The 70256-nt window shown below is 37.0% G+C and overlaps 9 protein-coding genes and 1 long non-coding RNA gene across 12 annotated transcripts; 6 read left to right on the top strand and 4 right to left on the bottom strand.

Moving 5' to 3' along the window:
• The first annotated feature begins 995 nt into the window (after nt 1-995).
• LOC125196709 (Transducin/WD40 repeat-like superfamily protein) lies at nt 996-6673 on the top strand. 2 transcript variants are annotated; one of them, XM_048095321.2, is made up of 16 exons: nt 997-1893; nt 2364-2421; nt 2504-2719; nt 2799-2854; nt 2920-3879; nt 3956-4097; nt 4185-4430; nt 4520-4814; nt 4883-5004; nt 5087-5206; nt 5284-5415; nt 5499-5621; nt 5708-5962; nt 6039-6164; nt 6272-6388; nt 6470-6673. In XM_048095321.2, exons 1-16 carry the CDS (start codon nt 1232-1234, stop codon nt 6485-6487), a joined length of 3648 nt encoding a protein of 1215 aa, XP_047951278.2. In that variant the 5' UTR covers nt 997-1231; the 3' UTR covers nt 6488-6673. The 2 variants fall into 2 exon arrangements, with proteins under 2 accessions (XP_047951279.2, XP_047951278.2); XM_048095322.2 differs by lacking the exon at nt 6470-6673 and having other exon boundaries at nt 996-1893; nt 6246-6376.
• A 1217-nt stretch (nt 6674-7890) lies between these two features.
• LOC125192674 (uncharacterized) lies at nt 7891-9733 on the top strand. Its single transcript, XM_048090295.2, has 3 exons — nt 7891-8090; nt 8194-8284; nt 9294-9733. The coding sequence occupies exons 1-3, from the start codon at nt 8021-8023 to the stop codon at nt 9427-9429; spliced, it is 297 nt and encodes a 98-aa protein (XP_047946252.1). The 5' UTR covers nt 7891-8020; the 3' UTR covers nt 9430-9733.
• A 131-nt stretch (nt 9734-9864) lies between these two features.
• LOC125191739 (UDP-glucuronic acid decarboxylase 4-like) lies at nt 9865-14022 on the top strand. Its single transcript, XM_048089141.2, has 8 exons — nt 9865-11644; nt 11883-12181; nt 12619-12766; nt 12852-12931; nt 13022-13105; nt 13310-13384; nt 13480-13572; nt 13658-14022. The coding sequence occupies exons 1-8, from the start codon at nt 11380-11382 to the stop codon at nt 13874-13876; spliced, it is 1263 nt and encodes a 420-aa protein (XP_047945098.1). The 5' UTR covers nt 9865-11379; the 3' UTR covers nt 13877-14022.
• On the bottom strand, nt 13971-15458 carry KCS21 (3-ketoacyl-CoA synthase 21). The gene has a single exon (XM_048089140.2). The coding sequence runs from the start codon at nt 15419-15421 to the stop codon at nt 14087-14089; it is 1335 nt and encodes a 444-aa protein (XP_047945097.1). The 5' UTR covers nt 15422-15458; the 3' UTR covers nt 13971-14086.
• Nucleotides 15459-16392: 934 nt separating this feature from the next.
• LOC125191740 (phylloplanin-like) lies at nt 16393-17358 on the top strand. Its single transcript, XM_048089142.2, has 2 exons — nt 16393-16608; nt 16916-17358. Exons 1-2 carry the CDS (start codon nt 16416-16418, stop codon nt 17200-17202), a joined length of 480 nt encoding a protein of 159 aa, XP_047945099.2. The 5' UTR covers nt 16393-16415; the 3' UTR covers nt 17203-17358.
• A 3856-nt stretch (nt 17359-21214) lies between these two features.
• Nucleotides 21215-23014, bottom strand: LOC125194575 (uncharacterized). Its single transcript, XM_048092833.2, has one exon. It carries the CDS (start codon nt 22714-22716, stop codon nt 21544-21546), a length of 1173 nt encoding a protein of 390 aa, XP_047948790.2. The 5' UTR covers nt 22717-23014; the 3' UTR covers nt 21215-21543.
• A 5107-nt stretch (nt 23015-28121) lies between these two features.
• Nucleotides 28122-35214, top strand: LOC125194578 (fanconi anemia group I-like protein). The gene is made up of 13 exons (XM_048092837.2): nt 28122-29216; nt 29547-29628; nt 29976-30167; nt 30376-30440; nt 30521-30680; nt 31199-31444; nt 31752-31868; nt 32021-32221; nt 32303-32384; nt 32670-33589; nt 33767-34268; nt 34347-34537; nt 34617-35214. The coding sequence occupies exons 1-13, from the start codon at nt 28168-28170 to the stop codon at nt 35088-35090; spliced, it is 4281 nt and encodes a 1426-aa protein (XP_047948794.2). The 5' UTR covers nt 28122-28167; the 3' UTR covers nt 35091-35214.
• A 6414-nt stretch (nt 35215-41628) lies between these two features.
• On the bottom strand, nt 41629-42423 carry LOC125193314 (DUF581 family protein, putative (DUF581)). Its single transcript, XM_048091081.2, has 2 exons — nt 42119-42423; nt 41629-42048 (listed from the first exon to the last, which is right to left on the bottom strand). The coding sequence occupies exons 1-2, from the start codon at nt 42313-42315 to the stop codon at nt 41847-41849; spliced, it is 399 nt and encodes a 132-aa protein (XP_047947038.1). The 5' UTR covers nt 42316-42423; the 3' UTR covers nt 41629-41846.
• A 19845-nt stretch (nt 42424-62268) lies between these two features.
• LOC148927190 (uncharacterized) lies at nt 62269-66244 on the top strand. 2 transcript variants are annotated; one of them, XR_016128962.1, is made up of 2 exons: nt 62269-62386; nt 64379-66244. It is a non-coding gene; the product is annotated as an uncharacterized LOC148927190 (long non-coding RNA). The 2 variants fall into 2 exon arrangements; XR_016128963.1 differs by having other exon boundaries at nt 62309-63177.
• On the bottom strand, nt 64582-66363 carry LOC125192259 (MATE efflux family protein). Its single transcript, XM_048089784.2, has 2 exons — nt 66227-66363; nt 64582-66139 (listed from the first exon to the last, which is right to left on the bottom strand). The coding sequence occupies exons 1-2, from the start codon at nt 66269-66271 to the stop codon at nt 64709-64711; spliced, it is 1476 nt and encodes a 491-aa protein (XP_047945741.2). The 5' UTR covers nt 66272-66363; the 3' UTR covers nt 64582-64708.
• Between the last annotated feature and the right edge of the window lie 3893 nt (nt 66364-70256).

Here is a 70256-nt window from a genome sequence, read left to right on the forward strand (position 1 = left end):
TCCGTTTATGAATAAAAAATAGTTGAATACATCCTAGTACCCATATGGGATAAAGGATAAATTTCTTTTGTATTCCACCACTATGAATATGACAGATAGTGATCTGAGACTAAATACAAAATATATAACCATTTTGCCCATGCGTGCCATTTACAGCAAAACACCTTTCAAAACTTTGTAATTTACAACACATATTTTGGCTTATTTATTCACCAATTATAAAGAATCAATATTAAAAAATATTATCCTATAACAAGGAGGTGACATAAAGAGCAAATTAAGCATAGTACACATTACATTGCATTAATCATTGTCTAATCATCTGTAAAGTAACACCAAACTAAGTCGTGACGGCAAACAACTAGTACTCCACTATTTACGTTTGCAGTATCTTCTACTATATTCTTTTTAGGACGAGAAAAATCTACATTAATACGCCGTGAGTATTGGGTAAATCTGGCTACTAAATTCTACTCCCTCCGTCACATTCAAAATGCAACGTTTTTTTTTTTTAGGTTGTCCCATTAAAAATGAAACATTTCTTAAAATAGAAACAACTTTATCTCTATCTTTTCATCTCTGTTACTTTACTCTCTCCTCATTAACTCACAAAATAACACTACATAAAATCATGTGCCGACTCTCAAATGTTTCATTTTAAATGGGACGGAGGGAATATAATTTAATATATTGAAAACCAAATGTATGAAGGTCAAAACTGGTTCTGAACATATGTCCATTTTACGATTTTTTAAAACCGCCAAAATGGGGTTTAAACCGTTTAAAAATTGACGGAAATGTTAGTGTAGGATCAATTGTGATCCGGGTTGAAATGTACAGCATGGAAAAATTCAAAAGATAAAGTATAGGTCTAAAATCATAAAATAAACATATATTCAGGATCAGTTTTAACATTTACTGTTTTATATTTATAGGACGGAGGGAGTATGTATCATAAAAAAAAACCCACACTGAAAAGCTCCCCACAATTTCTAGACATCTCCCAATCAAGATAAGAATTAAAGTAATTGATTGTTAATCTCTGTTTGTGGATTGAAGCAACAGCAGTAACTTATGTGAGTAGCAGTGTGTATGTATATTCGGAAAAAAAACACCTAAAATGGAGTTTGGAGTTGTCTCCATTCGTCACGAGCTGCTCCATTATCAGTATCACTCACTCCCACACATATAAACACATCTCGATTATCTTCTCCACCTTCATGACCTCAAAATGCCACCACCACCAGCAACAATCGACATCACCGCCGCCCGCGATCTCGCCGGCGCAATCCAGCGCCACATGCAGGCCGCCCTCGCCAACAAATCCCTAAAACACAAATGCTTCTCCAAGCTCAACATCCAATCCCAGGAATTCTTCGAATTCTCCGACCACTCCGTCCTCTCCAACCTCTACTGGGGCGTCGAGAACGCGGAGGCCGCGCTCGATTCACACTCCTACGAGGAGAGAGAGAGCAGGCTCGACGCCTCCGAGAAAATGCTGCAGATTCCGGCCTCCCTGGACGGCAGCGGCGCCACCTTAGGAATCCCCAACGCCTACCTCCTCTGCTCCTCCTTCCTCTACCTCGCCGCCGTCGAGTTCGCGCGCGCCCACCACTGGCGCGGCGCGGCGCATTTCCTTCAGGCGGTCTCCATTTGTCCGAGGGTCGTGTGTCGTGAACTCGCCCCCGGAATATGGCGGGAGCTTGTGCCGCTGCTTGTGGGGCGTGGGGTTGGGGAAGCTATGGACTGCTCTGTGGCGTTGGATGAGTTTGACGATGGGATGATCGATGATGCCATGAGATGGATCGCCGGAAGATACAAGCCCTGGTTGATGTACTACCAGATCATGTCCGCAGCGGATTCCAGCCGGACCGACGCCGTTTCTACACCTTTGTCAGTTTCTCTTCGTTGTCAATTTTGTCCTATCGTTTATTTTACATGTGTGTGTTTTTTAAATATTAGTAGTACAAAAAATTTATAGCATTCGGGATATCGATGTGACATACAAAATTACACGTCAATTGCAAAAAATTATAGTATGTTAATTACAAGAGTTTTTACATCGGTTATTCAATCTACGTGTAATTTCAGGTGGTATGTCATATTTCGATCACCAGAAATTTTGCATGCCAATTTATTCTAAAAAAATGAGATGAATGGTGCTAAATGGTAAGTAGATGGCTAGATTTTTTTTGATAAACATCCTAAATATGAGACAAAATCGATTATTTGTCCTTCAGTAGACGCAATTACTTTGACATTGAATTTTTCAAATACGAAATTACTTCTGACCATAAGATTTTTTTGTTTAATGTTGTGCGCTGTGTGATAAATGTTTCTGAAATTAATTATGAGATTTTTAGGAGCGGAGTTCAAAAATCGTGCAAGCAAAGAATTGGAGTCAAAGCTAATGATCCTAATGTAAGTGATCATAATGAGTTCATCTTAAAATCAGCTTTCATATGATACAGTTTTGAAAAGTAATAGTACTATACTCGTGCAGCGACCTACTACCAACCAAGAAAGCATATCTAACGACGTGCAAGAAGAACTACGCGTCGTTAGTTGTGCCCCAACGTTGGAACGACGTCGGAGCATAGAAGCACAAGCTAGGAGCAATCCGAACACCAAATGTCTCAAAGACATACTTACAGAATCCCAACCAGACACACCAAAATCCTCAATTTCTGACAAACTTGATGATGATACTTTCTCTGAGGTAGGTACTTTCTTGTTTTATAGATAAAAAACAAATCAACCAATTTACAACTAAAATCAAACAATTTTGTTTCAACTAGAGTTGCGATGAAGATGAAGAAGAAGAATATCCGAATCACATTGGTACACTATCATGGTAAGTTTTAACACTTGACTAGCACTAAAAATTGGCATATAGCTGACATATTAGAAGCAATGTAGGAATGCAAGAACATCCATTGGCAAGAAGAGGAGAGGATCTCTTAACATTGATAGAACAAACATGGAATGCATTAACCGGAGTTTCTCCACTTCCGGCCTCAAATCAACATATCAGTATGCTCCCCATCACGGTGTATGGAGACGGGCAAAGAGCCTAAGCTCCCGAGCCACGCAACAGCTAGAGGAAACCGAACAAAATGGAGTAGTCGAGAGAATAATCTCCAAGCTCTGCTTCACTGAAGAGCTCGGCAAAACCGAGGTAGACTACACCGTGGAAATAAACACCATCTACCAAGCGCTAAACACAAAGACAGGCCTCAAATACTCCCTTTTAAAAGACATGATCTTAGATCAGCTCATTATATCAATCTCCACCTCAAAAGAAGACATGGTAGTAAGGACATCACTAGCTATACTCTCCACCATTATCACTTCCAACACATCCGCCGTGGACGACATAAAACGAAAAGGGTTGCACCTACACGACCTTGCTGCTGCCCTCAAACGGCGTATGCACGAGGCAGCCATCCTTATCTACCTCATCAACCCACCGCCCGCGGAGGTCAGAACGCTCGAGCTCCTTCCCTGCCTCGTGGAGGTAGTCTGCACTGCCTCCACGAGCCATAGGGTGGGGCCGATCACCCCTCCCGCTGCCTCATTGATGATCATAGAGAGAATGGTGACCTCGTTCGACCCTGAGACGAACAGCACGTATCTGGCAGCGATCACCCCGCCTGGGGTGCTCTCTGCCCTCGTTCGTGCCCCGAGGAGGGACAGCCTCGATGAGGTCGCCTCCTTGGCTCATATACTAGCAAAGAGTATGTGCTTTGATGGGAAATGCAGGAGATACATATCCCAAATATCCCACACAACGCCATTCGCCGCCCTCCTTTCGAGTAACCAAGAAAGAGCTGCCTCTGCTGCTCTCGAGTTCTTCAACGAGTTGCTGAAAACGCCAAGGTGCATATCTCATCATTAAATCTACTTACACAAAACTTATCACTTTTATTTAGTTGTGATCATGAATTTGTACTAGATCATCTGCCATATCCTTATTGGAGGAGATGAAGAAACAAGGAAGCAGCAGCAATTTGTGTACTCTTTTCTTACTTGCCCAGAATTCTACTCCTGAATACAGAGTTCTAGCAGCAAATGTACTACTACAGCTAGAAGTTTTTGTAAGTCAAGTTTCTTAACAAAAGAAAAAAAAACATAATCATGGAATCATTCTTGTCATAAGCTGAATTTATCCCTCATTCTTGTAGGAAGATACATCTGCAAAATCCACGTATGGAGAAGAAGCGGCAGAGGCCCTTTTTGAAGCACTGCAACGCGAAGAATCCCCACAAACACAGGCCCTTTCATCGTTCATCCTAGCAAATCTTGGTGGGACTTTTTCTTGGACTGGAGAGGCCTACACAATGGCTTGGCTGGTGAGGAAAACTGGTCTGAACTTATCACAGCATAAGAATCTGATCAAAACCTATGACTTTCTTGATCAAAGTTTGCAGGTAATTTCATAAATTGGTCTCTAAATCTTATGAAAGTCAAGACTCCTTATATAAAACAGCTTAAATGTTGGATCTTTTTGGGATTGCAGGATGGTGGAGTAGATTCATGGTGCAGCAAGATCGCGCAGCGGATACTGAAGCTAGGGACACGTGTATTTGAGGCATTGGACAAGGGACTAAAGAGCAAGATAAGAAGAGTTGCAAGAGAAAGTTTGGTAGCTACTGCTTGGTTAGGACTTGAGCTCATGAAAGGTCATGATGAACTGAGGCATGCTGCTTGTGAGATCCTGCTGCATAGCATCGAGCAGTTCGTGCACCCTGGTTTTGAGCTTGAGGAACGCCTTGTGGCTTGCTTGTGCATCTACAACTACACTTCAGGCAGAGGTAAAAGAAAAGTTGCTAAAAAGTGTGTTATTTCATCGTTGTAATATTGCTTGAGTTTTATCTTGCAGGGATGAAGAGAATAATGAGTCTATCAGAAGGTGTCAGAGAATCACTTAGACGTCTGTCGAATGTGACTTGGATGGCTGAGGAATTGCTCAAAGTGGCTGACTATTTCCAGCCAAATAAGTGGGTGAGCAGCCTTGTTTTGGTGTTAATGATTTATTCCACATGTTTTGGTTTCTGATGTTAAGCTAAAACAACCACATATGCAGCGTATATCGTGTGTTCATAGCCAGATCTTGGAGGCGGGGACTAAATGTAGTGCAGCTGTGACTGCACTCATTTACTACAAGGGCTATTTATGCAGTGGATATGCTGATGGATCTATTAAGGTACACTGATCTGCTTTTTTCTTGTATATTGTGCTGCTAAATTTGTTTGATTCATAACGCGTATGACCTAATGGCAGGCATGGGAGGTGAAGGGTCAGACAGTGACGCTTGTGCTTGAGAGGAAGGAGCACAGAAAGGCTGTAACATGCTTGGCTCTCTATGATCCGGGGAGCTGCCTCTTGAGTGGCTCACCTGATAAAACTATCAAGGTAGTAATCATGATTGTGGCGGATGCTATGAAAAAACACATTTTTTGTTGACGCTGCGTCTGTGTTGTTTTTTTTTTGCTTAGATGTGGCAAATGCAGCAGAGGAATCTTGAGTGTATTGAAGTGATACCTACAAAGGAATCTATTAGAAGCATAGATTCTTTAGGGGAACTGATTTTTGTTACTACTCAAAACCATAAACTAAAGGTATATATCTGTAGTTAGGAAACATAACAAGTTATAACAAAAGACAACAAATGTGAAACAAAACTTATGTGTTTTTTCTTCTTCAGGTGATTGATGGTTCAAGAAAAGCAAGAGACGTGGTCAAGAACAAGAACGTAAAATGCATGAGAGTGGCGCAGGGAAAGGTCTACGCAGGGTGCGTTGATTCAAGCATTTTGGAGGTGATGATAAGCAACAATCGGCAACAAGAGATCAAAGGGCCATCAAAGGGCTGGATGCAGAACAAGCCTATTAGGTCACTTTATTTGTATAAAGACTGGTTGTATAGTGCAAGCTCTTCCGTTGAGGGCGCAAAGATGAAGGTAAAGAAGAATGTGTTTTCAGACTAGCATTAAAGTTCATTTGCTCTGCATTGAACTAATGAGATAGGTAATGTAGGAATGGAGACGAAGCAGCCGGCCTCAAACATCAGTGGTGCCGGAGAAAGGATCAAGCATTCTAGCAATGGAAGTTGTGGAGGATTTCATCTACTTAAACTGCAGCACATCAATGAGCAGCTTGCAGGTATGCAACCACATAGACTTCTTGAATTCTCATTAAAATATTTCACTTGTTGTACATTTGCATTCAAGATTGAAGTTTTAGTGATACATTTGGCTGAAAAAACACAGATTTGGTTGAGAGGGACACAACAAAAAGTTGGAAGGCTATCAGCTGGAAGCAAGATTACAAGCCTACTTTCAGCCAATGACATGATTCTTTGTGGCACTGAGAAAGGAGTGATTAAGGTATATTTCTCATGTTAATTATTTCTATTTTAATTTTTTAATAATTTCTTCATTAGTACTAAACTTATGCTAAAATGACAGGGATGGATCCCTCTTTAGAGGAAGATGAGCAGTGACAATTGCACTATTTTTTTTGGTGATTCTTATGGATTTTGGGCAGAAATACAATTTTTGGTGTAAATATAGAGATGAAGTCCTTGTAAATTGTTTGTCATATAAGGGTGTAAATTGATTGAATATCTCTAAAAGTCAATAGTAAGTGTGTATTCATTGTTTTTCTTTAAATACTAATGTTATTGCGCGAGTGAGCAATATGATTTTAATCATCAGTGTGTACACTTGGATAACAAAAGATGTTTCTTTTGCACATCTTTTTCTTGTATTTTATTAATTTTACTGCCAGTTAAAATTTTGTTGGAATTAGGAGAGACGAGTAAGAATTCAAAAAAATGTAGAGGATGATTTTAATCATTGTATCACGTTGTAAATGAACATGAAATACCAAATTTTGCTCTAAATCGATTGTATTTTTTGACCAACCCCCCTCCTCAGTCCTCCCTAAAAAAATCAGATCACGACAGATAAATCTTTAAATTTTCAATGTTTCCTTCAAAAAGATGTTCGCAAAATATTCAGTTACTGTCAGTTCATTAGGTTTTAGAATTTTCTATTGGAATTTTGCTTTTAATGAAATTGGACGATGATACATCATTAACTAATACTATTTGAGGGATATAATCAATTGCTAGTTGCTAACTTGCTAACTCATCAATGTAATGTATTAAAAACGTAAACAGATGACATTAAAATATCGACGCATGATTTTTTTGAACTTTAATATAATATGTTGATAATTTGTGTTGACATTTTAATATCACCGTATTGACATTTTTAATATACTGCATTGATGAGTTAACAGAGTTAGCAATTTAAATAGTTAGCAACATAACGCACCCCTTCTACTTGAATAGCTATATACAAAATTTTCTGTTAGAATTTTGTTTTTAATGAAATATGACTATGGAGAACTTGAGTAGCCATTAATGCATATATACTGTATACTAGACTACTAGCAATAGAGAATTTAATCAATTTATAGTACTCCCTTTTTTCCACTTTAGATCGATTATCAGTTTTGGATGTTCCAATTTAAGAATTCTGAGTAAAATATTTCATAAATAATAATAAATTCTATATTTTAATAATCTTTTTCTACTCACACTTTATTGCATAAAATTAATATATAAAAATAGGATTCACGTTCCATTATTTTGGTATAATATCATTTTTGTAAATTGAGTGTGCAAAAAATTAAATGTGACTCCTAATGTGGGACATATAATACAAATACTTAAGCTTTAAAAATTCACGTTTCAATAGGAAATTAGATCTTTTTGTCGTAATAAGATTCCTTGATTTTCTTTTTGGTATACCGTATTTAATTTTCTTGAAAATTAATTTTTCTGAATTTCCAAAAGTCGGTTAATATGAAACCAAACACGCTACAACAACGTGTACTGATGGAATTCCTGTTTTGCAGCTGCGCTCTCCACATTAGAATTCTCTTCTGGTAAAAAACCCTTTTGAATATTAGAAACTTTGAAGAAAAAACGAGAAGCGAAAATAAAAAAGATGGGAGAAGAAAAGGGCAAAATTCAAGCTTTGAGGGAATGGGTTGTGGAGCACAAGCTTCGTGCTGTTGGTAACGATGAATTCAATTTTGTTTTTCACCTATTTTTTCTCCAAGATTGGCTTTTTATTGGTATTTTTATCTTTTTAATTTGATTAGAATACTATGTTTTTAGGGACTTTGTGGGCGAGTGGGATTCTGGGCTCAATGGCATACAATTGGTCTCAACCTAATATGAAAACAAGCGTCAAGATCATTCACGCTAGGTACGCTTCTACTTTTTTTTTTCTTCTTTACCGAATTCACATTTGGATTTTGTGGTTAAAACGAGATTTTCCCCCTTTTTTGTGAGTTTTGCTGTTCAATTGATGTGTATGATGTTGTTATAATTTGTGCATATGCTGTTTCGTGGGATTGTGATGATTACAATTGCAATTAGGTCGTTTCTGGGAGATATATAATGAGTTGTGAAGTAATGGTTTTGAATGTTGGCATATCTATGAAAAGAAATGTTTTTGATGCGTTTTCTAATGTGCTTGTTGTGATTCGTGGGGTATTAATTGCTGAGGTTATTGCCTTGATGATAATGCACGTGATCTTGGTTTCTAAAACTGGATTGAGGACTGAAAACTTAATTTTATGGTTTTTGTATGTTGTTGGCAGAGTGCATGAATGATGAAAATTTTGCTTGATGTGTTTTCTTATGTGCTCGTTGTGATTTGGAAAAATGTTAGATGCATTCGTGTAATTTGCTTCTCAATTGTTAGCATTGGTTCTTGCCTTGCTAACAGGTTACATGATTTTGGCTTCTAAAGTGGATTGAGGATTGAACAGTTGCATGATAATTTGAGGTTTGATCATTAATTTAGCTTGTAGATACAAATATTGCAATTTAGGAATATATTTTGTTGTATCCCTTTCTGTTTATGTCGCAAGAAACATACCCCTGTACCTGAGCATGGTGATATCATGTTTCTTCCAAAGCTGGATCTTGAGTGTGGTTATATCCGATTTCTTGTGCAATGGGCTAACTGAAGTCAATTTAGGGTTCTTGATTTCCCTTGTCAAATTTAGAGGTGAGATCAAAAAGGGTATTTTACTGTCAATCTTGTCTGTTTGCAGTAGCATAACATCTTAAAGTCTTGTAATGCCGAGTCGTGTGTTTCTGTGATCGTGAAGCTGATGAGTTTTTTCCCCAGCAGCGTGTTAACACAGTCTAGTATCTTAACAGTTGAGGTTGATTTGTTATAAAAAAACACTAACACTTGCAATCAGGTTGCACGCTCAAGCACTTACTCTTGCTGCGTTATCTGGGGCTGCTATTGTCGAGTACTACGACCACAAGTCAGGAGCGAAAACAGAACGAGTGGCAAAGTTCCTAGACCTGAAAGAGAATCAGCACAAGAATTGAATCTTGACTTTTGGATGAGTAAGAAACCGTTTGCACTTACCATACTCCACTTCTTAATATCCGTAATAAAACTCAGATGCCATATTGGATAGTCATACATGGTGCGGCCGCAATCTATAAAGATTAGCAAACTTTATTCGATTTTTATGCTTCAGTAGGGGATTTGAATACTGAGATGAAGCAACGAGGTTTTTTTTCCCTTACTCTAATTTGGTTGTGGATGTGTTGTTGTAGTGTTAAGCTTCTGCTCATATTCTTTGCAATTTCAACAGTTAGGGGAAAAATGCATACCATTCTTATTCTTTGTTCGGTGTGTTTTTCTACATGCTTTTTTGTATCAGATCTTCTTTATATGGTTAAAGAATTTATGCTGGAAGAGATAATTGTGGATTAGAGTGATTAATAAAATTTTAGTCTCCAAACATATTGTCATGTGCTGTCCCATCCAATTATAGTTGTAAAAATATTCTCCCTTCTTATTTTCCTCTTTCTACAATTATGATTGGCTGGACATGCTACGAGGCAATGAATTTTGATGAATAAAATTTTAGTTCTCAATACATATTGTCATGTGGTGTGTTCAACCAATTACAATTGCAAATATACTCTCGTAGTATTTTTCTCTTTTTCCTACAATTATAATTGGATGTATACACCACGTAGCAATATGTTCGGAGTATAGATTTTACTCCATTGATAATTTGAGATGATATTAATAAATTGGGTTTAAAAGTGAAAATGAGCATTGTAGACGCAAGCCTTCGAACTGTGGACATGGGCCGAGAATTGCAAACGCAGGCCAAGATTTTTTATAGCATCAAAAAAATCATAAAATATTATTGATCCAGGCAATAAAACATTTTAACCAAACAATTAAAAAGAGAATTATGAACCAAATTGTACAGCACAATCAAGAAATATTCAATTTTAATTTTATTGAGACAAATCATATGTACTAGGATCAACTTTACGAGACCTACAAGTTAGGTTGCCATGGAAAATGTAGCTGCATGTGTAATGTTTGTGAATTTTGATGATCTAATAATGTACAATTTGTATAGTATTAATTCAAGACTGCTAAATAGTACTCTCTCCCCATGCCATAAGAAAATTGCCCCACTCCCCCAAAATAATCAAGTGATTTTATTGGTGAAGTGGCTTGTAATCAAAATATTTAGGAATTTATCATATTTACCAACTTCTCAACAAAATTGGCAAGAAATCAGATTTGCTATATACTCCTAATAAATATACATAACTTCTTGATTTTTTACCTTTCCCATCAAAGATATGTGCATGTTTGCTCTATAATCAATCACCAATTTACTCAGTCATATATTTTCCTCTTTTGAGACGATTTATTCATCATATATAATAGTACTATTCATTATTTATTTTATAAACTGAGTTTAATATAGTGGAGTAAATTATAATCGAACCAAAAGAAGTAGTAGTATTTTCTTACATCTACTGACATTTCCCATAAAAGAAAAAGGAGAAAAGAGAAATTATGTGAAAATCAATAGTACTAGATTTTATTTTTAAGAAAAGGAAAGTGTTAGAAAAATAAGAAGCAAACAGAAAATAGCAAGAGTCACGCACAGACAGCGATCTTACGCCGAAATTTCATGCAAAAGCTTTAGATCTCATCTCCCCACTCCCTATTCACTTTGAGTTTTTCACACACAACACACACTCCCATGCAAACAATCTCACGCAAAAAACCAAACCAAAAAAATGAATCTATTTCATTTCATGCAAATGCATTAATTCATCGCTACTATCTGATTTTCTCCACCTGAATTTCTCTTGTTTCTCAATTTGGAGATCTTCATTTATTTCGCAATCCGAAATCTGTGTATTCCTCTTTTATTACAGCCATCATTTTCAGACATAAACAAAGAGAGGAAGAGAAAAGGGACAGGAGAACAAAGGAAAAGGAGAAGAAAAATGGGAAGTGATGAGCAGTTGCTGAGAAGGAGCAACACCAAACATCAGAGAAACATTTCTGCATCTTCCCCTTTTCGATATATTCTTCAAGAACAAAGATTTGTTTGTTTGTTGATAGGAATCGCGATCCCGTGTCTGGTTTTCGGCGTTATGCCTTCATCTTCCCGGCCTCAGAAGGGGCCGATCCCTCTCTCCGATCAATCTACCGGGATTCAGACCCAATTTTCGTATTTACACAACGATCAAATTAGTCATTTTCGAGCAGGTAATTTTCATTGTGATTTTTTTTAATGTTTCTTGTTCTGTTTTAGGGCATACTAATTCAAGATCCATTTATTTATATTTTTACTTTCTTTAATTTTGCTACACCATGGCCTAAAGCATGAGGGATTGCATTGTTTCTCATAAACTCTTTAAGAAATTCTCACATTTTAAGAGGGGTGGTTTAAGCTCTCTTATTTCTTGGTGTTCTGTTTTGAGAATGGACAAGTGCATAAATGCAGGTGGAAGAGTTCCTTTGGGATTGAAAAGCAAACGTTTGAGGGTATTGGTGACTGGTGGAGCTGGTTTCGTAGGGAGCCATTTGGTGGACCGTTTGATTGCCCGTGGTGATAGTGTGATCGTCGTTGATAACTTCTTCACGGGGCGGAAGGAGAACCTTGTGCAGCATTTCTCAGGTCATAGGATGGAGCTCATCCGACATGATGTGGTCGAGCCTATCTTGCTCGAGGTGGATCAGATATACCACTTGGCCTGCCCTGCCTCTCCTGTACATTACAAGTACAACCCTGTCAAGACAATCATATCCTTGCAATCTTTGTTTACATATGTTTTTGTTCTGTTTTTCTTGTTTGGATTACATTTTGTAATTTTGAGGGGAGTCTAAATCCACTTTTGATTTTGCAAGAATATTTTTGGGCATTATCCATATAAGGTTATCTTAAACAAAGTAAAACTGTCAAATTTGTCTCTTGCTTATGCAAAAATGGAGATGATGGTACTTTTGCAAGCTACATTGGCCAAATTTGTTCCCCTGGTTTCTTGCTCACATTTCTTGATTTTTGAGGAGAATCTAAAATGCACTTTGGATTGTTCAAGAAAATTGAAATAGGTGTCTAAACAAAAGGAAGATTTTCCCATTCTGTTTCTTGCTCATGAGAAAAAAGGAGATGATGGAACTCCATGAGCACTACAAAGTTTGTTATAGAATTGAAGAATCCTTAACTTTACTTTCTTTACAAGACGAATGTGATGGGAACGTTAAACATGCTCGGACTGGCTAAGAGGGTTGGAGCACGTTTTCTGCTGACGAGCACAAGTGAAGTGTATGGTGATCCATTGGAGCATCCACAGACCGAGACCTATTGGGGCAATGTCAATCCCATTGGTAAGTTTGTTTCATCTCATCCTCTATCTTAGAAACTTAGGATACAAAAATCTTGTTTGAATAAGTTTGGATTTTTGATAATTAGGTGTTAGGAGTTGTTATGATGAGGGAAAGCGAACGGCTGAGACCTTGACCATGGATTATCACAGGGGACTTAATCTTGAGGTTATACGATTTCATCAAAATATTAGTACTTCACTATTTGCAGTTTATGCAGCAAGTCACACATTGTATATATATGTCATTGTTTTTCAGGTTAGAATTGCTCGAATTTTCAACACTTATGGACCGCGTATGTGCACTGATGATGGTCGCGTCGTTAGCAACTTTGTAGCTCAGGTAAGTCCAAACACTATTTTCCACATTTTTTTACTTTAAAATCTTCCCTGAGGCACAATAATTGGAATTCAGACATAAAACAATCTCGTTACTGCTGTTCTTTGCCTGCAAAGGCATAAACAGATCAATCACACGAATGCTCGTTTTCTAGCATCAGAGATAGTAGTACAGTTTGTTACATTCTGATGAATTTTCTTTTTGCAGGCTTTGAGAAAGGAGCCTTTGACTGTTTATGGAGATGGAAAGCAAACTAGGAGCTTCCAATATGTTTCTGATTTGGTAAAAACAAAAACAATCTTTTGATTCTGTCATATGTTTTGAACTAGTTGGTAAGAACATGAGCTCTTGTTGCAACCTGCGCATGATATGGACAGGTGGAGGGCTTGATGAGGCTAATGGAAGGCGAGCACGTGGGCCCCTTCAATCTCGGGAATCCCGGTGAATTCACCATGCTTGAACTAGCTAAGGTAGAACAAAGACATGTTCTAATTTGGAAGGATTCTGATTAAGGCAGTTGGAATATATATATGTTCTAATTTTGCACATATATAGGTAGTGCAAGACACAATAGATCCAAATGCAAAGATTGAGTTCAGACCAAACACAGAGGATGATCCACACAAGAGGAAACCAGACATCTCAAGGGCAAAGGAGCTTCTCGGGTGGGAGCCGACTGTCTCACTGAGAGAGGGCCTTCCTCGCATGGTCAATGACTTCAGACAACGCATCTTTGGCGATGAGAAGGAGACCGTAGGCACCTCTAGTGCTTAAAAATTGTATGCATCTCTAATGCATGAATCTATGTAAGCCAAACTCATGTTATCTATTAGCTTGCTTGCTCAAGAATAATACAAATGTGTGTGTGTTTTAGGAAGACATGGAAAAAACTCTAATATATCTCAATCATATTTTGTTAATAGTGCAGTTATTTTAAATGTTCAATTACTAACTAAGGCAACACATCATAAAATGAGCATCAAATTAAAGTATGTTGATGGTCTCTGGTATCTCCACCGGATATGAATGAATCCCATCACTCCACACATTGGTCTCGTCGTGGCCTTCGACGTTGCACAGACACTTCCACACCGCGCTGTTGCACTTAAATCCACTCCCAACTGCAAGCTGCCACACTCTATCACCTTTCCTCATCCTCCCCTTTGCCTCAATGTAGCTTAGCTCATACCATATCGACGAAGAGGAAGTGTTCCCGAATCTATGCAGCGTCATTCTAGAAGCTTCCACGTCTTCTTCCTCCATGCTCAGGCTCTTCTTGATAGCAGAGATCACAGCCCTGCCGCCAGGGTGAATGCAAAAATGCTCAAAAGCATTTTTGAATTTAGGTATGTATGTTTTTTTCAAGATAAGGGAGAGAGCATAGGTTATTTGCTCCTTTAAAGGCAAAACGCTAGGCCCCAACACGGCCATGTTCGCCTTCAGGACTTCCCCGGCTACAGCCACAGTGTTCTTTGTGATGGAGACGCCGAGTTTGTTGTCTTGGTCGAGTTCTTGAATGATGCAAGAGTATGATCTGTCGTCTCGCCCTTTGTGAGTTCTTTCCAGATGTTGTAATGAGTATTTGGCCTTTTCCTTGTCTTGGTCTCTGCTTGACATGAGTATGGCGGCGCCGCCTAGGCGGAAGAGGCAGTTGGTGAGCAGCATGGACCGGTTCTTGCCGGTGTACCAGTTTAGGTTCATAGCCTCACTGCTTACAATGAGGGCTAGTGAGTTTTTGTGGACTTTGAGTAGGTCTTTGGCTAGGCCTATGGATATAATCCCTGCACTGCATCCCATTCCTGAGAGGTTGAAGCTCATGATGTTGCTCCTCATCTTGAATTTGTTCACAATTAGGGCACTCAGTGAGGGTGTGGGGCAGAACATGCTCGAATTCGTGATGAGGATGTCGATGTTCCTAGGGTTTGTGTTCGACTTGTGGAGGAGGGTTTCGACCACGTTGAATACGACCGTCTTTGTCTCGTCGATGGAGAAGGAGATGGACTTGTCGATGGGGAGGCGGGCCAGGGCCGGGGGGATGCTGGTCTCCTCCCCGAACCCGGACTTCTCGAGGATCTTGACCTGGAAGTCAACGCTTTCTTGGTCGAGCTCGTGCTCGTGTTCTAGGTGCTCCACGAACATGGATGCGGGGGCGCGGTAGAAGGGCGGGGGCTTGTAGCATGCGTAGTCGAGGAGGTGTACCGTGGTCTTCTTCTTGTGAGTGAGGTAGAAGATGGATGCTATTAGGATTGGGGCCAAGCCAAGCAAGTTGTTGGTGAAGGTGGTGAGATCACATAGGCTATGTAGTAGAGATGCGGCCATATTTTTTTAAAAATTAAGTTGTTGAATGTTTGTTTTCTTGGATGTGTAATTTGTGAGGTTTTATTGTTTTGGGGTGGTGTCGTAGTATGGGGGAATACAAGTCATGGAAATTGTGGGAGTAGACACTCATTTTGTGCTTGTTTGTAGGAGGTTTTGTGCAAGAAAGGTGCATTGATTTATTGCTTTATGCCTTGCACTCATCTACTCCTATTATCTTAACATTTTATAGTTATAGAAGTCTACTATTCGTAATTTTAACTTGAATAAATTGGCATTATAAGAGCCTCAAAGTCCCAACCAAAAGTTAAGGAGTCACCAACTTAAATCAATTGGGCCATCGGGAATGCTAGGGGTTGCGGGCTTTAAATGAGTTGGGCCACCAACTTAAATAAATTGGGCCATGACCAAATTAGTTATCGATTGGGCCACAATAATATTACATAAAACAATTAATAGTAAAAAAGAGGTGGGAGTCTTCTTTTTTTCTTGTTTTCCAACACTTGACATGTCTGCCTAATTTCTTCTCTCTCGTTAGATATGAAGATGATTCAAGAAAATGTCAGAATTCAACTATGGTGACTGAAATGTACTACTAGTTAAATAAATTTTGACCATATTCTAATATATGAGAAAATGCCGGTATTAATTATAGAAATTCAACTCTGCGGAGTAATAGAAAATGGAAAAAAAATGGTAACCATTTGTTTCCTATCCCAGTTTGCATGGCTAGCATTTCCACAGCTAAAATAGTAGCACAAAAAATACAAGAAGTAGCTCTCAAATATGGCAAAAATTTCAAAGAAGGGTTTCCCCACTTAGGACGTAGGTGAAGCCCACAAAAGTGCATGAGCATCAACCAATATCCCAACTTGATACGTAACCATACAACTTGTACATGCATACATGCACGCTTATGATCAACATAATAGACCCCTTCTTGTGTTTCATCTATAAATATGGCACCATTCCTAATTGAGTTTCACCAACTCGAAAAATGGCACTAAAATCTCTTCTTGTGTTAGGTCTCTTGATCGGGTGCATCGCATTGCCACTCGCTCAAGCTCAGCTTGTTGGGCTTGGAGGCCTTCTTGGCCCTAATTTTGGCCTTCTCCGAATCCAAGGCGTTCTCTTCTGCACTTCCAACGGAAACGTTGGTGTCAATGCCACCGCCACCCCCGTTTTCCCTAGTACGTTCGCATCTAAACTCATATTCAATTCTTGATTCCGATATGAATGTCCCATACAAATGTTACTTTGGGGTGACAAAATTATTTTTTAGTAATGATATGTAACTTATTAAATGTATAAGATTATTCAATTCATATTCAACTCTTCAATCCAATATAATTAAAATCTTCCAAACAAATGTATAAAATTATTCCTTTAATTAATGATGTGTAAGTTATTGAACTTTGACCAAATTATAATTTTATGCACCAACTTAATCCTGAATTTATCCAAATTTATAGTACTATTATTTGGTTTGTGGTGTAGATGCTTTGGTGCAGCTGCAGTGTGGTGGAAATGTGGTGTCTACTTCTACAACAGATGGTTCGGGTGTATTTTCGATATTGATGGACCCCGTCAACCTTCTTCTCTCGACACTCCTCTCCGGCTGCAGGCTCGCTGTCAACACGCCTCTTGCCTCGTGCAACGCGAGCTTGCCATCTGTCGGCGGCCTAGTCTCGAACCTGCAGTTCATCGGAAACACTGTGACCGGTCTCATGAACGTCGCCAACTTGATTCCCACCGGTTTTCAATTCAATGCTAATTTGCACTAGTGCTCTCAATATATGATGTTGTGTTCCACTACATATATCAATAAATGGAATGTGGACATGATAAAAATGACTTGAAGAAATTACTAAGATACTCATTATCAATTCGCAACTGTATTACTATTAATCATGTATTGAACCTTGGATATTTATATCACATGTCACATGTATCATGCATTTATGTCTATCTAATTCAATTATCATACTAATTTTTTAGCAGTTTACATTATTAAATCATGCGTATTTTGGACGGAGATTGTGACATTAACGGCCTTAGAACTGAGTTTAGTGGCCAGAAAGTAATCATTTCCCTCTAATTGTGGAAATGTGGGTTGGTTTATATTATAGGGTTGAGACCACTAGCACTGCCCTTAATTATGTGATAATCATTTCAGGTATATACCGCAAAAGTAAAAGGGGAGACTATATCTATATACATAAACAAAAGTAACATTAAATCAAACTAATATATATCAAAATAATGTTTCATTCGACTATCCTAACAATTATAAGAAATGTCACGCAAGAAATTAAATCATGTTGATTTCGATTGATCTACGTAAAAAGTACTATATATAAATCAAAATTGTGGACAAAGTTAAAATATGTATAGATTATAAGATCAAATATAGGTAGAATATAATTTAGAAATATGCGTGACGAACAATTATGGAAATCGAAAGAGTTCTACTGTTCTAGTATCATAAAATAAGTCATAAAAGTTACTCCTACTTCTTAGTTCAGAGTTTATCACCGACTGCTGCTGGAATGTATTTGACAATCTTGTATAAGTCTTGGTATAGCTTTAAAGTGCATTTAATGTATAAATATATATATAAACCATTTGTTGACAGATAGTAATATTCTTTACACACGATTTGAATCCCATATGTATTACTCTCTCTTTCTCTCTAAACCATCTTGTTGAGACGTAATATTCGTTACAATTTATTTAATCCCAAACAATTTTGTTGAGGCATAATATTCATTACAAATTATTTAATCCCAAATGCATTTATCTCTTTCACTTTTTTGGGTAGGACTATGAGCTGTCGCATGTGCGCGTACGCTTCTTGCAATTACCAACTAGTCTTGCTTGGAGAATTTTAATTAAGTAACGATCTTGCGACATATCAAAGTAGTTTATTACCTATGAATTGGCCATTAAAGTTGAATGTTGACAACTGAGTGAGTGAGTTTACAGTGTTGTGACATTTATGTTGCCGATGTCTTAAGTAGCTAGCATAAAACAAAGTAAAATTATATACTACTCCCTCCGTCCCCAAAAAATATGAACTATTTCTTTTTTTATCTGTCCCTAAAAAATATGAACTTTCTAATGTTGAAAAATTCAAATAACATACTATCCCTACACATCATTTTATTTACAACTTATATTATTACCATTAACACTTATACCATTATAATAATGTGGACATCACTCTCCACTAACATTATTTCTACTACCCTCTCTCTCTCTCTTTTACTTTTCCCCTTATTTACTAAATCTCGTACCGAACCCAAAGTTCATATGCTTTGGGGACGGAGGGAGTATGTAAATTGAAGGGAGCAACATGTGGGATCCATTTGTGAGATTTGTGGCTTGAGTTGTGAGTCCAGGTGGACGTACATTGTTACATTATTGGAAGTATGACTTTCCTCGCTTGGACTCCTGTTTCCTTGATAGCTCTTCTTTTAAGCAAGTGGTTTGATCTCTTTTGAAAAAATTACCCTATGAAGCCTTTGGATTTTTTTACTTGTACCGCATAGAAAATATTAAAGATGAGAAATGAATTTTACTTATAGCAAAAAGTTTTTAACTAAAAAGAAATCCTTTCATTGACGCATAAAAATTGGATGAAAATATCTGACAATTTTGAAAGGGATGTTGTAGATAAGATTGGACGTTGTTGTTTGCAGAAATGGGAACCTATTCCATCATGCACTCTTATGATGAATAGTGATATAAATATTCTCTAGGAGGGTCGAGTTGGATTGGGTGTGATCTTTAGAGATGGAAAAGAGGTTGGTTGTCTTCGCTTTTAAGACTGAACTTAGAGTGGCTAGGTCGACAACATTGATGGAAGGTATCACAATTCGGTATGGTATGAATATGGTCCCTTTGCAGAATATCTCTATGGTATACATGCAATGTGATAACCAAAAATTGGTTAGGAAATTACATGGTGACATAGACCTTGATCCCTACAGTGAGGTTGTGAAAGATGACATCTTGGCTGTTGCGAGAAGAGTTGATGTATCGATTTTCAATTCATTCTCAGAGCTTATAGTCGTGTTGTTCACTTATAGTCTATAAGTCCAAACTTTGTAGGAGTAAACTTTATTCCAAAAAATATTTTGTCTATTGTATCCGAACAAACATGCATCATAAATTTATAAAATTAGTACCTTATTTCTAAAAAAAATTACTAAACATTTGTTTTTTTGTTTGATATATTACTACCAATATTTTGATCCATGTGTTATTTCGCCCTCTGCCGTGAATGTTTATAGATTCCATTGTAGAAGTAAATTTTGTCACACTTGAAATATTCGACCATACAATGAAATGAATGTCAAACAAATTGAACCCCTTTACCACATTTCACCGAGTAGGTAAATATCCCTAAATTAGTGAATTGAGGGGCTGGCAAGTTGCAATGGCATGGACATCTATTATGAAATGGGCACTTAGTAGTATCTCTGTTTTGTGGGTTACAAAATAGTGTCCATCCAAATTTCGATCCGTTGTTAATAATCCTCTACATGGATTTTTGCACATAACGGTCATTTTGCATATATTATCAAACCTCATAAATCTACATCTCCATTTTCTCTCACACACATTATCAAAAGATGTATTGGTGTATAAATCATTAAATATGGATTTGGATGATCATTTTACAATGAATAGTCTCAAGCAAGATTCTCACTTCATTGTTGGATATATAGAGCTACTTTCTATGCAATGAAAATGTTAAGGACTCAACTTTTAGTTACAAGTAAAAATAATGTTACCCCATCCCCATTCGAGATAATAAAAATGCTACTCCACTATTAAGTATTAAAAATAAGATTGTGGTCTGGCTGTATGAGAATTGAAGGCAACTGACAAAGGAGGTCCTACTCATGTCATGAGTCTTGTAAAATCATAGAGATGTTATGCATCTGTATCTTTCACAAGTGCATTGTAACTCATTTTCAAGGCTCAGCATTATTTACTCAATTCATAGTATTTTCTTGGTAAGGTAATTTCACAGTTGGATAGTTTAACCTTATGCATAAATGTTTTCAAGTCTTCTAATTCAAAATTGTGATACTAAACAAATCCATAATAGTACATTGATCTCAAGGGTCAAAAGAGTCTTTTTGTCTCTCTGTCTCTCTCTTGTGTGTGTGTGTGTGTGTGTGTGAACATTATTGAATGGAATACCAAACTTTTGCGGCCTTGAATAGCTGCTTTCCTAAATTATATAACACCAGCTGCATTGTGTAGATTAGATGGGCATAAGTGTAGATTAAGACCTTTCAAATGTGTCTTTATGTACACCAAAACATGTGCAACACTTTGACTAAACCAAACTATATGATTCTTTTCTTTTGGTTTTGATCAATGATTAGACTAAGAAGATGGGACCTTGCACATGCTCAGCTTGAGACATGTGATCCAACCCTTTTTCAGTTTTTAATTTTTGTGACATCTTAAGGTGGCAACACATTAACTAGAAAGCCTCCTTGATGGAGACAAGCACAAACACAACTACATCTAAACCCCAAATCCATTCTTTTTGCATGTAAAGTTGATTAGCATCCCATCCCATGCATAAACTAAAAGTCACCAATCATGTCAAACAATCTTCTTCTACTATATCAAATGCCTTTTCATGATCATCATTATCATATAAAACCAATTCTTGCCATCCTAACAGCAAAATGATATTTCAATTGTATCCCATATTTGGACTCAGAAACAAAAGGGAGAAACAAGGAAGTTTTGAAAAACAAGTCTAAAAAGGATCAAGAAAATTCTCCACCTTTTATTTAGTATTTCCCAGCCTTACATCAAATCTCATCATACCAATATCTTATTAGATATACAAAGAAGAACCAATACTCCCACGACTGAAAACTACAAAAAGAAATAAACTAAGATTAACATATCACAACTGGCAAAAAACAAACTGCAGCAACATGATTAACAGAGTAGCAGCAACCACATGAAGAAACACCAATCTTGAAATGTAAAAATGTATAGTAGTACTAACATATCAACCAATTTAACTCAGTAAATTCAACTCTTTTCCCCTGTCTCCCTCTTCATCTCCCTATCTCTTCTTTCCCTGCTCAGCCACTCACAGCCAGTAAAGAAGGAATTGCAGCCAAATTAGGAGTCACATTCTTATTACCATTATCCCTCTTGACAGAAGAAGGCTTACTAAAAGCCCTCATTGGACTTGCAAGAGCCCAGCCCCAGCTCTTGCTCCTCCCATGGGAGACCTGCCTCGCCTTCGAATTCCCACCGTTATCCTCTGCAGAGGACGAAATCCAATGCGAGGAAGACGAAGACGATGAGGAGGATGAGGTGATCATGAATCCACCAAAGATCCCTCCACACCTAACCCTCTCCTTGATGCAATCTTGGCCATTGATCCCACTGTTCCTATGTGCAGCTTGAACCTTGGGCTTCCCTTCCCTCTGCGACTCAACACGGCGGAGGGTACAATCGCCAAAGCCGGTCGAAATCCTCTCAAAGAAATCACCTGAGAAACTCCTGTTCCCACAGCCAACAGATCTGGATCTTGACACTTTCCTATCAAATGCAGCTTGATCAGGACTCCCATTCTCATCCACCACCACAAAATCCTCCCTTTTCTTATCCCTTGGCCTAACCCCATTACTACCACCACCGCTGCCATTGACAGAAGATGATCCAACAGTGCTACCAGCTGTGGCTGGTGTAAAGTTCGAATCATTCAAGCTTTTCCCACTCTTTTTACCACTAGAATGCTTTGACATGTAAAGAAATGACCAAAAACCCCTTCTATGAGGGCTATAATCATCAGAGAAACCTCCATCCGAGAAATGCATACCTCTTCTCGGAGTTGCAGTAGATTTGCTTCTCTTGAAAACAATGCTGCCGGAATCCGAGCCCCCCACCGCCACTCCATCTTTCATCTTCTTCGTCTTCTTCTTCTGCGTCAAAACAAAGGGCAGTCTCGACCTCCTCGAGTAGTAATTGCATTCGCTGCTCGCATTCTCGGAGGCGTTGGAGGAGGATGGGGCGAGGTGGCGAGGCTGGAGGGCGGCGGCGTTTCCACCGCCGAAATCAGATCTGGAGGAGGATGAAGAGGATGAGGAAGGCAAAATGGTGACCGGTAATGAAGAGGAGACGAGCTTCCCGAGCTTTTCTTGAAGGCAAAAAGCGCAGATCCCGCCCGGGGTGCTGTTTTTGTAAGGGTGGCTGGTGCATTGCATGCTGCCTTCCCCCAAATCTTCATGCACCACCTCCATCACCATTGTTGGAGCTCGAGATAAATCAATTTTTGTGGCTCGGATGGGAAAAAAATTGAATCTTGATTTGATTTTTGTATGGGATGTAGCATAGGATTCTTGAAAGTTTGGTGGCAAGAGAAGAAAGATTAAATGTTGCTATCTGGGATGATGGTATGTGAGTTTGGACATTAGAGAGAGGTGTTGGAAATTACAGAAATGGATGGGGAGATAGAGACTAGAGAGAGGGGTCAAAGGAGGTGAGGTGTATAGAGAGAGATTTGGGGAATGGCATTGAGTGAGTGGGGATGGAGAGTGAAGGGGAGAGACTCCGCAGAGCACGTGGAAAGCAGACTTGTTTATGCAATTAAATCTGACAACAGAACAAGACAACAAAAACCTAATTATTCTATGCGACACATTCTTGGGCCTTGTTTGGGCTATAGATTAGATTGCGATTAGGTATGAGTATGACCGATAAATAATCTGGGCTAGTCGAGCCCTCGTTGATGTCGCTCCGTGGTTGCATAGTAATCACCGTCATCTACATCTGTCAAAGCATTTGGCCTTACATAGATTTGTTGTAAGAAATACGGCCTAGAGGAATTATTAACTCATGTAGTAGTCAAATATGCCTTCTATAAATAAGAAATAGGACAATTCTTTCGCTAAAATAATTAATTTAGGATCAAACATAGTACTTCAAGTAGTTTATAAAATCATAATTGACACAATTTATAGTGACAATTTTATTAGTCTGACTAAAACATGACCCTAGTATTTTTTTCTTTTAGGGATTTAAGAGTGTCCATGATAGGGAGCCGCAGTTCCCCACGGGGGTGGAAACGGAGGAGGGGGGGGGGGGGTATGTGGAAGGGCGTGGGCCGACTCCTCGGCGGGGACATGGCGCATGGAGTAGGGCCGGGGCTCTGCCCGCGGCGCCCTATTGCATGGCGCCGGAAAAACTTGTTTTTTTATTTTTTCGGTTTTTTTCCTATAAATACTACATTTTACACATTTTCACCTGACACACATTTTACACCCTAATTTTCGCTGTATGATTTTTCCCTATTTATAATACAACGAAGATTTGGTTTCAAATTTTTTTAATTAAATTATGCATTTTTTTCTAATTATTATAGTCCTATAATTTTTATTATAATTGAATTAAAATATACCAATAATTGATAAAATAATGTGATTTGTGGCTTGGCCAAAGTATTGTGGACACTTTAAGAGCATTTATGATGCAGACCGATCTGGGGTGGCCGCCCGAAAGGGCTTCTTTCCAGTCCTCCTAAACCCATCAGCCGCCCGGCTGTGCACCTTCAACCCAGCGCAATCACCTGCCACCCGGCTGCACGATTTTTTGATTTTTTTTCATTTTTATTATTATTTTATTTATTTTATATTTTTCATCTTTTAAACTATTACATTTTATTTTGTTGTTGGTATTTATTTCTTTATTGCAATTAATGTATTTTTCAATTAAAATTTAATTATTTAAATACTAGAAAATTGGAGCTCAAATTGGGGTTAGCCACACTACAACTATTGGGACTGAAATGAGAAATACAGACGTGCCAGCTAAAAAATAGAATTGTGATTGATTTGTCAGGGTGCATTGTGGATGCTATAATAGACATGACATCTCTAAAATCCTATATGGAGATTCCATGAGCTAAATAAAACAGTTGTGATTTTTTATGGCGCATTGTGAATGTTCAAATGACATTGTCTCACAAAATCTGCATGTCAAAGTGCTAGCTTTGTAAGACTCTTCACTATGAGTGTACAAATCATCGATGGCCTCGTCAGAAGCTTGTGTAGCCAAATAGAATAGGTGATGAAGAAAAAGTAGGACTCATCCCATGCGAAATACGGAAAACAACCAGAGCTTTGGACACGGACCACACGACCCATTTGAAATGCAACAAGCAATCCGGAACATTTTGTTCGAATCGCATGGTTCTTTAATGTCTAAAGAGCAAATGAGTCTATCTTGAGTTGTAGACTCGGGTAGTCGGGTAGAGACATTGCACAGTCAATACCCTGCATAAGTGAAACAATACAGTAAAGATTAATCTACACGAACAAAACGGAGATGACACATAGCGACGTTGTGTGATTGCAAAATCTAATTGCCACATTGTTATTGGTTTCATCAGAAAAACAATATGTGAGATAATTGTGAAATATTTGACTACACATTTTAAATTAAATATATATAAATTCTAACTGATGGTTTTTTAGTATGTGGACTGTATTTAGATTTATTGAGATGTTTGATTACATGAGTAGTGATTTAGAGACATAATGTCTCCATGCTATAATAGCCTTAGAGCATCCACAATGGAGCGGACGATGTCGTCCGTCACTGTGGCGTCGCAGACGATGGCTTAACCATCGTCCGCGCCTGATCGATCGTCCGCAGACGAAGCGCGGACGATGCTCATCGTCCGTCGCATCGTCCGCCACTGTGGCATCGCAGACGATGCGAACACATTTTTTTTTTTTCCAAATTTTTTTCTTATTTAAACACCACAATTCTCTACCATTTCACACACACTACTATTTCACATCTCTTCAATTATTATCTCTCATCTTCTCAAAAATGAATCTCGGCGACTACGATTTGAGTACATCGGATGGCTGCAAACAGGCCTTGACTCGAGCCTTGTTCGATGCCGTTAATGAAGCCGCGGCAGAGTGTTTGGCACAAATGCAGCGGGAGGCGGAGGCGGCGGTGGCGCGGGTTCCTCGGCCGATACAACGTCGGACATATGTCCCGCGCGAGCACGACGTAGCTCACGAACATCTGTTCGCAGATTAATTTGCCGAGCAACCACAGTGGGGCCCGAATGTTTTCCACCGCCGTTTTAGAATGAGCCGAGATCTTTTTCTCCTCATTGTGCACACGTTGGAGGGACGTGATGAATACTTCCAGTATTGGGAAGACGGCATCGGCGGACCCGGACTTACGCCGTTGCAGAAGTGCACGGTTGCGATCCGGCAGTTGGCCTACGGCACCACAACGGATATGTTCGACGAGTACCTTCACGTCGGGGATACAACTGGCCGCGAATGTCTCAAGAAATTTTGTAAGATAGTTGTGGAGGCTTTGGCGACACATATTTGCGACGCCCGACTGCTGATGATTGCCAGAGGCTGATGAGGATGCACGAGACGGTGCACGGCTTCCCTGGGATGCTAGGGAGCATCGACTGTATGCACTGGTAGTGGAAGAACTGCCCGACGGTGTGGAGAGGCCAATTTACCAGCGGCTACAAGGGCAGCCACCCTACGATGATCCTAGAAGTCGTCGCTGGCCACCGTCTTTGGATCTGGCATGCCTACTTTGGTGTAGCCGGGTCGAACAACGACATCAACGTCCTCAACTCGTCCACCCTCTTCGCGGATCAGTGCAGGGGTCGCGGCCCGATCATCGAGTTCACTGCCAACGGCCGCAGACATCATATGGGGTACTACTTGGCCGATGGCATATACCCAAGGTGGCCTGTTTTTTTTTAAGACGATCAGCTGTCCAATTGGTGAGAGGAGAGTCTTGTTTGCGGCAAAGCAGGAGTCTGCGCGGAAGGATGTGGAACGGGCTTTTGGGGTGCTCCTATCGCAGTGGGCAATCGTGAAAGGTTCGGCGCGTTTCTGGTTCAAGGAAGTCATCGCCGAGTCATGTATGCGTGCATCATCATGCATAACATGATAGTCGAACAAGAAGTTGGACATGTCACCGATTGGGTGGATGATGAAGCCGGACCTAGCTCCAGCACGGCGACCCTGCCTGTCGCTCGAGGATTACCAATGGGCTTTAGTGAGGTTCTACAGCGACAGACCTCAATGCGCAACCAACAAGACCATACTTAGCTCATGACCGACATGATTGAAGAAGTTTAGAACTGCAACCGCCATTGAGAATTTGTAGTGTTTTCACATTCGTAGTGTAATGTTTCAATTTTAATGAAATGAAGTTTTTTTTTCCAAATTTTGAAGTATTTAAATATTCAAATAATAGATAAAATGCTTAGGGCGTGACTTAGGGCGGGTTATAGTCCGCCCCATTGCAGGTGGAAGTGGCGGATGATAAAATGTTGACGTGGAGGTGCATAAGGCGTCACTTAGAGCGAACTATAGTCCGTCCCACTGTGGATGCCCTTGTGTTTATTTTTCATACATATATTTCACATTGGGACTAATTTACCCTGATATCAAATTAAATGAATAAATATCTACTTAAGGAAAGCTAAATCAAATTAAATATCATTATACAAATCATATTCATTAATTAGAGATGACTAAAATCATGCATATATTAAAGAAATAAACGTATTTAAAAATAATCATAGGTTATATACCATTTGTGTCATGATAATTTGACAGTAATATTATTTTTGAAAATAATATTAATTTAGATTATAAATTTTTGAAATTAAACCAAAAACATAATTAGTACTATTAATGTACTATCATAGCAAATTTTAATTTATTGCATGTTATAGTAAATTGAGCTAAAGCATTATACTTTTATAAAAAATTCTGGAAATCCGATGGTTTACATTTTATAAAAATTAGATAACAAATTTTCAATACTTCATATAGCTAATTATTATTAAATTATTGAAGCTAAAATTAATAGACTAGTATGATGAAAAATAGTCATTAGTCATTCGCTACATCATTATTTTATTTGGTAGATAAAATATATAAAGCTAATTAAATTTTAAAAATTTAAAATTACATCCTTAAACAGATAGTATAATAATAGATGGAGAAATAAAATTAATTATCCATGCGGGGTCCCATATTGCCAAATAAATGACTCTTGTACATTCCTAATTGTAAAGCTAAGTATTTTTATATGTGTAATTAATGAACAAGGGCAATATAGTACATATATAAAACGTAAATTTAATTAAAAATAAAATACAATGTATAATTACTATTTAAACCCTCATTACTTTTGATGGTCCAACTAATGACCAAACTATTGTTTAAATTTTATACTTCTATTATCAAATACACCATTGTTCACATTTATCATTTTAGTATATTACTCTTACTTAGTTTTTTTTTCATTTTTATAAATACATCTTACTTTCCATTAATTCATCACATTCACATTTTATTATAAAATTAATAAATAAGAGACTCATATTTCATTAATTTTTTAAACATTTTTTTCTTCATATTTTTTAATATTCACCTTAAATCAAATATGGACAACATTTAGTATAGAAGAAAATAGTTTTATACGATACAAAAATTATAGCACATAGTATCTTATAGTAATTGAGTAGACATTATGTGTGGATTATAAGATTTAGATGTTACAATTTAATCTTAAATAACTTACTAATATAAGTACTTAATACTAGTCTTAACTTTTTATTTACTCCATAGTATCTTATAGTAGTAATTGAGTTTGACACCTTTTCCCGCTCAAACCTAACGCCGCGCGCCACCATGCGCTCACCGGAAAACTCCCGCGGCGCTATGCACCCTCCGTCGCAACTGACAGACGCCGAAATCATCTCCCTCGCTCAAAACCACCACCACTTCAACCCCGTTTCCTCCCAGCTACCGCCTTTCCTTCTCGATGAGTCATCTCACCCAATTCTCCTCTCCTTCCTCCACTCACGCGCGGCCTCCGCCGCCGACTCCTCCACCGCAGTCTCCGATTACGTCTCCTCCCTCATTTCTCTCATATCCCACCACCCCTGCGCCGCACTGTCCTCTCTCCTCCCGGCCCTCCTCCACGCCTACCTCTCTCTCTTCACTTCTCGCAAAATTCCACACGACCGCAACTCCTTATCAATCATCCAGCAATTCGCGGGGCACCTAGACGCCATTGAAATTCGAAAGATTCCTGAAGTAATTGATTTAGTTATATCGTATTTCCCCCAAATCAGCGAATTGGATGATGCTCAGGTGTTGATTCTCCTTCCGAAATGCATCGAATTGGTTAGAATCTCGAGCGAAATCGATAAGCCTGTAGAGTACGTTAACTCGGTTTTAGACGCTGTGATTGAGTGTGATTGGAGTAATGTTCTGTTGATCAAACTAGTGGAGAGTATAAGGGATTTTGCGTCGTGTATTGATAAAGTTAGGCGGAGGGAGTTCCTGCAAAAGATTTTTGCGAAAATGAGGGAAGACGTTGAAATGCAGGATTTGCCTGGGCTGGTTTATCAGCTGTTGGTGCTGGCTGCCAAAGGGTTTGGGAAGAGGGAGGTGATTGAAGGGATTGTATTGTATTTTGGGGGTGCCAATAAGGCCGGTTCTGTGATGAAGCAAGTAGAAGGGACGGTCTTGCTTCATGTCAATTTTGCAGTTAAGCAGGATCCATCATTGGGGCAGGAGGTTTTGGGACTGGTGAGGCAGGATTCTAGGGCTTTCAATCATTTTACTGTTACAGTTTTGTTGTCCGTTGCCAGAATTAGGAGGTTCAGCGATAGTGCAATTGACATTCTGAAAACGGCATTGTTTAATGCTTACAAAGATTATAAGTTTGCCAAGTGAGTGTTGAGCTCTTGCTATTCTTTTTATGATCTTTACATGTGCTCCTTGCATCTGATGTTACTTTAAGGTATATCTATTTGCACTCACGCAGTCAGCTTGAATATTTAAGTGTAAATAGAATTTTTGATAAATTATACTTTTAGACGTAACTATACAAGATGTTATTGGAATTATGATAGGTCCCTTTCAAATTAACCTGTCAAGTTTGAATATAACAGCTTCAGACAATGCTCATCAATATTATGCATAAATTGTATCAAGATTAATGAACTTTGATTGATTTTCATATTGTCTAATCATTTCCATGCCCCATTTCTTCGCTGCAGAGTCTGCAGATGGCTACCCGATGAACTGAAGGAGGCGTATCTGGAGAACGCTCGAGTAATAGAAAAAGCTATTCTTAAATCTGTGAGCTACTTTTTCCTTTATATTCTGCTATTGTTTTGAGAAATTATGCCTCAATTTGTATAGAGTAAATATTTGGACTCGGTAAAGTAAATCAGCCTTGTAATGTGGTGATCAATTAGTGCACAAAACAATGAGTAGTTTATTGTCATCTATTTCAGTTATTGAGATATACTCTATACTTTCATATGCATTCCTGATTTCTACTTGTCTAAAATAGTAAATATTTCGGACCATGCTCATGATTTTAAATTTTTTTCATTGATTTATGATTTTTTTGTTGTCTGGACGTCTAGTTATTATATAGAACATTTATTCTTTTATAACAATTTTATGTCCTCTTTTTGTAGGTGAATGGAAGTCACTATGGAAGAGAGCATATAGTACCGAGTATAGTGCAACTGGGATTTGGACTGCTTCATGCAGTAGAAGAGGGATCCCAGAAAGAAATATCAAAATCTGATGGTCTTATGGGTACAGAGGAGCTAGGTACACAAGTACTGAAATGTCTGTTCGAAGTGCATGATATGTCAAGGAATGAGGTTAGTGATTTAGTGTAATATGGCACATGAGGTGCTGCCATTTCTGCTTTTGGTTCCTAGATAGGGAGTCAAGATTCGAAGCTTCATCAGGGAACACCAAATTTAAGAAATACTACAAGATAATATTTTCTTTATTCATGGTATTCATTTCTATGTTCATCAGTTCATGTACACAGTAGAGCATGATACTGAGTTCATTACATTTCAGATAATTGAGCAATGCAAGTACCATGTCCTGTCTATGAAGCCTGAAAAATCCTTCCCGATAACAAGGTGAAATTTCTTACGTTTATAGTGTTCATCTATTTGGTTATTTTCTTCCTATTAACCTCATTATATTTTACTACTTCTAGATTACTTGGATACTTGGTCCAAGTTCATCCACACCCAATGTTGGAACACATATCTCATTTGAAAGAAATGCTGGATTATTTCACATTTATGGATAGCAGGATTTCCTCTAACCTCGTTACTGTTCTACTTCCTCTTATGAAGTTTAGTCGTAGTCTTCAGGTACTTATTTTGCAACATGCCAAATACTGCAGCATCTGTCATGACTCATGTCACACGATACATAGACATATTTTTTAACTCTTGTAACTGAAAGCAAACTGCTTGCTGATTGTGAACACGATATTTGTAGAGGTTAGCATATTTTTAGAAAATTAGGGGTTAGTGATTCGTGACACCTATGTATTTTCTTTGGTAGTTTTATATTGTTATCGATGTTATAAATGTTACTCCCTTCGTTCCATAGTAATGGAGGCATTTCTTTTCGGCACAGAGATTAAGAAAAATTGTGTTGGGTGAGTTAAGTAAATGGAGAATAAAGTGGAAAATGAAAAAGGTAGAGAGATGAAGAGAGAAAAAAGTAAGAGAGAGTAAAGTAGGTGTGGAAAATTGTGTTGACTTTTACTAAAAAGGGAAATGACTCTATTACTATGGAACGTACCAAAATGGCAAAATGACTCTATTATTATGGAACGGAGGGAGTATATTTTTAACTCCCATCGGTAATCTAACCATTTCAGGATTACACTATCTTGGTTCTAAGGAAGGCTATGTTCAGACGAGAAAATTCAGTTCGTCTTGCGGCATGTAGTGCCATTTTTGACCTGCTTTCTGCAGAAAAACAATCAAAACCAGTTGGACTTTTTTCTTTTCAAGAATCAAGCAGCCAGGCCAGTTGCAGCCAGCAAGCTGAAGAACCTCAGGCTACTAGAGCAGACCTTTTCCAAGAGCTCAGTGGTTTGCTACAACGATGCCTTTATCAGCAGGTTCATGTTAATGGTTCATTGAGTTTTCATGCAGATACTTTACTTTTACTGCTTTCTGATCAGATGCTCTGGACAAATTCTGAGTTCTAATTTAAGTGGTTATATTACTTGAACCACCAAAGTGAAGGCATGCTAAGGAGCTGCTTGAGAATTTTTAGCTGTCTATTTGCATCTAAATTTGTGTAGACTGAATTACCATGAAATATCCTTTTTAGTTTTGTCAAAATGCCCACTCTTGATCTAAAGTAAAGGGTCACTGACTCACTGTATCCAAGTTTAACTTCTTATTTTTTATTTCTGTAACCAGGCAAATGTCCGGGAAAATGTTTACCATGGTATAATGAAGCTTGTTGTGGTGGATCCTCTAAGTTCCGGCACCATTTTTGACCTTTTACTCTCCCACTTCCAGCGATTTTACAAAGAGGTATTCATATACGGGAAATAGCTTGTAACCGGGCTATCCTGGTAAACCTTCTTGAGAGTAATATCTATTTGTACTTTTCTACCAGTGTTCAGGAAAAATCATCTTTACCTGCCCCATCAATTGACTTTATTTGTTAACATGATTCTGTCTAGAATGAAGAGCTTCCGTTGGGAATCGATCAATGTGTCAAACTAGAAAATGGGAAATTTTGTATTGAAGAGCCGTTGGACTGCCTTCTCTTTTGTGTCTCTTGGATTCTCATTCTTCAACCACAAAATAGGTCTGAAAATAGGTCTGATCATCCTTCAGAATCGCTCCCTTGTTTTGGCTTCTCCATCTCCCAGGACAATGAGGTTAGTGAATTTCCTTCAGCTGATTTAAATTGCTAGTTCTCTTTCTTTTAACCGACATTTCATTGACACAACAATTATCAGGCAGGTAGAAATTTTTCTGGAGTTTCATTCTCAAATGCTTTAGCACAGATTCGGAAGTTTCTGAGAAACGGGAATTTGGAAGGTATTTTTCTGGCGCAATATCACCAGTAATCAACTCAATGAATCAGTTGTTATTCCTATCAAATAAAATGTGTATTTCTTGTGGTTTGTATTGGTCCAATGCCTGTAAGAGCATGTCTTTTTGCGAAAAAAATTCCAAGTCGTTTCATTTTTCATTCCTGGAATGCAGGTGTTTTTCTCTAGTTTCTCTAGTTCTATTTGCTTATCAGTTTGTAACTTGTTTCCTATCGCTGACTTGTTCCTATGTTACTTCAGTATGTAAATCGCTTCAATTTGTATTAGTTAGGTCTGCTGGGCAAGAAGCAAGATTCAGACTCTACCCCAATAGAAGAAGAAAAAAGGAAGTGTTCTGCTACACTTTTATTAGGGATTCTTGAGGTTGTGATGAATAATATTGTCAATGAGTTGGTCAAAGCTGCTAATGAGCAAAAACTGGAACTGGAAACGGAGCTTTCTCAGTTTGTTGAGATTCATGAGTTTGTGGACAAATATACATCTAATTCTAGACATGGCAGTGGAGCTAAAAAACCAGTGATACGACCTAGTGCCAGTGATGCTGCTGATAAACTTGCTATAGGCTGCGCAAAGCAGTCTCCAGATCGAACTCCGCTTTTGGCAACTTCTAGCATCCATCATCTCTTGCGAATTTCACTAGAGTCATGGAAACTTGAAAATTCTAAGAATGGTGCAGCCTCGCAGAGAAACAGTCAACCTTCTTCTGGAAAGGTGCAGGTTCTTGGTTCGAAAATTCTTTCTAGAGTCTTACATATGTGCTTTCATCAACTAAAATTCTTCTCCCAAACGGGAAAGGATGATCCATTCAAGACGTTAGTTTATGGTGAAATTAAGCTTATCGGGCCTCCACTGCTGACTATAATTTTCTCTCTCAAGTCAGTTAGCAAGAAGGAAGCAAAGGTACAGAAAGATGTTGAATGTAGAAAGGAAAATATTCATTTGGCCTTGCTATGTTTGAAAAAGATAATTGAGGTAGGTTTGTCCAGCGCAAAGTATTTATGTTTGATTGATCACTTAGTATCAACCTCTCTGCCCGAGGAAAATGTTGCTGCGGGTGACTGGGGCGATGATGAATGCAAGCTAGCCGAAGGAATTGATGACCAGAGCACAAAAAGCAAAGAGTTATTCCTTAAGAGCATAAAGCCGCTACTTATTGAGTTTCTCGGCTGCTCTTTTTTCCGTGAAGCCGAGGTAAATGCACTGTGCTTTATCCATCCTATTACGCCATCCATGTTAAAGAGATTAATTATACTAGTAAACTCCCATCTGATGCTAGGTTATATGAAATTGATCATCACCTCAAAGAGATGCTGTGTTTATGTCGTTACATTTGTTATAATGCTATTAAACATATGTATGTATTATCAGATTTTATGTGACATGGTACTGATGATTGGCAAGAAGCTGCCCGAAGAAAGGAGGAATCTTGTTGGTTCTCTGGCGACAAAACTCTGCAGGAGAAGTGATGTATCAAACTCAAAGGTTGCAAAATGTTTGGTCTTCATTGCTGTCACTTTAACCTCGCCTCCAGCGGACATGGTTATCGCTGAAAATATGGCTGCAGAGCTAGTACAAGTTCTAGGCTCGGAGGATACGGATCCTGTAGATGAATCTGAAACCTTTCCTATCATAAGAAAATCAACCAGTGCTGCAATTTCTACAACTATATTGCAGTCAGTTGACTCATCCATAGCTGACATGGACTGGATTGCGATAAGGCTAAAGACATGCTATATGGCTACTCAGAAAGGCATTTCTTTTAATCAAACTGGAAAAGAGGCTCCTGAATTAGCAGTGGAAGAGGTATTGTACTCGAGAGCAGAAGCTGTGGTTAACGTGCTATCACATTTCGTTGCCATGAACCTGAAGGGTACGTATGCATGATATTGAACTCCCAATTCTTGCCTGTAGTTCTTTCTTCTTCTCTAACTCCCTGTAAACACCGCAGATCCTCAAGCAGAACATTTGCTGAAACTGGCTGCAAAATTTTACAAGAATCTAGCTCGGATCTCAAAGCTCCGAATCAGTCCTAAAGGGTGCAAGCAATTCTTACCCAGTTCCAAGTACCAAAGGCTGGTGGAAACAACTTGTCGGAAATTAACAGCACCTATTTATAATTTTGTTACTAAAATGCAGCAGGTATGAGGATTTAGTACTGAATTTTCTGCAAATATTAGTGCATTTTCAAATGGTTGTTTTGTTGCTTTTTTGTTTATAGAATCAACAAGAGAGCAACACGAATAAAGGACTAGTCAACAAAATCAAGAGGGAAAACAGATGCATCCCCGACTTGATTTTCCAGATCGAAGACTACGAGAAGTATCTTATCCAGCTTAGCAAAATCACCAAACTCAATCTGTTGAGACATGCCAAACGGAGCACCTCTAGGGACTTCAAGATTGTCGAGTCAACTGAAGATGCACCGGAGGAGCAAAACCCCAATCAGGAAGAAGCAGATTCCCATCATTCTACTGCACATAGTTCATCTGGGAGCGACAACGAAGGAGAGGGACCTGATGATGCTGAATGTGTTAGCCCTTTGGCTGCAGGAGACGGAGCTGATGATGGTGAACGTGGTAGCCCTTTGGCTGCAGATGACACGGAGAATGAGGATGAGGAGGAAGCAGCGCTCCGTCGAGTAAAGAGGGCGAGGACGAGCAAAGTAGTGCAAGACTCTGATGAAGAAGTGTAGCAAAATGCAGATTTCTTGTATGCTACATGTTTCCCTCATGTTCGTTTAATTAACAGCCAAACAGGAATGTTGCTAGTCGAGCGATTGTGTAAATGAATGATTGATATTATATCATATTTTGGTACAATGCTTATTGTTTAACGTTTTGTCAATCTAGTAATGATTTTTTTTACAGATTAGTACACAACGTTTTAACATGCATTAGTGATATCACGAAGGGGCGAACACCCTGCTATGATAAATATAAATGAAACGCAGAGAAAGTAATTACCCACTACTTAAAATCAATACTACTAGTGCAATAGGCTTATGGTGGAACGGAGAAAGTACGTGTACACGCGTAGCGTCCGTGCAATGTGCGTGCTAAGACTACATAGCCACTTAGGATTGAATTAAAGATGCACTTTTTAATTTGATCAAATAATTAATTTTAGCAAAATATGAAAATTTACCAGTGTCCCAAATAGTCCTATGGATGCCGGACAGGAATCAACTCCAAAGAGTTCACGTGGGACCATCAACAATAAAGACTGAATTAATGAAATTTTTCAAATTTTATAGAGTTTTATTACCGTGGTAGAACGATCCTCAAGGCCGAATTTTATGGAATTTTCTAATGATGAATGGGGGTCGGCAGCAACTCATTTGGATTTAATGAAATTTTCGAAATTTAATAGAGTTTATCGACCGTAGTAGAAAAAGGTCGAATTTCATGGAATTTTCAAATAATATACCAATACAGAAAGTATTAACACATAGAGTTAATTAACGCCACAAGCTCGAGCTCTAACTTTGGCGCTGCACCTGCTCGGGTAGGAGAATTCAAAGCCACAAACTCCGAGCTCCCTTATCGCATTAACTGCAGCTTTGCCCGTCAAGAATGGTTATCAAAGTTGCTACTTGCTTTGAGATTTTGTACACGCGTAGCGTCCGTGCGATGTGCGTGCCTGGATCTATATAATAACAATATATATACATATATTTGGAGGAACTTGTGATGTTTGTCGCTATCCTCAGACTGTGGGAGAATTGAGTTTTGTAAGGTCATCTTATTCACTTGTTTTCATTAACTATATAAATATGTCCCGCTTTAATTATCATGCTCTTTCATTTATAACGAATAGTACAAAAATTATCTTCGACAACTGAGAAATTTACAAAAGTTATGATTTAATTTTAATTTGCTATTTTTAAAAGTTATGACATTGAACATAAATTAACGAAAAGTTATGATTTAAATAATAATTTCTCTTTATTAAATATATCAGAGAATTTATTGTAGCTTGCAACAAAATTTTTGGTGAAAATCTAAATATTGATGGGGACACTTCTTCGGAAGTATGCAAATGAATGTGACGCATGCGTGAAGGTGAGAGTCGTCTTACGATTGTTTCTAATTTTGAATTTATTTCAGTTATTATGTTTGAGTTATAAATGTTCGATTCAATTACTATAAGCGACAAAGTAAAATATTCGACAACAAATGCTTATTCAATAAATGAGCATATGCTCACAAGTCTCACATTCGTTAATCCCCTCATCGCCATTAATGGACAGATGTGGCTGCCTGATCCTTCAGTGACATATGACAAAACATCGCACCATTCAGCACGGACCCTCTCAAGAGGAGAAGATGTCAGACTTGATGACCACCTTCTTGAGGTCGATATTACGGTTTTCTACTGCTTTTACATACATTATGGCTTCATTTATTCTTTAAGTTAACACTTTTAGGAAGTCTTTAATTTGGTATGTTTGTGCCTTTTATATTGCTTATCAGTATTTATGTACACGTGTAGCGTCCGTGCGATGTGCGTGCCTGGATCTATATAATAACAATATATATACATATATTTGGAGGAACTTGTGATGTTTGTCGCTATCCTCAGACTGTGGGAGAATTGAGTTTTGTAAGGTCATATTATTCACTTGTTTTCATTAACTATATAAATATGTCCCGCTTTAATTATCATGCTCTTTCATTTATAACGAATAGTACAAAAATTATCTTCGACAACTGAGAAATTTACAAAAGTTATGATTTAATTTTAATTTGCTATTTTTAAAAGTTATGACATTGAACATAAATTAACGAAAAGTTATGATTTAAATAATAATTTCTCTTTATTAAATATATCAGAGAATTTATTGTAGCTTGCAACAAAATTTTTGGTGAAAATCCAAATATTGATGGGGACACTTCTTCGGAAGTATGCAAATGAATGTGACGCATGCGTGAAGGTGAGAGTCGTCTTACGATTGTTTCTAATTTTGAATTTATTTCAGTTATTATGTTTGAGTTATAAATGTTCGATTCAATTACTATAAGCGACAGAGTAAAATATTAGACAACAAATGCTTATTAGTAAATCAGCATATGACATCGAAAACATATTCTAACAAGTCTCACATTCGTTAATCCCATCATTGCCATTAATGGACAGATGTGGCTGCCTGATCCTTCAGTGACATATGACAAAACATCGCACCATTCAGCACGGAACCTCTCAAGAGGAGAAGAAGTCGGACTTGATGACCACCTTCTTGAGGTCGATATTACGGTTTTCTACTGCTTTTACATACATTATGGCTTCATTTATTCTTTAAGTTAACACTTTTAGGAAGTCTTTAATTTGGTATGTTTGTGCCTTTTATATTGCTTATCAGTATTTATGTACACGTGTAGCGTCCGTGCGATGTGCGTGCCTGGATCTATATAATAACAATATATATACATATATTTGGAGGAACTTGTGATGTTTGTCGCTATCCTCAGACTGTGGGAGAATTGAGTTTTGTAAGGTCATCTTATTCACTTGTATTCATTAACTATATAAATATGTCCCGCTTTAATTATCATGCTCTTTCATTTATAACGAATAGTACAAAAATTATCTTCGACAACTGAGAAATTTACAAAAGTTATGATTTAATTTTAATTTGCTATTTTTAAAAGTTATGACATTGAACATAAATTAACGAAAAGTTATGATTTAAATAATAATTTCTCTTTATTAAATATATCAGAGAATTTATTGTAGCTTGCAACAAAATTTTTGGTAAAAATCCAAATATTGATGGGGACACTTCTTCGGAAGTATGCAAATGAATGTGACGCATGCATGAAGGTGAGAGTCGTCTTACGATTGTTTCTAATTTTGAATTTATTTCAGTTATTATGTTTGAGTTATAAATGTTCGATTCAATTACTATAAGCGACAAAGTAAAATATTCGACAACAAATGCTTATTCAATAAATGAGCATATGCTCACAAGTCTCACATTCGTTAATCCCCTCATCGCCATTAATGGACAGATGTGGCTGCCTGATCCTTCAGTGACATATGACAAAACATCGCACCATTCAGCACGGACCCTCTCAAGAGGAGAAGATGTCAGACTTGATGACCACCTTCTTGAGGTCGATATTACGGTTTTCTACTGCTTTTACATACATTATGGCTTCATTCATTCTTTAAGTTAACACTTTTAGGAAGTCTTTAATTTGGTATGTTTGTGCCTTTTATATTGCTTATCAGTATTTATGTACACGTGTAGCGTCCGTGCGATGTGCGTGCCTGGATCTATATAATAACAATATATATACATATATTTGGAGGAACTTGTGATGTTTGTCGCTATCCTCAGACTGTGGGAGAATTGAGTTTTGTAAGGTCATATTATTCACTTGTTTTCATTAACTATATAAATATGTCCCGCTTTAATTATCATGCTCTTTCATTTATAAAGAATAGTACAAAATTATATTCGACAATTAAGAAATTTACAAAAATTATGATTTAATTTTAGTTTGCTATTTTTAATTGATAAGAAATTAATCAAAAGTTATTATTTAAATAATATTTTTTCTTAATTATATATATATCAGAGAATTCATATATAGGAAGTGATTTATAAATAACAAAATCTCAATGCATAACTAGGGTATATTATCATGTCGGAGAAGCAATAGTGGACATTCTTGTGGTCACAGTTGCCCGAGCAGGTGTACTGCAGCCCCCAAGCTAGAGTCATTACTAACATAATTGCACTGGAGCCACCTATTGCCACGTCGGTCGTCATAGTGGAGAACATGAAGGACGGAACAAAAATGGTGGTGGTTCCAGACAACGGATGGCCGCTGCAACTACTTCTCAGGTGCAACGATATTACAGTTTTCTACTGCTTTTACTTACATTATGGGGTTGTTCGGTTTGCAAGATTGTATCCCCGTATTAAATATGTAATGTGTTTGGCTCATGAGATTCAATCCCATTACTCAATCTTAGATGAATAATCATGGGATAATTAGTCATAGCTAATCCCTGTGAATAAAATAATCTCACAATTCAATCCTAAATTATATCATGATACTATTTTATCTAGGAAACCGAACACCATCTATGGCTTTATTCATTTATTTAAGTTAATGCTTTTATGAAGTCTTTAATTTGGTATGTTTTTGCTTTCTATATTGCTTATCAGTATATATGTACACACGTAGCGTCCGTGCGATGTGCGTGCCTCGATCTATAAAATAACATTATATATACATATTTTTGGAGGAACTTGTGTTGTTTTTCACTATCTTCAGATTGTTGAAGAATTGAGTCTTGTAAGGTCATGTTATTCACTTGTGTATCATTAACTATGTAAAATGCCATGCTTTAATTATCATGCTATTTCATTCATAACGAATAGTACAAAAATTATAGTAGTAACAAATTTCATAAAAAATTTAATTGTATTTGAGAAATGTACAAAAGTTAAGATTTAATTTTAGTTTGTTATTTTTAAAAGTTATGACATTGACCAGAAATTAACCAAAAGCTATGATTTAAATGATAATTTTCCCTTAATAAATATATCAGAGAATTTATTGTAGCTTGCAAAAATTTTTTGGTGAAAATCGAAATATTGATGGTTGACTATAAGCAACAACGTAATATATTCGAAATTTTTGGTGAAAATTAAAATATTGATGGCTGACTATAAGCAACAGCGTAAAATATTCGAAATTTTTGGTGAAAATCGAAATATTGATGGTTGACTATAAGCAACAACGTAAAATATTTGACAACAAATGCTCATTAGTAAATGTGCATATGACATCGAATATACATTCTAACATGTCTCACATCCGTTAAATCCCTCATCTCCATTAATGCACGGATGTGGCCGCCTGATCGTTCAGTGATACAAGATTGATTTTGTGAAGGTAGAATGTGCTTACGTTCTTTGACAAAACATCCCACTATTCAGCACGAACCCTCTCAAGAAGAGAATATGTCCGTTTTTGACCACCTTCTTGAGGTCGAAACTTGTGGGGCTCCAGTGCCCCACCAGTCCACCACCACTGTCGCCGGTACTGCTACCATGCACACCCTTCTGCCATTTCTCACTTCACCAAAAGTTCACTCTGTGAGACAAGTAAAAGATTTTCTGCTAACAAAAATTAACCTAATAATTAGATCTTTATCTACATGCACCATTGCACCTTGGATTAAGTGTAAATTTGAATAAAATAAAAGATTTAGGTGTGAGTTGAAGCCAGAAGTGTCACTTTAAGCTAATACTATAATTATTTGGGAATGGCTAATTATAGTTGCCACTTTGAATAAGATATTGTTATTTCATCCTTTTAAAGAGTACTAAAGGGACTAAGGTCACTTTCATTGTTTGATCATTGCAATACTCTTAAGTGCATTATTTATTACTGATTATTATTATTATTGCAATGCTTTTCTCGATCTTTTTCTTTCTTTCTATTTCTATTACATGATCAAAAATCAAAATGTCCAAATTTAGCCCGATCGGATGTAGTAGTATTCTTGATCCGACGATTAAATAAGAATACAAACGTTCAGATTCTCAATATAGATTGATTATCTAATACACGTGAATTCCTTTCAAATTAAAAAAAAAAAAATACAAGTAAGAGGCTATTTTGAACAGGAAAATATATCCAATTCAATGCAATATGGAGTAAAGAGATAAAGTACGCACTAATTCAAAAACACAAACATAGTATTGAAGGAATTTATTATGGGGAAAATATAGTCGACCCGATATTAAATCTGATAATAAATTAGTCCGTACGTAAAGTATAACCTGGCAGCCAAACCATAAATTCAAATAAATATAACCGATGACAACATAACCAAAAATAGGAAGCCAGACCATTTTACGATGACGACAAACATATACTTGTACACACACGTCTCAAACTCCATAAACTTTTAATCTTCAACAAATATACCAATAAATATTTACATTCACTGTATACATATACATTAATTTTAGCTAGTGGAGTATGTAATTCACCTAAATGAAGAAATTGTTAAACAAACTCACTCATCAAAACTGCAGTTTCACCCTTTTGCATAATAATTAATTTCTTGAATCAAATTATTGATCAACTAATATTTCTAATACTACTATTTAGGTGTGTTCGAGTAATTAAGTGGAATTTGGAATAATAATAACTAAACCAAATAAAGAAAGTAGGGAGATCAAATGACCATCCATATCAATCAAGTGAAAAAAATTAAGGATTAATTAGCTCTAAAAGATTAAAAACAACATCCGAAAACACCCTTCAACTTGAGAAAATTCCTAATTCCTCCCCAAGGAAAAAACCAGTGGAAAACCAAAAAGCCATGAGCTAACCTAAGATGACAAACCAGCCCCTGGCACCGAGCACAAAAAGGAAGGCATAAAGGATATCGACCGAGGGCAGAAACGGAAAAACACTCTTCAACACGCAAACGCGTTAGTTGGCCGAGCTCTCGCCCCCTTACCGGCGCGGGAAGACGAAGAAGAAGTTGGAGACGGAGATGACGTGGCAGCCGCGGAACAGGTGTACTCCAACGTACAACCACTCTTTTCGCAGCTCTCCTCTTCATCCATGAACATCTGCCTGTACCTGCACTCCACACTGCAAAATGCCCTATCTCCTCTGCAAAAAAATTGAGTAATTTAGCATCGATTACAATAATACGAGCAAAATTAATGAGTTAGAAGATTACTTGTACATGAAGATGTCTTTCCCTGGCAACAATTTGTGGCGGCAGAGGAAGCAATTCTCGAGAAATCCACAAGGGGGAGAGAAATTAGAGAGAGGAGAGGAGGGTTTGATGATCATGGCGCCTTTGCTGAGGATTTGGGGGCTTCTTTTCTCGGAGAGATCTCTGCAGCTTTCGAGGATTACGCTGAGGCCTACCATCGCATGCTCTCGTTGCTGCGGCGGAGGGCGGCGGAGGAGTGGTGGAAAGATGGTGGGAATAAATAGGAGATGGGGTTTTGGGGAGAGAGAGAGAGAGGGCAGTAACTTGCTGTGCTTGATAACTGCCACGTACCCTTCTTATAGCTATCAATCTGTTTCCACATTTCCAGTTTTCATTTTCATTTATTTTATCATCTGATTTTGTGAATTTTGATTTTTGTCGTTTTGTGTTTTTTCACTGTCGTTTGCGTTGCGACAGAATAAGGTGTACGTATGAATTTTAAGTAAACTTCTCTGAAATAAATAAAAATTAATTTTAGACGAATATTAGAATTTTCAGATGTATTTTTGAAATATTTCAATAATAGCGTGATACTCCTCTTTTTGCCAAGAAGAGTAAACTATGCATCCCAAAATTTTGAACTCATCCTAAATACTCCCCCCGTCCCATAATGGATGTCACACTTTCCTTTTGAGTTTATCCCATAAAGATATCACATTTCATTTTTTAGGAAAAAATCATTTCTCACATTAATATAAAAATATACTATTTTCTCTCAACACTCAATATACAAAACAACAGCTCCTAAAATCTCGTGTCATTACCCAAATGTGTCATCTATTATGAGACGAGATCGGTCTTTCTTCTCAATTTGTCCGCATTTTAAGGTCGGTCTTTCTTCTCAATTTGTCCGCATTTTTAAGTACTACTACTAGCAATTAACTTAAATTTATATTCTTTTAGAGTTTAGATATTGTTTGGCGAACTTTACAAATTTTGTTGTTTACCACCTAAACTTTCAAACATTTCTATTTTCTTCAAGAATGTCGTTATGAATGACTATGAAGTTGTTACAAACTGATGTTTTGTGTAAATGTTTAAATACTACACTTCTTTATTTTGAGATAATTGAGTTATTATTCTATTTTAAAAAAATTCAAAATAATTGAGTATTTTTAACTTTAGGAAAAAAGTAATACTAGTACTAAACATTTTTTTTTTCTTTTTTGTGCCAAAAGAAGCAAAAATGAGGTGAGAAAAATAAGAGAGAGATCAAAGTAGAAAAGTTTTCATAATATTTTATTATCTCCTTATCTTAACTCGTTTTTTAAAACTCGTGTTTAAAAAAATGCATTATTTACTATAGGACGAAAAGAGTATTAAAATAAAAAATCGCCTTAAAATTATTTTTCCATCTCCATATGGGATTCAAATATTGTTGCACCAACACCTACATAACTACAAAATTTTGTTTTTCAAGACCTCACACAATGTCATATTTTATGGCCAATCTCAATAAATTAACGTTGTCAAGTTATAAAAATATATTTTATTTTGGAGCCTTTTACGAGAGCTACACAATTGTCATAGAGTTACCAGAGTCAGAAGATAAACCAACTAGGTTGTAGCTGGCGTCTGGCGGTGGAAAAATTGAGTGTTCGGTGATTTTTTTTTTTTTTTGTCTAAATTACAACAATTACAATCGTAATTATCTTTATTATTCATTTGATATTCCGACTTAAGATTTTGCCAACATTTTTATTCATGTGAGGAAAGTTTACAAATTATTTGAAAGCGTTGGAAACCATACATACAATCATAAGAATTCCACTCGAAAAGTTTCACTTAGTATATAACAGTATGCTTTTAACAGTATGCATATAACAGTATGCTTTCAGTTTTTATCTTTGCGTATTTGATTAATTCCTCAAACAAATAATTTTGGCTGATTCGGAGAAGCTCTCGGATGTATTAACTTCTATAGCGTGAGATTGATTTGTAAGAAAGTATTTTAATTATAGAAATTACTACATGTATAGACAAATTACTACATGTATCAAATTGAATTGCATTTTTATTCTGTAATTTCATTTATTTATGAAATTACTACATGTATAGACAAATACGGCACAATATTATAATTATTTCTATATAGTTTAATTAACTTTATATAAACTAGAATTTCGTACGATGCTTTTAACGTTTGTGAATTTAATACTTATGAGAATTGCAAACTCTTTGGAGTGGGGTCGTGCAGATTTGATGAGCCCAATTGATGATAAAATTCCTTAATTATGGGGTTCGTACTTTGCATCATAAGGTTGGGGACTAAAATTGTGAACTTGATCATTTTAGTGGTATGATTTCATTTTGATTTCTCTATTCCTTTTTCAAGGTTAGTCCATATGTATGTGATAATTCAGTCATTCGACTTGGTTTGCAAGTAAAACCTAATTTATACTATTATTTCAATTAATTATATAAAACTTCTAAGTTTTTTATTTGAAACTTTCCCTATATATATGGATGACCCAAATGTTCCAATTATATAAAACTTCTGAATTTTTTATTTGAACCTTTCCCTATATATGGGGGTGACTAGGTGAGTGAATGTAAAAACACATTAATAATAGTACTATTATTAAAATTTTGGGGGTATAACATATCCCATGTTGCATTATGGGGCTATGCCACTCTTTATATGCAAAATTTTTCCTTTGTTAATGCCATTTATTTTGACTGCAATGCAAACGTAGTAACTTTATGCAAATATTTCTATTCGTGACCCTTCATATCATGTATAAGATCATATGATCATAAGCTCAAGCCCCATTTATTATAAAGGCCGTTAAAGGTCAATTAACTCATCATTTTGTGACCTAACAAAAGTAATATCAAATCAGTACACCTTTTCTACTTAAGCCTAGAAAAGTAATAGTACTAGTATATTAGATTTATCGAAATAAAAAAAAATACTACTACTCTATGTTATGTCCTTTCTTGCGTATATTATCACCATAAGGGCATCCACTATAGGGGCGGCGCGCCGGCCGCTCCGTTCGCGGCTTAGCCGCGGCAGGCTATTGCGGATGGGCATTCGCCCCGAATGCGGCGAGGACGAGCCGCAGGAGAGAGAAGCGCGGCGGCCGCCGCGCCTATCTATTGTGCGGCGAAACCGCCGCGGCGGTCGCCGGTTTCAATTTTTTTTAATTTTTTTTTTAATTTCTAATTTGCAACGGTTTTTTTATAAATATTCCTCCCATTTTCATCTTCTCTCCACACACATCTTCACACCCATTTCACTTTCTATCCAAATTTTCTATCTATAAAAATTTGTCAATTTCCATTGCTACTTATGGATGATTTGTGGAATGAAGCATGAGATTCTTTGATTCAAGAGGTGCAGAGGGAAGCCGACGAGGAGGATGAGGCGGCGGCGGCGGCAGCGATCCCTCGTGAGATTCGTCATCGTCGGACAATCCCACGAGACCATGTCGGAGCGCCTGAGCGGCTTATGGCCGACTACTTTAGCGCTGACCCTCGTTACCCAGTTGAGATTTTTCGTCGGCGTTTCAGAATGTCGCGACCGCTCTTTACCCATATAGCGACGACATTGGCGGACCGGTACGATTGCTTCACGCTCCGGAGTGATTGCGCTGGCCGGATCGGACTGTCTACTTTGCATAAATGCACCTCTGCAATAAGGCAGCTTGCCTATGCCGGACCGGCTGATATGTTCGACGAATACCTACAGATGGGTGAGACGACTAGTCTAAATGTGCTCCGGCAATTTTGTAAGGGCATTCGGGAAGTCTTTGGTCCGGAGTTCCTACGAAAGCCAACCCCTGATGAGTGCCAGAGATTGCTAGATATGCACGGTGCGGTGCGCAGTTTCTCCGGGATGATGGACAGCACTGATTGCATGCATTGGGAGTGGAAAAACTGCCCGGTGGCGTGGAAAGGCCATTTCACTACCGGTTTCAAGCAGAAACATCCTTCGATGATCCTCGAAGCCGTTGCTGACTACCGTTTACGGATCTGGCATGCGTATTTCGGTGTTGCAGGTTCGAACAACGACATCAACGTTCTGCAGTCGTCGCCTATCTTCAATGATGAGTGCCGGGGAGAGGGTCCAGAGATCAGTTTTGTAGCAAATGGCACGCAGTATCGCAGGGGATACTATTTGTCATATGGATATACCCTCGTTGGCCCGTATTCGTCAAGACACTTCGCCAACCGGCTGGAGCGAAGAGACAATATTTTGCGCGAAAACAAGAGGCCGCTAGGAAAGATGTTGAGCGAGCTTTTGGTGTGCTCCAAGCGCGATGGGCCATTCTACGCTGCCCGGCACGAGTTTGGCACGAAGATGATGTCGCGAATATTATGGTAGCATGTATCATATTGCACAATATGATAATAGAAGATGAAGGATTTGCTGCAGAACGTTGGGCACCGGAAGATGGTGCAAGTACAAGTCACGGCGTTGCCTCCGCGCCGATACAGATGGGTGTACCACGTAGTAATGAATATCTGATCCAACGTTTCGCTGATATACGCAGAAGCACAGCACATGACCAACTCCAGGTCGATTTGATTGAAGAGGTCTGGGCACATAGGGGAGGCGGCGTAGCGTGAAGAACATGTGTGATTTTCCGTAGATCAAATTTTCGTTGTAATTTTCCCCTCACTTTAATTCGACGAAAATTTAGTTTTCAATTTTAATTTTATTGCACTAGCCGTTTTTATCTAATTATTTTTAGTCCGATAATTTTAATTGTAATTGAATTAAAATATATAACAAATAAAATAAATTGAAATGTGGCTAAAAAAAGTGTCAACTATTGCTGCGGACACTTATTTTTGTGGCCGTGGACAAATAAAAAGTGGCTATGGAAAAAAAAAAAGTATCCACCAAAAAGTGTCCACCTGCGGTGGATGCTATAACTATATATCAGTATTTTCCTTCTTTATCAATTTGTATCCATGCATGTAATATAAAATAAAGATTAATTGTAGCACATTTCTATATGATCACAGGATTTATATTTTGCTTTGATTGATCTTTTTATAAATATTCCAAATTTACATTAAACAATATTTTGCTCACACATGCACAATTTAACACTCAATTCTTCAAATTATTTGCATATGTATATTTTTGTCCCGCCTAATGGTTTAATTCCTGACTCCACTCGGCTTATATAGCTCCAGTAAATATGTAGTATTGTATGACACGAGATTTACTTCAGTAAAATATATATAATTGTATGACATGGAGTACTTTGTAACACTATAAATATAGTACTCAACTTATAACTATTAATATCTTTTCATTAAAAATTAGGAGGGCCGCATGAATTTGTAACTATCGAATAATATATATATACTCAAATATTATGACATGCATGATTTTATATCACAACTAGTTCATGGCCAAGTTGAATAAATAAATAAAAATATTGTGCGTTCGAATATTTTCCCTTCCTAATCCTATGGTGATAGTACTTGCCCTTCATAAATCATGATCCAGATACATAGAGTTTAAATTCCATTACCATTTTTTTCGAATCAAAAAAATATCTAACGTCCTACCTACCATATACTATCATAATTAAGGAATTGAATACATATACCAATTTAACTCGAGTAACTTCACATATCGTCCCATCTAATAAATTTCAACAGCTAGGGCCACAGTGACCCAAACCCTATATCTACAAATTAAAAATTTTTAAACTAAAATCGTAACAATCTATGAAAAGAAGAAGAAAAAGTCGTAGTGCAAAATGAGGTAATTAATTAATTACTAGTGTTCATCAATTGTTTCTGCAGTTTTAACATTGGATCGTACAAGAATTCTAAATAAAGCCAGCGGTTGCAGCGCCACTTTACATTTACTAAATCCATAAACAAGGTACTTCTAATCAATGCTCTAATTAATCCCCCTCACACATATCAACAATATCATTAATTAATTATCTTGATTATTTTTTTATTTTTTAGATGTCGGTTAACGTCCGATCATTTATTTGCCAATTTTGATTTGTTTTTATCATGTGTGATTTGGGCATGTTGTGTTGTCATTATATTTTTGCTGTAATTTGTGATACACTTGTTATAACTTGGAAATGGTATGGTCAAAAATCACAAAAAGAACGTGACACTTTAATGGTGCCACCTCAAAATGGCTATTGGGATATGCCTTCATGAGTAAATTACTTCCAACAACCTTTGACATCTAAGCTTAGTTTAGTAGTACTATAATTGAATAAACATTTTTCGAAAATTTCAAACTCGTTGTTCAAAAGTTGGGGTGAAAAGTCATTTTTGCTACTCACTCTAGCTACATGAAAACTAGATGCATGTAGATGTTAGTTAATGGTGTAGATCATATGATAAAATTTTAAGGTCAAAATTTGCATTTTATTGAAGTCATTTATTGTCCAAACAAAGTTTGTACTGAGATGAAATAAATGAAGGGTAACCACAATTCTTGTATAAATCTCACTTTTCGTCTTTATATGTAATACGATGAGAAATCTTAAATTATTTTTTAGATGGTAATGTAAATTCGAGATTGCAAACCAATGAATTCATATTTAATTACTAGTATTATTTAATTGAGTAACACCTTAATAACTTATTCAGCTAATATATGGAAAAACATGTTATATAAAATTGATTTAATGGAAATGTGCTTTTTATCTTGTTTTTGAAGTGGCTGACATTGTAATGTGTTTTGGGTCCTATAAAGAATCCTTCTTTTTTATGTTTGTTCTTTTTTGCATCTCTTACAAACTTTGCATATGTGATGCTTGAATAACATATTCATAATCTGGTGTTCATAATTTCGTATGGCTACAAACACTCGTTTATAGTCAATTGCCCATTTTATTGGAACAAATAATCTCTCTTTATTAGGTCATCTAATTAGTGAAGCTTGGCCAGTTCGAAATCCAAAGTTTATAGATTTGACTTCCACATATAACTTCCAAATTAATCATGATTACTAATTCAGTAATTTGTATTTTTCAATTATGTCTTGGAGTGATAACATTTCGTATTTTTTTTAAAATGTAAAATGTTTAGTAGAGAGCACAATTAACAGGATACTATAGTAGCTCCTACTCCTATGATACACAATTTCGTAAAATTATCTCTATCTATGTTAGCTAACTATTCGAGATTGCAATTTGTGCCCATACTAATACATTTAGGAGGAGATAATAGTTTGTTAGTTCACCCCTTCCACTGAATTCCATCTCTTCAATTCTTTTTACTCCATCAATTCATAAAAAATAGTCTCATTTGTGGACGACACGAGTTTTAATGATAAAATTAAAAAAGTAAGATAGAAGGTGAAAAAATAGGTAAAGTAAGAGAGATAAGGAGAAACAATGGGTAAAGTATGAGATATTTCTTTTTTAGAAATCAGGACTATTTTTTTGGACATCCCAAAATCGTAAAATGAGACTATTTTTGTGGACGGTGGAATAATATTTATGAGACATATATTACTTTTTTTCCCCATCAATTTTATTTAAATTAAACATTATTAAAATCTTAAAAATGATATTTTATTAAAAAAATTTAAAAAGTACATAATTGAAATCCTAAAATTACAATTTATTGTAAGCAATAAAATGTACTCCATAATAAAAAAAAAATCAAATCCGTAGAACAAGCCATTAATAGAATTTTAGTGGAAAAGCAACTATCACTATGAAGAGTTATGCCAGAAAAATGTTGCGAGAGATCGTCTACATAATGTGTTTGATTAGATCTTCTAAAGTTGGTGGTGGGCGACGGAATCGCAAGTCGACTCCCGACGTTTGCCCAGTAGCAAGTTGTCAGATTGCAGATGTACGCTCTTGCAATGCCGTAAGACTCTACCGACCAGTAGCGTCTGGTTGTTTTTGAAAGAACTTGTCATCCGAGCGCAAATGTATTTGGGATGCGAAAAAATGACTCTCAATGAGTGCAGAAACGACGTCAGAAGTATTCCTCTGCCCACCGTGACTGCTCGAAAAAATAATTCTGAATGAGCCTTTGGGCGGCTTCCTCCCGATCACGATGGATCTAGCACAAGGTTCTTTGTACGGGAGGAGGAGTGGCAAGGTTGTCGTAATACTCTTTATTACTTTGTCCGCTAAGACAATCAACGAGTTATTTCCTCATTGCCATCCACACTTGAATTGAGCATATAAGTTAGAGAGAAAATTGAGAGAGAATTTTTGATATGAGATATTTATAGATGATTTTGGAATGAATTGGAAGGATAAGAAAAAAATAAAAATAAAAATAAAAAACTAGTATAATATTAATTTTCAATATTTTTTAAATAATTAAATATTCAATTGTCAAAATATGACATCACCGCCCCAATAAAACAATGCCACATGGGGGAGGGGGGCATATCTCGTGGCTCTCCCCCTCCTCCTTGCCGCACGACACCCGTCGGGAGGAGACGCTCGCAACGCGTCTCCCCCTATCTTGTCTCGCCAATACAAGCCAAAACGTTTTTTTTCTAACTCGTTATTGATGCTCTTAGGAAAAATTCTTCGATGATGGAATTTGTCCTGGAAAAATAGATTAGGGTATCAATTTTATTATTTAATTTTCTAATCCAATTTTTGTGAACTCTTCTTTCCATCAATAAAAGTACACGCCTTTGGATAAAGAAAAGGTTTTTAATTCATCATGATAATGATTTTGGTAATATATATACCCACAAAGCTCAATATATGTGATGAATCCCCCCCACCCCTATTTGAGATTTGAGCTCTTGGTATGATAATTTCATTTCTATACGTCTGTTCAAACCTATCATCTACCAAATCATATTATATGAGATATGATTGATAATAATAATTTTAATTAATTAAAATGTTTTGTTTGCGTGATTAGACATCTTAAGCATAACGCGACCACGATCCAGTCCCTCAATTGGATTATTAGTTTCTCATCATAAAGTTATGATATTTAATGATCCTCCAATCCAATCTACAATACAAAATTTTTTAAATACCCTCACAAAAATTATTAGGACTATAATTATTGGTTTTGTTTGCTACTCCTATCCTAAGTTACGTGAGTACATTTTATTCAGGCACTAGATTTTAAAATTAACATTAAAAGTTAAGTGAAAAAAGATTAAAATAGAAAATAAAATAAAATAAAAAAAGAAACAAATACTCCCTCTGTCCTGCAATAATTGTCACTATTTTTTATTTTACTCTGTCCCACAATAATTGTTATATTTCATTTTTATCATAGCACATTCCACGTACTTTTATAACTAATTTTTATTTATATTTTCTAAAACGTGTGCCCACAATAAGAGTGATAATTATCGTGGTAAATAGGGAGCAAAGTTTTTGTTAAAAAGAAAATGGGAACCTATTGAAAGCAGCCCGAGACTAGGGGCAAATATGTACTTTTCAAATTAGATTTTGATGCATGATGAGATGGGCCCGAATGCTGGCCCAAATTTTTCTAAATGTATAAAAGAGATGTATTCGGGCTTTGATTCGTATTCAGACCCCACTTTTGAGACCCAAATAGTGAAAGGCTAAAGTGACACCTATTTTCACAGCATTTTGGATTGTTGCGAGGTTTTGGGCCATGTTTATCGTGACAAAGACCTCTAGTTTCAATGGCCCATTTAATGGGTGACATGACAGATAGGCCCTGTTTGGTTGGAGTAAATGAAGTTTTCGGGAATTATGCATGATATGATGAAAACAATTACTGCTCCTTCTGTCCAGCTCATATGACAAACTTTCTTATTTATTTTGTTGTCAAATAAGATAGACACGATTCTATTTTCGGAAACTATCTCTTTTCAATTGACCACTAATTCTCTCTTCAATTAAAATATTCAATTTTCGGCTTTTCTTCTCACTCAATTTAATACTTATATTCACTTTTTCTCTCTTCAATTAAACACATTAACCAAACTCCTAAAATTTCGAGTTGACTAAGAAATAGGGCTGGAGAAAAATACCGAAAAATTGATATATCGTTCGTATCGTATTGAAAAATATCGAAAAATTATCGAATTTTCGATATATCGTAATTTTCGATACGATACGATATTGTATCGAAAACTTTCGATACGATAACGATATGAATTTCCTTATATCGCGATATATCGTTTTATATCGAAAATACGATATATATCGAAAATTTTCGATATATCGATATTTTCGATATATATCGATATTATATTTTCGATATATATTGACATTTTCGATATATATCGATATTTAACGATATATCGAATTTCGATACGATATATCGAAATATCGATACGATAACGATATGAAATTTTTTTATATCGAAAGTTCGATATATCGAAACTTTCGATACGATAACGATATGAAATTATTTCATATCGATATTTTCGATACGATACACGATACAACGTTTTCGATACGATATATCATATCGACTCACCCCTACTAAGAAATGTCTCATTTTAGCAGGGACGAAGGAAGTAGTAGCATGAGATTGGAAGCAATATCATAGAGTACTATATTACATCTGTCCCACCATAATCAAGACACTTCTTTTAAACACTCTTGTAAACAAATCATTTTTAATAGTTAGAGAGAAAGTACAGTAAAATGGAATAATGCAAAAAAGAGTCTTCTTTGTGCCTGTTCGGTTTATTGTATAAAATAATAGTGGATGCAATATAGGACAAGAGGAGGACGGGCTTTATCTAGGATTATTTTAATATTAGATTTTAGATTACTGTTCGGTTGATTTGATAAATTTAAGACAATTGAATAAGATTTGCATGTAGTGGAAAAGGATTACTGCCTATACAAAATATAAAAGCATAATTATAGCACAAGCATTAGTATTTATTTAATTATTTAATTTTCACCACCTCCTCCATCACCATTCCCCAAACTTAAATATTTAATTTAATTTAATTAACATGACTACCCATTTTCCCAAATTTTGCAGAGCCCTTCTTTTCATACTAGGAAATAGTGCACATCGGCTGCCGATAACAATTCACACCCGACCACAAAATAAATCGATCAAAATAATTCGTTGTATAGTTGGCGGTGCACGGCGGGGTGAAGCAGAGGTGGGAGAGAAGAGAGATGCGACAATTTTAGTCGCAGGGGTTAGGCTCAGATGGATAGTCACGAGATTAGAGTCAAAAACAGTCGGTCAATGCGGGCCGTGATAAAAGAGACGCGGGCCGGCGGGCCGAGTGATAGGCTCTGTCATGGTAACCGAACGCTGGATAATCCAGTGACTGAGATTGAGTCCGGTGGAGTAGCGGCAACCGAACGGGCACTTTATTTACTCTACTCTCTCTCAATTTTAACTACTAGTAATTAAAAGAAGCGTCTTATTTACGGTGGGACACAATAAGTACGTTCTTTTATCTTATTTTGATACTTTTGACAATGTCATGTATTTTGAATAGAGACACATGAACTCTATCTACCGTGTAATTTATATAAATTTACTGAATTAATATTTTATGTTATTTTTGTATTATATAGAGAGAAAATAATATTTTATATTAATATTAAGTAGAGCTTTCTTTAGAATAGGAAATGAGACATCTTTTGTAAGACAAACTAAAAATGAGAGTGTGACATGTATTATTGGACAACAAGAGTAAGATTATAAAACTAATTAGTACTTCCTTCGTTCCATAGTAATAGAGGCATTTCATTTTGCGCACTCGTTTTGAAAAAATAATTATAAATAGTTAAAGTGGAGAAAAAGTAAAGTGAGAGGGATAATATTATGGATAAGACTCTTCTCTACATTATTCTTTCTCTTACTTTACTTTTTCTCCACTTTAACTATTTATAGTTAATTTTTCAAAACGAGTGCGCAAAATGAAACGCCTCTATTACTATGGAACGGAGGGAGTATAACTTTTAATCATAAGTAATCATGGTAACTAAATGACCCATGACTTTTTTGGTGCTAAAGAGGGTCATAGCCCTTTAAATTAAATTATGAATGTCTAACAAATCTTGAAAAAGAAACACCAATAACATCTGGTGAAAGCAGTTTAGCTACCTCTCTAGGTGAGAATTGAAATAAAAGAAAATCTACATGTAAACTAAGACTATCTATAGCTAACCAATCAGCTACCTGATTATTTTCCCCTGGTATTATTTGATATTGACCTCTCAGTCTAATTGCATCATCCAATGTATCGCATGGATTAAATTTCTTAAGGGATGCTGCGCATTAACTCCCTTTCTAATCATATCAACTGAAGACATGGAGTCAGACACGAGCTTCACTCGGCGATAATTCTCTCCCCTAGCGACTCTAAGCCCAGTTAGAATTCCCCAGAGCTCCACATTTTCAATGATGCAATCCACTCGGCGATAATCTCTCCCCTAGGGAATTCTATCTGGGCTATTTTTACATTTTGGGCTACCTATTTCTTTTGAGCCTTTTAAATTAATAAATTAAGTAATTAAATATGCCAGCCCTAGCCCCTAAGCCTTACACAATTAGCCCAATTCTCAAATCTTTCTCACGCTGAGATTGCAAAGTTGCAGACACGCACAACTTGTCCCTGAGTATTGACGCTGCGTAATCGTCGAGTCGTCGTTCTTCAGACGCACCTTTCGTAAATTCAGGTAACAATTGAATCAATTGATGATCAATGAGTGATGTATATCAGACTCGGTATACAATTTAGGACTTAGTGCAACTCATCTAATTTCTCAGATTTCAAGGCTCAATTTTCAATTCTCATGTTTAATGTTTTATTTGCCTAAAATGTAATTAAACTTTGTAGTAGTACATCTCATGTTTCTATATAAATTTTTATGCCTCAATGCTTTTAAATTTAATTTGTGTACAGATTGTATAGCATACTTGATTAATCTTCATACTTGGCTACTTGGATTTGATCATTTGACAAAACAAGAATTAGGATACAATTGAATGCATGTCTATTCCATATCAACTTAAAATATAGTTGATAAACTTATTTAGCAAAGATTTTGGTTTCTACCTCAAGAGATAAAGCTTTCCCGTTGATGTACCGTTTGATTGAGTTGACACTGATCCTCCTGGTTGCAACAGCTTCTGTCGAGAGAGTAATTTCTTCCATGAAACTTATTAAGACAGATTTGCGCAATATAATGAGAGACGTGTTGATAGTTAATAGCTTAGATGCTATGACATAATTGCTAATCTCTTCTGGTTTGTACAGGAGCCGTTAGATGTGCTCATTTGTGGAGATGGAATCCTAGCCATAGGATTGATTGTTAGTTAGCTAATTAGAGGTTTACCTTTTAAGTGGGGTTTAGACGCCCAATTCGAATAGTAATTTCACTTCTCAATATTCAATTCAATAGAAATTCTTTCTCCCAAAATTCTCTCTCTCGAAAATCCCTAATTCACACATCTATCCACTCGTTGCAATTGTCGCCTCCGATCAAGAAATCTATCAAGTGGCGCCGTCTGTGGGAAGCGACGGAGGTGACGACCGGCTGTTGAAATCGATTGAGTTCTGAATTGTTGACGATGGCTTCAAGATTTGAAGCTGAGAAACTCACCGATAAAAATGATTTCGGTTTATGGAGGATGAAGATCCGGGCATTGTTGATTCAACAAGGATTAGGAGATGCGTTGAACAAAGAGGATCCAGACGTGGTGCTCGATGAAAAGGCCAAGGCTAAGCGGGCGGAAGTTCTCGCAAAGGCGCATAGCGTGGTGGTATTGAGCCTTGGCGATACGGTTCTACGAGAGGTTTCTAAGGAGACCACCGCGATGGGGATTCTTGAGAAGTGCGAGGGATTATACATGACAAAGTCGCTCGCGAATCGGCTATTCATGAAGCAGAGGTTGTACTCTTATCGGTTCACAGAGGAGAAGAACATCTTGGAGCAATTGGAGGATTTCAATAAAGCAATCGACAACCTCGAGAATATAGATGTCAAGCTCGATGAAGAGGATAAGGCTATACTACTCTTGAACGCTCTGCCAAAGGTGTATGATCAAATGCGGGACGCGATATTATTTGGAAGGGAAGGGACCGTCACATTGTTGCAAGTGCAATCTGCTTTAAGGTCCAAGGAAATCCAGAGACACGGCGAAAAGGTGAGTGAAGCGATCCCAGAAAGTTTGAACATCAAAATATTTAAAGGCAAGAAACCGTTCAAGAAAGAGAAAGAAATCCCCAAAGCTAGTGGCAGTGATCAGAAGGAGACGCGTTCTTGTCATTGGTGCAAGAAGCCAGACCACTTAAAGAAGGATTGCTATGCGTGGAAAAGAAAGCAAGCGCACGAATCTGGTCCACCCAAGCAGAGTTCAGATTGTGTACAAGAGCAAGAGTCTCCACATGCTCTAAACATCATGGAAAGATTATGTGAAGAGTCTTGGATTTTAGACTCTGGGTGCAGCCTCCACATGTGCCCAAGGCTAGATTTATTTGAGGAAATTTCTGAGACTGATGGTTCTGTGGTGTTGGGCAATAACCAGGTTTGCCAGATTCAAGGAATTGGTAAGATCCAGTTCAGGTTAGATGATGGATCAACTGCTATGTTAAGTGAAGTGAGGTACATCCCTGATGTGAAGAGGAACCTCATTTCACTGGGACTTCTGGAGAGAAAAGGATGTTCGTTTAACTCTGCTGATGGAAAGATGGAAGTGAGGAGAAAAGGGGTTCTGGTGTTGAGTGGAAAAAGGAATGGCAGCCTGTACTACCTATGTGGATCAGCTGTTAAGGCTGAAAATGAGGCAAATGTGGTGAGCTCAGAGTCATTGGAGCTATGGCTCACAAGATTGGGGCACCCAGCTGAAGGGAGCATTAAGGAGCTCATGAAGAGAGAGGTTATTCAAGGCACGGAGAAGACAGCTAAGAAACCATGTGAGGAGTGCATCCTGGGAAAGGCAAAAAAACTTCCTTATCAGAAAGGTAAACACTCCTCTATGGCTCCTTTAGACTATGTGCATAGTGATCTATGGGGACCTTCTCCAGTCTTGTCTATTGGTGGGGGAAAGTACTACATGACTATAATTGATGATTATTCTAGGAAGTTTTGGGTATATATACTCAAGGAAAAATCTGAGGCTTTCTCTAAATTCAGAGATTGGTGTGCTGTTGTAGAGAAAGAGAAGGGTTGTGTGGTGAAATGCCTTAGGACAGATAATGGCTTGAGTTCTTGTCAAAGGAGTTTGAGGTTTTTTGTCAAAGTAAGGGGATAAAGAGGCACAGGACTGTCCCATTAAACCCCCAATAGAATGGAGTTGCTGAAAGAGCCAATAGGACCATAATGGAGAGGGTTAGGTGTATGCTTTTCACCTCTGGGATGGAGAAAAAATTCTGGGCAGAGGCTGTGGCTACTGCGGTTAAATTGATCAATAAATGTCCATCTTCTAGTATTGATGGTGACACTCCAGATTTGAGATGGTATGGCAGTTATGGAGATTACTCACACATTAGAAATTTTGGCTGCAAGGCTTTTGCATATATCAAGCAAACTAAGCTGGATGCAAGAGCATTGAGGTGTGTGATGTTGGGTTATCAGCAGGGTGTGAAGGGTTATAGATTGTGGTGCATTGAACCAGGGAATCACAAGGTGTTGGTGAGTAGAGATGTGACCTTCATGGAGACTGAGATGCCCTTCAAGAAACAAGAGAAGCCTGAAAATAGCTCCCAGCCAGCTGTTCATTTTGAGGTGGAGAGCAAGGATCAGACTGATGATGAGAGTAGTGAGTTGCAGACTGAAAATGAAGTGGTTGACACAGAGATGGCTCAACCACCAGACCTCAGAAACTATCAGTTAACCAGAGATAGGGGCCGAAGAAATGTGAAACCTCATCTAGATTTGCAGACTCTGAATTGCTGTACTTTGCTTTGTGTGTGGCTGAGGAGATTGAGTTTTCTGAGCCTGGGTCATACAAGGAAGCTATGAACTGCAGAGATAGAGACAAGTGGGTAAGAGCTATGATTGATGAGATTGATTCACTCATCAAGAATGGCACTTGGATATTGGTGGATAAGGTGGAGGACAGGAACTTGGTGACTTGCAAGTGGCTGTTCAAAAAGAAAATTGAATCTGCAAACAATGAACAAATTAGATTCAAGGCAAGATTGGTGGCTCGGGGATTTACACAAGAGCATGGGATTGACTTCAATGAGGTATTCTCCCCTATAGTCAAACATACTTTTATTAGAATTTTGTTAGCTGTTGTTGCAAAGTTAGATTGAGAGCTTGAGCAGTTGGATGTAAAAACTGCATTTCTACATGGTGACCTTGAAGAAACTATATACATGTGCCAGCCTGAGGGGTTTATTAAACCTGGAATGGAGAATAAAGTTTGTCTACTCAAGAAAAGTTTATATGGGTTAAAACAAGCTAGTAGGCAGTGGCACAAGAAATTTGATGATTTTGTGCTGAGTAATGGGTTTGTGAGGTCTAGCTATGATGAATGTGTTTATATAAAGAAAAGGCCGGGAGTTGTTGTGGCCTACCTGCTTCTATATGTTGATGATATGCTGGTAGCAGGTGCATCTAAGGTTGAGGTGCAGAAAGTCAAAGATGACTTGAATTCAGTTTTTGATATGAAGGATCTAGGTGGAGCTAAGAGGATCCTTGGTATGAACATTATAAGAAACATGGAAAGAAGAGAAATATGGCTGAATCAAAGTGATTACATCTCAAGGGTTCTGAAAAGATTCAGAATGGACAACTCCAAGACCACAACAACACCTCTAGCTCAGCATTTCAGGTTGACAATGGAACAGACACCAAAGAGTGAAGAAGAAAGGCTAGAAATGCTAGCAATCCCCTATGCCAACATTGTGGGGAGTGTGATGTATGCCATGATTGGTACCAGACCAGATGTGGCACAAGCAATCAGTTGTACTAGTAGATACATGAGCAACTATGGAAAAGAGCATTGGCATGCTTTAAGGTGGATTCTCAGATATCTCAAGGGAGCTGGAGATGTTGGAATCTTGTTCAATAGCAACAATCATACAAATGGAGATCCACTGATGGGCTTTTGTGACAGTGACTTTGCAGGGAGTGTGGACACCAGAAAATCACAATCTGGGTACATTTTTACCATGTTTGGTGCGACTGTGAGTTGGAAGTCTGGCTTGCAGAATGTAGTGGCTTTATCCACCACCAAGGCTGAGTATATAGCCTTAACTTCAGCTGTAAAAGAGAGCACTTGGTTGAAGGGTATAGCTGCAGACTTTGGGGTGGAGCAGGTAGCAGTTACCATAGGTTGTGACAATAATGGTGCGTTAAGTTTAGCTAAGCATCAAGTGTTTCATGAGCGCAGCAAACACATTGATGTGCGGCTGCACTTCGTGAGGAAAGAAGTTGAAAGTGGACGGGTGAAGCTGATCAAAGTTGATACGGCTGTGAACCCAGCAGACATGCTGACTAAGCCGTTGCCCAGAGAGAAGTTTGAGCTCTGTCTAAGGTTGGTGGGCATGTGCAAGCAGTGATGTTCGTTCTTATCATCTAAGCAATGAAGGTGGAGATTTGTTGATAGTTAATAGCTTAGATGCTATGACATAATTGCTAATCTCTTCTGGTTTGTACAAGAGCCGTTAGATGTGCTCATTTGTGGAGATGGAATCCTAGCCATAGGATTGATTGTTAGTTAGCTAATTAGAGGTTTACCTTTTAAGTGGGGTTTAGACACCCAATTCGAATGGTAATCTCACTTCTCAATATTCAATTCAATAGAAATTCTTTCTCCCAAAATTCTCTCTCTCGAAAATCCCTAATTCACACATCTATCCACTCGTTGCAATTGTCGCCTCCGATCAAGAAATCTATCAAGACGAATGGATGAATGATATCATGGTGGTACACATTGAGAAGGGAATTTTCAAAAAAAATGGAAATGAGACTATTCTTCGGCGATTTCAAGACATGGCGACTCGTCGAAAACAGTTATCATCTAGTGTGTCGTAAAAGTTGAACAGACATTACATGTAAAATTAAATATTTTAATATATATATATATATATATATATATATATATATATATATAGGGATGTGATCATATCATAACCCATATTTATGGTGATAACCTAATAACCCTCATTTTATGGACGAAAAATATCATTTTATGGAACAAAATATCATTTATGGGAATAAAAGTATCATTTTATGCATGCTGAAAAAATATCATTTTATCATGTATAAATATCATTTTTAGTAAAAATGGTACTTTTGACCCATAAAATGATAGGGTTATTAGGTTATCACATAAATATGAGTTATGATATGATCGCACCCCTATATATATATATATATATATATATATATTTTCTTTTTAAATTTTAGCCCCGGCTTGTTCAATTTTCTGGTTCTGTCACTGATGCAATGCAATCCACACTTTATTTCGAATCCCGAGATCCACTTACCAAAGCTTTCTCTTAGGACACCGCCAACACCCGCTCTCTTCAAATCTTTATTCCAACTGCCATCACTATTAATTTTAATTCACACTTTAGCTGGCCTCTCCCGATGTAAGAATGATTCAATTTTATAGGGTTGAGGAATATTGTTAAACAACAACATTAGCTCTCTTATCAGCGTGGCAATGTGCAATTTTTTCTCCCCATTTCGCTTCTTATTTCCCATACACTAGCTCCCTTATCTGCACAGTGGCGATGTGCAATGACTCATGACTTTTAACTATAAGTAATTATCCTCAATATAAAACAGTGCTGTTGTACAAATATATAATAAGTGACAATTGTCTTCTTGCCAATGGGTAAATACTACTGTTATATACCAATATCTTGTGTCGTGGTCACTTGGCTTTCCAATTACCATGCACTTAGTTAAGTCAGTATTCCGTGTATTGGATTGTTTAAAGGTAGTTGAGTCATTTCTTATTTTGACAATAACTTTATTCTCTTTCATTCGGGTTTGGATCTCCTGCTGTGGCTGTAGCACAACAGGGGGTGCTGTTCCATACAAACATTTTTTAATTGTTAAAGTATAATATTAAAATATTAGTTTTATTTATTATAAAACAATTCAATGTGTGTGTGTATTTGCCACAGCCCCTGTTGTGCACAGCAGGGGATCTTGGCCCCTCTCATTCTCATACTACTTTACACTCTTTTCATCTCTCTTATATTATTCCACTCTCTCACTACTCTCGTCAATTTTATTTTTTAATACATTAATTTCTTATCATACTAAAAAAAAAATCATCAAATACTTTGGAGCTGGGGTAGTACTATAATTACGATCATATATGTTGAAATTTGATTGAAAACCAATTTAGTAAGAAGACCGTTAAATTATAAAGAAATATTTAATCACTTACAATAAATTCAATTACCCCCTCCGTCCGCCGTTAAAAGTATCAGTCACTTTTGCGCACTCATTTTGTAAAAATGATAATAAATAGTTAAAGTAAAGAAATAGTAAAGTAAGAGAGAGAATAACTTAGATAAGACTCTTCTCAACATTATTCTCTCTCTTACTTTACCATTTCTCCACTTTAAATATTTATTACTCCCTCCTTCCACAAAAGATGTCACACTTGTGGGACGACACGAGATTTTAGGAGATTTTGTTTTGCGTGTTAAATGAAGAGAGAAAATATAATTTTTATATTCATGTGAGAGAGAATTTTTCAAAAAGGGAAATGTGACATCTTTTATGGGACAAACTAAAAAGGAAAGTGTGACATCTTTTGTGCGACGGGGGTATCATTTTTACAAAACGAGTGTGCAAAGTGACTGAGACTCCTAATAGCGGACGGAGGGGGTATGACTTTATTCTTTGCCTACTCAATATCGATAAAATATTAGCTAAAAATCAGTTATTCTGATTTGATATTTAAGGATTGCTCGTTTCATTAAAATTGAGCTGTACTCCAATGTGACCATGAGGATCAGCCCAGTTCCCCAAACAACACCTATAAAGATGGAGGTGAAAATAATGAAAAAATTGCTATAATTTTTTCAGAATAATTGGTATTTTAACTATTTAGTTAGAAAAATATATAATGCACAGTATAATCCTTTTTCAAGACCAGAAAATAATTGCTTAATTATGGAGGACCCAATTGGGCTATAATTATGGTGTAGCCATCAACCTGTTTATAAAAAGCCCTAAAATTTGGCCCATTTAAAGTTCTATCATCATTTCAAGCCCATGATTAAGTTTCACAATTTAATTTTATAATCACCAGACTCAACTCAAGTGATCAAATCGTATGAAATCAATTTGATCTGCATGAATTTCGCTGCGGTATAATGCGATCAGTTCTGACTACCTTCTTCTTCAGGTAGCAATTGTCAACTGCGATTTTCAGAGCATGAAATTTAATGCTTTATCTTTAACTGCGAGCTGAAATTTTGTTGTTTCCAATTTTCATGATTTCATCCCCTGTTTAAATAATTTCTTCGGATACTGAATGAAATGCTGTATTCTGATTGATGTTGTTTACAACGCAAGGGCGGTTTTCGTGGAGCTATTTTATTGGTTGTGTATTTGTAGTTGCTCGAATTGAATTTTAAGTGTTGTTACAGAGTATTTGGGAGATTTATGGTATCATTGTTGGTTTTGGCGATGATATAGCATGCCTTTCCTTTATTAAAGAAAATAAGAGAAATTAGTTCTGATTTACTGTGAGATGATGGATTTCAATGGATAAAGTTGGTGTGATGCTTGATAGATAGTGAAATAAAGTATTTTGGAAAATTAGGCATGTCGTCTAGTGGGAAGCTCTCCTCTTTTCTATTTTCTTTTTCTACAAAATCTTTGTCGCCATCGTGATTGTGACCATCATTATTGCTTGATCTTCTTTTCTGATTGAAATACTAATTTAGCTGAACTTGGGATTGGTGAGTGGGGAGTGGGGAAATTTTAGATTTCCCTTATTAGCTAGAGCATTGAAGTTTGCAAGACAGAGGGAGATTTAGGAGATTCGAAAGGGAAAGAAGAGACAGGTAATAACAATGATAAGTCCTAAGGCAATATCCCTGAGCCAAGGCTTTTTATTAAAAGCAAAGAAGAAAAACAACTCGTTTCACAAGCAAGCTATGAAAGGTCATAATGTGGAAAGTTAGGAGCATGGCAAGTCTCTCTCTCTCTCTCTGTTTGTATGTGTTTAGTAGGAATAGTTAATGTTGATATTGCCTATTTATCACTAACATGTTCGATATGCGCCTCTTGTGGAAACCTATTCATCACTTGAATCTCCAATGACACCTGTTTCATTACAATGTAGAGCTTGTTAATTCAGTGGGTATTTACACAAATTGCTCTTGCTCATGAGTATTGGATAAGATATAAAGAGCTTCCGGTTTCATAGTTTTCCTTGGAATATGTTCTTTCATGCTGCATCAAAACAACAACGGTTCTCTGGAAGTACTTAAAGATAACTAAGATAACAAATTATTAGGTGTCAGTGTATATGCACTGAAACTAAATAAACTTAGTCATCTCTTAATTTTTCATATCAATTCGTCGATCATTTCCAATTTGGTCTTTGATGTATGCGAAGTGAATTCTTTGTTATATTAATATACATTATCATGAATGAGAAAATCGTGTCTGCCAATGGTCATTCCAACTGACATATGTTCTTCTGAAGTAACTCAGAGTGCCTTTTTGAGTTTTTAGCTAAGTAAATTATATTAGAACCTTTTGGTTAGGTCTTATCTCTAACCTCACCCCCCTTACAAGAGGACAAGGTTAGTGTTCAGATTTTCACAGTAAAGTAATTCAGAGTAGATGATCAAGCATGGTGGAAATGATTGGACCTCTTGCATTTTACGATTGATTTATACATCCTATAAAAAGCTTTCTTGATAATCAAGTTCATCGTGTTTCTTAATTCTGCATGCATTATAATTTCTAGGAAAATCTAAAATATTTTGCATACGTTATTGACATTTCAATTTTCAATGCTATGGTATTAGCTAGTTGTGGCTTGTATGGATAAGGAACTTATTGTTTTTCTTTATCTTATATCATGTTCTTTGATTTCATTGAGATCAGTACTGCTTACAATTTTGACATTACTACAGGGCAGCAACAGATGTGTGTTGAGATTGAATATTCAAGAATCTTACTTTGTGTTTAAAGAATATTGGTACTAGACATAGTCACATAGATTTCACTGTGTCACTTGTTATGCTGGGGAGAGAGGAAAAGTTTAATTTCTGGCTTTCTGCAGAAAAGAAAGAAAGTAAAAGAACATGAATGTTTGAACCAGCTTGCAATTCGAATTGGTATATGCAGATTGTTAATTGATGGTTTTTATTTTGTGAAGTGAACCAACATAAATAGGGGATCTGTGGAGTTTTTCAGATAAGAAACCATCAGATAAATGATACGGGTAACATTGACAGCAGGAGCAAGAATTTATGGTAAGTTGGTAACTGTTAATGTGTCAGAAATCTTGTATTAGTATAAAATTTTTCTATAGAGTCAACCAAATAACATATTATATTGTTTTGAACGGTACACCTTGCATACAAAGAAATGGTACCACTTTATACTTCTAAGATTAATGATAGAATGAAAAATACTTACATCATTGTTTCTCTACCACTCACATATAACCTGGCTATATTTTATGCATTTGGACTAGTCAAATTTTTTATAAGGCAATCACTTCTTCCTCACATTTTAATAATAAATCTGCTTGCACATATTCATTGCTTACACCAACCAAGTCATTCGCCCGCAGCGCTTCATTCTCCCAATCTGTTCTATCAATTACTGATAAAATGGATAATACGCATACGACCTGAGCTGCTAAAAGCCCATAACAAAGGCCCATGAACCCCATATTCCAGAAAAAAGCCAGAGCTACTGCCACAGGTGCTCCCATCATGTAGAATGAACAAAAGTTTATAGCTGCACCAATGCTAGGCCTAGCACTTCCTCGGAGAGCCCCGCAACAAGTGGTTTGTGGACAATTGGCTAGCTCACAAAGTCCAATAATAGGCAGCACTGCCACTGTCAGCTCAAGAACTTCATTGTCATTGGTGAAGACCCTGCCCCATGCTTCTCTTCCTAATGTTGTCAGTAGAAATCCAAATACAGATGAGAGAAATGCCAATGCTATGGCTACTACAGTTGCTAAGCGTGCCTTGTTTGGCCTGCCTGCTCCAAGTTCGTTGCCCACTCTAGTAGAAATAGCTGCACTAAGTGCTGAAGGCAATGTGTACATAAGAGATGTGGTTTGTATTACGATAGCTGATGTTGCAAGTGCAACATGGGGTTTGTAGAGGTAACCAGATAGAAGTGTCATCAACTCGTACCACCACCATTCCAAACAAACACCCAGGCAAGTAGGGATTGTTAGTTGAAGTAGCATTCCCCATTCCTTCCAAAGTGAGATAAAGCCTGGCTTGTTTGAAGGTTTTGCTGAGGATTTAAACAAATGAATCTTCTCTTCATGAGAACATTTTATATAGCCTAAAAGAAGTAGCAAGAAGTTAAGATTGGCAATAAATGTGGAAATTGCTATCCCCTGGATGCCAAGATGTTGATAGAAAGTAAAGAAGATGGCAATTGGAAAATGTAGTAGTGTTGCAACCAGAGTGCACCATAGCAATGGCCATGTTTTCCCTTTGCTGCGTATGTAGATACGTAGAGGATGAAGTAGGCTGTTGACAATAAGATCAGGAATTGCAGAGTGGCAGTAAAGGCTAGCAATATGTACTACTTCTGGTTCTTGATTGAGCCATAATAACAGAGGCCCAAGATATATCCAAAGAATCCCAATGGGTATTGATGCAAAAAGCAACAGAATTATGGTTTTTTGAAGGGTGAGAGACACCATGGTGAAGTTCTTGGATCCAAAAGCTTGGCTGCAGAGTGGTTCCATTCCAATGGCAAGGCCATAGAGCACAGAGTAACCTGTAATGTTGGTGAAGCCGATGGCTAGAGCACCTCCTGCCAGCTCCACGCTTCCTAGCCTTCCTATGCATGCTACTGAAATCATGTTTTTCAGGTAATTTAATATGCCCATAACCAATATCGGAAATCCAATGTCAAAAACATTCTTCAGTTCCTCTATCACCTAGCATAAAAGACTTGTCAGCATTATAGAATGTTACTGGTACATAGTATTATGTTCTTTGAGCTTTGAAGATTTTATTAATCTCACCTCTATCATTGTCAGCCTTTTTTTGTTGTCGGTTGCTGCCATCATTTTCCTTTTTGCTTGTTCTTCTTTTCTCCTCTCTTATTTGGTTGAGTTATGTGGCACTGTTGATCTCACAGCTCATACACACTTTTCTGCACTTCAACATGCATGCTTACAGCCCACTTACTCCCATGCTGTTATGGGAGTGACATCCCATGGGACAGTAAGGACTTTTTATAGGCCCTCGGGTGGTGGGTTTTCAAAATTCTTTTTCCTCTTACTTGTGATGGAACATCTAATTAAATGGTAAAATAAGAATCTATAGTGGCTTTGTGCCCTAATCTCATACATAACAGATTCCTCAAACTTTAATTTGTAACTTTGCCAAATATATCTGAGCATATCTGCTACCTCAAATAAAAGAATCTTGCAGAAGAGTAATATTTACCTAAATATACGATTTATCTTCACATGTAGGGGTTTTCTGTATTTATAGTTGTCATTTTTTCATGTATAGTCTGATTTCTGCTGGCCTAATTAGTTGTAATCTTTTTAAGAGCTGAATAACCCTTGTGGTTAAATATAATTTCAATATTAACCCACTTGCAAAATGATGTTTTTACTCTTCACTGTGGTCTTTAGGTGTAACCTTGTAAGGTGGTTTACGCTTGCTTTTACTAATTTCCTTTGAAATGTTCATAATGTTGTTCTGTATTAGTAGTTTGTTATAAATCTCTATTGTACTGTGTACCATATTATGTGTTGCATTAAGAATGTTGAACTACTTTTTTGCCTGAGAGTTAGACTTCTTAATATTGCCAAGAACCTTTATCAAAATATCTGCACAATATCACCATCATGCCTCTGTCACTTAATGATGGGAAGAATCTATTTGTAGTGGTGGAAGGAATTTGTTCAGGTCCATGTCGCATTCTAGCTATTATTTTCGAGTAAGCAAAAATCTTCCATCTTGTGCTTGCATCACAAGTGTATCCAAGATCCCCGGGAAAATCTCCTTGTCAACTATAGCACATGCATGCCTTATCCAGTAAAGTTTCTACTAGAAGACTTCTTTCTGTAAACGTTGCCCCATTTCCACTTTGTACTAGTTAGGTTCTTTGAGAAAGAGACACCCACACAAACACACACCCTCTCTACACCCTCAATTTCCACATCTTCTGTGGTAAAAAAATGTGTACAATGCTGCTACCCTAGATTTAGTTAGTTTTGGAGTTATATTTTATAGTTTCCATCATATACCATAATCTCTACAAAGACATGTATCCCATAAGCATCATAGAGTAAATTTCACAACATCATCCTTTTGCACTTGTGCATGTCCGTAAGAGACAAACAATGAAACAATGCAGATTTGTGTATAGATATCTCATGCATCCTGATTTTTTTTTCATTTATGTAGGAAACTGTTGTGTGCTTTTCTGTTATCCATCCTGTAAAAATAGAACATTTTTACCTTTCATCTATTATGAAAAGCATCTATCTCAAAGCACGTTATATGTAAAAAAATTTGTACCCAGTTATCTGTTGCTGAGAGCATAACATATGGTGCCTTTGTCTGAAGGTCATTGGTCCATTTGAAGTCCGATCTGTTTGCAACCTGGAAATATCTTGTCATGCTCATATGAAACCATGCATGTGTTTATTTGTTGCACCAAATGAGTGACAAATCAAACCCGCGCGTAAATTATTATCCCCACTTCGCATAATCTTGTAGGCAAATTGCATCTCAAGCATCTACTTTTATTCTCACCGTTGAAAGATGGGATGGGATTGGATGGGATGGGGATGCGATGGGGTACCTCCCCACTCATTTCCTTATTGAACCCCAAAAGGGGCAGTACTGTAAGGGAGAAAAAGTGCTATTTTTAAACTGTCATAATCTCTTGCTGTTGCTATGTTGCTTTTTTCTTGGTCCCAAGGTCTTATGGAGTGGTTATGAACAACAGAAACAACTGACAGGCAAACACGGCGTGGCTCGTTTATTTAACAGATGAAATGCATTTTCTCACACTTATGGACTCGAGGATGAAATAGTAGGGTAATCTCGATCCTTTTGGTGAGTCAATGAGATATTTTCTTCTTGTGGGCTATTATTCTTTCCTTTATTTTCACTCCTCGTGATTTAGGTTGAGGCAAACGTGCTATTTTATACATGTCACATCTATATTTATAATGTTTACTGTTACTCTCTAAGAGCTTGAGTTACTGAAATCTAACTTGCAGAAACTTGACTCTAGCTAACATGCCTTTGCCCCATATCCACTTTGCTTAATGTAGTTTGTTGACAAGCAAGGTCGAGTTCTAATGAATAGTTATCTTGAGAAGAGTAGAATGCTCTTCAAATCCTTGGGAACGACAGTGATGTATTTTAAATTTCATAAATTCATGCCACTTTTGTAATTTATTAGTATGCGGATCAGGTCATGCCTTGTCCAATGATTTTACTCAAGACTCTCCCTGCTCAAAATTATGTAGGGCCGGAACCAAATAATAAATCATACAGTCGAAATGCAATCCGAAACATAACAGTAGTGCCATAATATTCCCTTGTAGGGGCCATGGTTGTTGAAAATGCAAACAAGATATATAGCACTTTGAGTCTTGTCCTGTGGGATAGTGAAGAATGCTCTTTATTAGCACTATAATCTTGACCATGATTTAGGAAGCAGATCATAACCTAGGACAATGGCTTGGTGGAGAGAATCTGCTATGGCTAGATTGTCCACATTATTTGGTCTCGTCTCGATTCGTTTCATCATGATATGCCAAGAAATTAAACACGATGAAATTCCAAAAGACAAATCCACAGAGAGTCAACCATAAAAACCAAGAATTGTCTGGCACTTGATTTTTACTTTGTCCTTGTTGGTGGTGCTTCTTTATGGGGTGCACACTCTATTTGTACCAGTAGTAAGTTGCAATGAATAAGTTGGTTAGTACTATATGAAAACTTCTAAAACTCCAACCATCTTAGATAAATGAAGACTCTTTTAGCATTCTTGTCTCATGTCTTGATCCACACACATTTAAACATTAGTAAAATGACAAATATGCCACTCCATATGGATTAGGATTCCTTCTTGTGCACCTCGAGTCAGTGTCACTTAAGTTTTTCTATTCTTTTATTGTACACTGCAAGTGCCATAATTAAGTGATAGACAAGAGATTGAGGTGGACTAGTGCAACTTGATATGCATTCAGTTTTGGAATATTGATTAATCATATCCAACCCAAACCTGTTAATCTTGAATATTTTTGCTCATCTAAATCCCTAAATACCCCCCTTACTCAAGAATGAAACCAACTTGCCCAACTTTTGGTTAGAAAACAAGCTAGCTAGGTAATGGCATTATCGATAACTAGTTGATATTCAACAGATAAATGCTAGTTGAGTCTGTGCTCAATCTTCAATCCTTCTGTTTCAATATTTAGAGATCTCAAATCTCAAGTATGATTATCTTTGGATTTTAATCAATATAATCGCATTTTTCTCAATACCCGTATAAAATACATGACTAAGATATTTTTATTCTTATTATTACGATTTCTCAAATTCAAGTATTTCAATGAGAAACGTCTTTGGATATCTTAGTGAATAATGAATCAACCTCAACCTATAGTGTTTTAATCTATCCAAATTAATCCTCAAAAGTGAAGATATCTTTAATGCATATTTATGAGTAATCTCAATACATATTTTTGGCATTCTTTTGTCGTGAGGATCACAAAAAATTCGAATTTCAATTCATATCTTCTGGTGAAAGGCTGTTGTGGATGCCACCATACGTACCCTTCGTTGCATGCACATGCATGTCAATTTTTAGGTAATCCAAACGTGCTTCTTTTCTCTGTCTCTCTCCCCCTCTTGTATATAGTTTATATGCATATAAATATATGTATATGTATGCCTCGTGCATATCTTCATAATGTACATGTGTTACTTTTCTATGAATTCCCAAAGGGAGAATGTGAAACTCCAGCAAACCCAACTTAATTTAATGGTTATCTTAATTAATTTCTTTTCTGATCT

This window comes from Salvia hispanica, chromosome 4 (genome assembly GCF_029641045.1).
Source record: "Salvia hispanica isolate PSC_SH4W2 chromosome 4, Shi_PSC_v1, whole genome shotgun sequence".
NCBI classification, from domain to species: domain Eukaryota; kingdom Viridiplantae; phylum Streptophyta; class Magnoliopsida; order Lamiales; family Lamiaceae; genus Salvia; species Salvia hispanica.

Excerpts from the sequence above, each read along its gene's own strand:
- LOC125196709 (XM_048095321.2), top strand. The coding sequence starts at position 1,232 with ATGCCACCACCACCAGCAACAATCGACATCACCGCCGCCCGCGATCTC. Across the intron at positions 4,098-4,184 it reads TACTACAGCTAGAAGTTTTT|GAAGATACATCTGCAAAATC; the intron begins GTAAGTCAAGTT and ends TCATTCTTGTAG. Across the intron at positions 5,005-5,086 it reads ATTTCCAGCCAAATAAGTGG|CGTATATCGTGTGTTCATAG; the intron begins GTGAGCAGCCTT and ends CCACATATGCAG.
- LOC125192674 (XM_048090295.2), top strand. The coding sequence starts at position 8,021 with ATGGGAGAAGAAAAGGGCAAAATTCAAGCTTTGAGGGAATGGGTTGTG. Across the intron at positions 8,091-8,193 it reads GCACAAGCTTCGTGCTGTTG|GGACTTTGTGGGCGAGTGGG; the intron begins GTAACGATGAAT and ends CTATGTTTTTAG. Across the intron at positions 8,285-9,293 it reads GTCAAGATCATTCACGCTAG|GTTGCACGCTCAAGCACTTA; the intron begins GTACGCTTCTAC and ends ACTTGCAATCAG.
- LOC125191739 (XM_048089141.2), top strand. The coding sequence starts at position 11,380 with ATGGGAAGTGATGAGCAGTTGCTGAGAAGGAGCAACACCAAACATCAG. Across the intron at positions 12,182-12,618 it reads ACAACCCTGTCAAGACAATC|AAGACGAATGTGATGGGAAC; the intron begins ATATCCTTGCAA and ends TACTTTCTTTAC. Across the intron at positions 12,932-13,021 it reads ACAGGGGACTTAATCTTGAG|GTTAGAATTGCTCGAATTTT; the intron begins GTTATACGATTT and ends ATTGTTTTTCAG.
- KCS21 (XM_048089140.2), bottom strand. The coding sequence starts at position 15,421 with ATGGCCGCATCTCTACTACATAGCCTATGTGATCTCACCACCTTCACC.
- LOC125191740 (XM_048089142.2), top strand. The coding sequence starts at position 16,416 with ATGGCACTAAAATCTCTTCTTGTGTTAGGTCTCTTGATCGGGTGCATC. Across the intron at positions 16,609-16,915 it reads CGCCACCCCCGTTTTCCCTA|ATGCTTTGGTGCAGCTGCAG; the intron begins GTACGTTCGCAT and ends TTTGTGGTGTAG.
- LOC125194575 (XM_048092833.2), bottom strand. The coding sequence starts at position 22,716 with ATGGTGATGGAGGTGGTGCATGAAGATTTGGGGGAAGGCAGCATGCAA.
- LOC125194578 (XM_048092837.2), top strand. The coding sequence starts at position 28,168 with ATGCGCTCACCGGAAAACTCCCGCGGCGCTATGCACCCTCCGTCGCAA. Across the intron at positions 29,629-29,975 it reads AAAAAGCTATTCTTAAATCT|GTGAATGGAAGTCACTATGG; the intron begins GTGAGCTACTTT and ends CTCTTTTTGTAG. Across the intron at positions 34,538-34,616 it reads TTGTTACTAAAATGCAGCAG|AATCAACAAGAGAGCAACAC; the intron begins GTATGAGGATTT and ends TTTTGTTTATAG.
- LOC125193314 (XM_048091081.2), bottom strand. The coding sequence starts at position 42,315 with ATGGTAGGCCTCAGCGTAATCCTCGAAAGCTGCAGAGATCTCTCCGAG. Across the intron at positions 42,049-42,118 it reads AAAGACATCTTCATGTACAA|AGGAGATAGGGCATTTTGCA; the intron begins GTAATCTTCTAA and ends ATTTTTTTGCAG.
- LOC125192259 (XM_048089784.2), bottom strand. The coding sequence starts at position 66,271 with ATGATGGCAGCAACCGACAACAAAAAAAGGCTGACAATGATAGAG. Across the intron at positions 66,140-66,226 it reads AAAGGCTGACAATGATAGAG|GTGATAGAGGAACTGAAGAA; the intron begins GTGAGATTAATA and ends CTTTTATGCTAG.